The sequence below is a fragment of the Bufo bufo genome, chromosome 6, assembly GCF_905171765.1.
Source record: "Bufo bufo chromosome 6, aBufBuf1.1, whole genome shotgun sequence".
Taxonomy (NCBI): domain Eukaryota; kingdom Metazoa; phylum Chordata; class Amphibia; order Anura; family Bufonidae; genus Bufo; species Bufo bufo.
Genome location: NC_053394.1, coordinates 144582768 through 144654856, shown reverse-complemented (window position 1 = coordinate 144654856; position 72089 = coordinate 144582768). Strand labels below are relative to the sequence as shown.

Below are 72089 nucleotides of genomic sequence, written 5' to 3'. Positions count from 1 at the left end.
GGGATCGACCGATTATCGGTTTCACCGATAATATCGGCCGATATTCCTGCTTTTCAAGTTATTGGTTTTGGCATCTAAACTGCCGATACCACCGATAATGCGTCCACAGTGCGCGCGCGCCCATCCGAAGTCTCAGAGTCCGCCATGTTTTTCAGCTGCCAGTGCCAACTATCGCTGGAGTACAGGAGAGACTACGCATGTGAGCGTGCCTGTCTGGAACGTCCCCGAACAGGACTCCGTAGGCGACAGAACTAACGTCACCGATCTGGAGGCGGGAATGTGGTCAGTGTAGGCCAATTGGAGAAACATAAAGAGTTCCTGCCAAGACCATATACAGTCACTATATACACTACAGTGTTGTGATATGGTGATAAATACGTGTGTCATAGTAGATATACAGTGTGTAATATATACACCTACTACGTCATACACACCTTATATACTTATATACCTCATATACTATTATACAGTGTGTTATGTATTATATATACCTCATACTACATCATACACACATTATAAAGTATGTAATTGTAATGTGTGTATGATGTAGTATGAGGTATATAATACATATAACACACTGTATATGTATAATAATATGAGGTATATAATGTAATGTGATATGAGGTATACAGTTGCAAGAAAAAGTATGTGAACCCTTTGGAATGATATGGATTTCTGCACAAATTGGTCATAAAATGTGATCTGATCTTCATCTAAGTCACAACAATAGACAATCACAGTCTGCTTAAACTAATAACACACAAAAAATTTAATGTTACCATGTTTTTATTGAACACACCATGTAAACACTGTGCAGGTGGAAAAAGTATGTGAACCCTTGGATTTAATAACTGGTTGAACCTCCTTTGGCAGCAATAACTTCAACCAAACGTTTTCTGTAGTTGCAGATCAGACGTGCACAACGGTCAGGAGTAATTCTTGACCATTCCTCTTTACAGAACTGTTTCAGTTCAGCAATATTCTTGGGATGTCTGGTGTGAATCGCTTTCTTGAGGTCATGCCACAGCATCTCAATCGGGTTAAGGTCAGGACTCTGACTCGGCCACTCCAGAAGGCGTATTTTCATCTGATTAAGCCATTCTGTTTCACTTCTGATTCACTTCTATGCTTTGGGTCGTTGTCCTGTTGCAACACCCATCTTCTGTTAAGCTTCAGCTGGTGGACAGATGGCCTTAAGTTCTCCTGCAAAATGTCTAGATAAACTTGGGAATTAATTTTTCCTTCTATGATAGCAATCTGTCCACGCCCTGATGCAGCAAAGCAGCCCCAAACCATGATGCCCCCACCACCATACTTCACAGTTGGGATGAGGTTTTGATGTTGGTGTGCTGTGCCTCTTTTTCTCCATACATAGTGTTGTGTGTTTCTTCCAAACAACTCAACTTTTGTTTCATCTGTCCACAGAATATTTTGCCAGTACTGCTGTGGAACATCCAGGTGCTCTTGTGCAAACTGTAAACGTGCAGCAATGTTTCTTTTGGAAAGCAGTGGCTTCCTCTGTGGTATCCTCCCATGAAATCCATTCTTGTTTAGTGTTTTACGTATAGTAGATTCGCTAACATCGATGTTAGCATAAGCCAGAGACTTTTGTAAGTCTTTAGCTGACACTCTAGGATTCTTCTTCACCTCATTGAGCAGTCTGCGCTGTGCTCTTGCAGTCATATTTACAGGACGGCCACTCCTAGGGAAAGTAGCAGCAGTTCTGAACCTTCTCCATTTATAGACAATTTGTCTTACCGTGGACTGATGAACAGCAAGGCTTTTGGAGATACTTTTATAACCCTTTCCAGCTTTATGCAAGTAAACAATTCTTAATCGTAGGTCTTCTGAGAGCTCCTTTGTGTGAGGCATCATTCACAATCAGGCAATGCTTCTTGTGAAAAGCAAACCCAGAACTGGTGTGTGTTTTTTATAGGGCAGGGCAGCTGTAACCAACACCTCCAATCTCATCTCATTGATTGGACTCCAGTTGACTGACACCTCACTCCAATTAGCTCTTGGAGATATCATTAGTCTAGGGGTTCACATAATTTTTCCACCTGCACTGTGAATGTTTACATGGTGTGTTCAATAAAAACATGGTAACATTTAATTCTTTGTGTGTTATTAGTTTAAGCAGACTGTGATTGTCTATTGTTGTGACTTAGATGAAGATCAGATCACATTTTATGACCAACTTGTGCAGAAATCCAAATTATTATAATAATATATAATAATTCCAAAGGGTTCACATACTTTTTCTTGCAACTGTATATAATATATAACACACAGTATATGTTATGTATCCTATTATCAGGTATATAAGAACTCTAAGGAGTGTATGTATGATGTAGTATGAGCGAGGTATATAATATATAACACACTGTATATGTATAATATTATGAGGTATGATGTAGTAGGAGGTTTAACACACTGTATATGTGAGGGATATATTTATATACCTCATATTATACATATAAAGTGTTTTATATAATATATATACAGTATATATATATATATATATATATATATACACTGCTCAAAAAAATAAAGGGAACACTTAAACAACACAATGTAACTCCAAGTCAATCACACTTCTGTGAAATTAAACTGTCCACTTAGGAAGCAACACTGAGTGACAATCAATTTCACATGCTGTTGTGCAAATGGGATAGACAACAGGTGGAAATTATAAGCAATTAGCAAGACACCCCCAATAAAGGAGTGGTTCTGCAGGTGGTGACCACAGATCACTTCTCAGTTCCTATGCTTCCTGGCTGATGTTTTGGTCACTTTTGAATGCTGGCGGTGCTTTTACTCTAGTGGTAGCATGAGACGGAGTCTACAACCCACACAAGTGGCTCACGTAGTGCAGCTTATCCAGGATGGCACATCAATGCGAGCTGTGGCAAGAAGGTTTGCTGTGTCTGTGAACGTAGTGTCCAGAGCATGGAGGCGCTACCAGGAGACAGGCCAGTACATCAGGAGACGTGGAGGAGGCCGTAGGAGGGCAACAACCCAGCAGCAGGACCGCTACCTCCGCCTTTGTGCAAGGAGGAACAGGAGGAGCACTGCCAGAGCCCTGCAAAATGACCTCCAGCAGGCCACAAATGTGCATGTGTCTGCTCAAACGGTCAGAAACAGACTCCATGAGGGTGATATGAGGGCCCGACGTCCACAGGTGGGGGTTGTGCTTACAGCCCAACACCGTGCAGGACGTTTGGCATTTTCCAGAGAACACCAATATTGGCTAATTCGCCACTGGCGCCCTGTGCTCTTCACAGATGAAAGCAGGTTCACACTAAGCACATGTGAAAGACGTGACAGAGTCTTGAGACGCCGTGGAGAACGTTCTGCTGCCTGCAACATCCTCCAGCATGACCGGTTTGGCATTGTGTCAGTAATGGTGTGGGGTGGCATTTCTTTGGAGGGCCGCACAGCCCTCCATGTGCTCGCCAGAGGTAGCCTGACTGCCATTAGGTACCGAGATGAGATCCTCAGACCCCTTGTGAGACCATATGCTGGTGCGGTTGGCCCTGGGTTCCTCCTAATGCAAGACAATGCTAGACCTCATGTGGCTGGAGTGTGTCAGCAGTTCCTGCAAGACAAAGGCATTGATGCTATGGACTGGCCCGCCCGTTCCCCAGACCTGAATCCAATTGAGCACATCTGGGACATCATGTCTCGCTCTATCCACCAACGTCACGTTGCACCACAGACTGTCCAGGAGTTGGCAGATGCTTTAGTCCAGGTCTGGGAAGAGATCTCTCAGGAGACAGTCCGCCACCTCATCAGGAGCATGCACAGGCGTTATAGGGAGGTCATACAGGCACGTGGAGGCCACACACACTACTGAGCCTCATTTTGACTTTTTCTAAGGACATTACATCAAAGTTGGATCAGCCTGTAGTGTGTTTTTCCACTTTAATTTTGAGGGTGACTCCAAATCCAGACCTCCATGGGTTGAAAAATTCGATTTCCATTTTTTTTTTTTTGTGTGATTTTGTTGTCAGCACCTTCAATTATGTAAAGAACAAAGTATTTCAGAAAAATATTTAATTAATTCAGATCTAGGATGTGTTATTTTTGTGTTCCCTAATTTTTTTGAGCAGTGTATATATATATACCTCAGCTCATATACTATATCATACACTCCTTATATACCTCATAATATTATACATATAAAGTGTGTTATATATTATTTATATATACCTCAGCTCATACTACATCATGGACTCCTTATATACCTCATAATATTATACATATACAGTGTGTTATATTTTATATATATACAGTTGCAAGAAAAAGTATGTGAACCCTTTGGAATGATATGGATTTCTGCACAAATTGGTCATAAAATGTGATCTGATCTTCATCTAAGTCACAACAATAGACAATCGCAGTCTGCTTAAACTAATAACACACAAAGAATTAAATGTTACTATGTTTTTATTGAACACACCATGTAAACATTCAAAGTGCAGGTGGAAAAGTATGTGAACCCCTAGACTAATGACATCTCCCAGAGCTAATTGGAGTGAGGTTTCAGCCAACTGGAGTCCAATCAATGAGATGAGTTGGAGGTGTTGGTTACAGCTGCCCTGCCCTATAAAAAACACACACCAGTTCTTGCTTTTCACAAGAAGCATTGCCTGATGTGAATGATGCCTTGCACAAAAGATCTCTCAGAAGACTTACGATTAAGAATTGCTGACTTGCATAAAGCTGGAAAGGGTTATAAAAGTATCTCCGAAAGCCTTGCTGTTCATCAGTCCACGGTAAGACAAATTGTCTATAAATGGATAAAGTTCAGCACTGCTGCTGCTCTACCTAGGAGTGGTCGTCCTGTAAAGATGAATGCAAGAGGACAGCGCAGACTGCTCAATGAGGTGAAGAAGAATCCTAGAGTGTCAGCTAAAGACTTACAAAAGTCGCTGGCATATGCTAACATCCCTGTTAGCGAATCTATAATACGTAAAACACTAAACAAGAATGGATTTCATAAGAGAATACCGCAGAGGAAGCCACTGCTGTCCAAAAAAAACATTGCTGCACGTTTACAAGTTGCACAAGAGCACCTGGATGTTCCACAGCAGTACTGGCAAAATATTCTGTGGACAGATGAAACCAAAGTTGAGTTGTTTGGAAGAAACACACAACACTATGTGTGGAGAAAAAGAGGCACAGCACACCAACATCAACACCTCATCCCAACTGTGAAGTATGGTGGTGGGGGCATCATGGTTTGGGGCTGCTTTGCTGCATCAGGGCCTGGACAGAATGCTATCATCAAAGGAAAAATGAATTCCCAAGTTTATCAAGACATTTTGCAGGAGAACTTAAGGCCATCTGTCCACCAGCTGAAGCTCAACAGAAGATGGGTGTTGCAACCGGACAACGACCCAAAGCATAGAAGTAAATCAACAACAGAATGGCTTAACCAGAAGAAAATACGCCTTCTGTAGTGGCCGAGTCAGAGTCCTGACCTCAACCCAATTGAGATGCTGTGGTATGACCTCAAGAAAGAGATTCACACCAGACATCCCAAGAATATTGCTGAACTGAAACAGTTCTGTAAAGAGGAATGGTCAAGAATTACTCCTGACCGTTGTGCACATCTGATCTGCAACTACAGGAAACGTTTGGTTGAAGTTATTGCTGCCAAAGGAGGTTCAACCAGTTATTAAATCCAAGGGCTCACATACTTTTTCCACCTGCTCTGTAAATGTTTACATGGTGTGTTCAATAAAAACATGGTAACATTAAATTTCTTGTGTGTTATTAGTTTAAGCAGACTGTGATTGTCTATTGTTGTGACTTAGATGAAGATCAGATCACATTTTATGACCAATTTGTGCAGAAATCCATATCATTTGAAAGGGTTCACATACTTTTTCTTGCAACTGTATACCTCAGCTCCTACTACATCATACACTTCTTATATACCTCACAAGCTTTTATTGTTATATATATTTATTTTATTCCCCCCTCGATTCCACATATTTCTTAGCTAAGAATGATTATGGTGCTTCAAGCTTTGTGAAATGTAAACAGTCCCTGTACTATTGATTGTGTGCGCGCTGTTCCTTAATCCGTACTGCTCCTATAAGTAAAAGGCTAATAGCACTAGTAGTCATGTAACCCTATTCTTTCAATGCCGATGGATGCACAAAAAAAAAAGTAAAAGTATAGTTTGGGACTATTTTAGTCAACCCACCCCAGGACGGGCAATGTGCAACACATGCAAAATCAATGTGAGCATGGGATCTGCAACTGCAAAAACAAAGAATACATCAAATCTTTGGACCCATCTAAGAATTAATCATGTTGAATTATTTAATGAAGCACAAAAAGAAAGGAAATCATCTGAAACACCAACTCTATTCCAGCCAAAAATAAGAGACCTATTTCAGAAACACACAAAGTGGAAAAATTCAGATGAAAGATCCCAGAGATGATGGTTACGGATAACCAGCCATTTACAATGGTGTCGGACTCTGGCTTTAAGCACTTGATGTCCATATTTGAGCCAAGGTACACACTGAAAAATGAACAGTTTTACAGAACCGAAATGCTGCCAAAGATTCATCACAAGGTGGTTCAGAAAGTGAAAACAATGTTACAACCAGAGGACGCTGGCTATTCACTTTTATTCACTACCGACTGCTGGTCCGGATCAACAGAATCACTAATGAGTCTTACGTGTCACTTCATTGATAATGGATGGACAAAAAGGGAGTTGGTGTTTGTGGCGAAACCAACCTCGCCACTGGGTTTTGGAGAGGACTGGCTGCTGGCCTCTTGCCCCTGGATTATGGGCCATATACTAACTTTTAAACCCCTGAACCTATTCAAGTGAATTTTGGATAGGTTTGTCCCCAAGTTATACTGTTTAAATTAATGTAAGTTATATGTATGGCCAATGTAAACTCACAAAGTTGTAACAATGTATAATAAGTGTAACTTGTCAGCTTGGGAGGAAAATGCTGGGTGTGTTTCTATTGTGCCATTGTCCCATTGTGTGTTTAAAGGGTGATGTCTGTCCTGTTGTCTGCGCATGTGTATTGGTGACTTCTCTTTGTCTTGAGAGATAATTGGATTACGCCTCGGGTGTCTCGAGGGCAGAGAGGAGGAAACCATGATGCATTGTGGGGATGTGTTGTGTCTGTGTGTCCTAAGTGCTGTTTATCTGTCCTATGTCACAGTCTTCATTCTGGTCCCCTAGGGACGTGTACACCAGATGGACTGTACTTACATTGTATGTGTTGTAAATTACTGATTGGTTGCATTTCAAACCCCTGTGGGCAGTACTATGTTTGTGGTTTATGAATAAAAGAGGCTGTACGTGAAGTACAGTCAGACCACTGTTTGACCCTCAACACGGAGCCTTGTCTCGTTATTGGGGGGATTCACTGTATGCTGTTAGAAGACCGATTGCCAGGATTGTATGCTTTTCCTGTTCGTCTGCTAGATGCTATTCATGAGGTTCCAGTTTGGAGTGCTACTTTGTATCCAGTTCGGGAGTTGGTGTTCTGCAGTAGCTGTGCCTGTCTCTCAGAAAGGGGCACATCGCCTAAACGGATTTTAACCCCTTGTCTGCTGAAACGGTCCGTTACATTGGTGGCAGCAGTGGGATCGTTCCTACAGCCAGAAGGACAGCTACAGGAGACACCATTTCTGTGGATTCTACAATTTAAGGGCAACGCATGTCCCAGTACAGCGATCCTAAAAGCACCAGGATGGAACCAGCAGTGTTATACGAGGAGGAGGACCTGGATGGCCGGGATGCATTAAGGAAAGGCATCTGGTACCAGGCCCTGGATAAGGTACAATACCAGCGGGGTGAGAGTCTCCCCAGTGAAGAGCAGCGGTTGCAGAAGCAAGTGGCCCTGCGGATGCCCTTCCTGGGAGAGCAGCCCCTGGAGGAATGGGTGAAGGAACTAGAGCACCGGGTATGGCAGGAGCTATGGCTGGAGGATGCCTACCAGGCGCTTTGGTGGTATATGGCACAGTATATACCCTGGACAGCCGAACATGACAAGCCAGAGGGAGAGGAGTTTTATGGTCCTGGCTTGTTATGGGAGTCCTTTGCAGAGCCTGACTTCGGGAGCCCTGCACAGTCCAGACTTCAGGACATTTTTTATGAGAGGGAGGCTAGGCATGAGTGGGATGACCCCCATGAGGTAGAGCAAGACCTGGCTCACCTAGCAACCCTGGAGTGGGAACTGGAGCAGGACTACTGAGATCTCTTCCACTCCATTGAGAAGGCTCAGCAGGACGGTAAGGTGACAGACCCAGATCCAGACCCATTCAGCTGGGCAGATATTGTAGAATGTTACTGGGAAGGACCCCAGGTGGCCGGTAGAGATGGGACCGAGGTCTCTCCATCGGTCCAGCAGGGAATTGGGAGCCCCGTCTCCATTCCCCAGCAGCAGTGTGAATTGCAGGGAATTGGGAGCCCCGTCTCCATTCCCCAGCGGCAGTGTGAAGTGCAGGGAGAGGAGAGCAGCGTCCTCCCTCCCCAGCGGCAGGTTGAGTTACAGGGGGCAGAGGTAGTTGTTCCTGCCCCCCAGCAGCAGAGTGATATGCCAGGAAGGCAGTGTGAAATGCAGGGAGAGGAGAGCAGCATCCTCCCTCCTCAGCGGCAGGCTGAGTTACAGGGGGCAGAGGTAGTTGTTCCTGCCCCCCAGCAGCAGCATGATTTTTTGGGAATTGGGAGCCCAGTATCCTTTCCCCAGCAGCAGGACACTGTATTTTGGAGCGGAGACGGTCGGTCGCCCTCCCCAGCGGCTGGAAGTATGTATGGGAGAGGAGCTTGTTACCCCCTCTCCCCAGCGGCAGCTTAATGCACCAGGGGGAGACAGTAAGCCCCACAACAGTGCAGATGGGACCGTTGTCTCTGCACTTACAGCACAGGGGGTAGAGACAGTCGGTCTCCCCCTCCAACAACCAGGCTCCAACCAGGCTTCTTCCGTGGTAGCGCTGGCACCATGGCAGAGTACCGCTGACCCTGCCCACAAAGCAACCTCCACTCCAAGCCAGGGAGCAACACAGAGACCGGGAGTACCAGCTTCCAACATAACCTTGGTGGACTCACTGGACAGAGACAGGCTACTAAAGTCAACAGGTCCAGTATTTGGTTGTGGGTGGGCTGCCAGACTAACTCAGGTACCGACCGGCGTGAGGTCAGGTATCTGGTTAGTCTTCCCTGGGGGGGGGGAGATGTGTGGCGAAACCAACCTCGCCACTGGGTTTTGGAGAGGACTGGCTGCTGGCCTCTTGCCCCTGGATTATGGGCCATATACTAACTTTTAAACCCCTGAACCTATTCAAGTGAATTTTGGATAGGTTTGTCCCCAAGTTATACTGTTTAAATTAATGTAAGTTATATGTATGGCCAATGTAAACTCACAAAGTTGTAACAATGTATAATAAGTGTAACTTGTCAGCTTGGGAGGAAAATGCTGGGTGTGTTTCTATTGTGCCATTGTCCCATTGTGTGTTTAAAGGGTGATGTCTGTCCTGTTGTCTGCGCATGTGTATTGGTGACTTCTCTTTGTCTTGAGAGATAATTGGATTACGCCTCGGGTGTCTCGAGGGCAGAGAGGAGGAAACCATGATGCATTGTGGGGATGTGTTGTGTCTGTGTGTCCTAAGTGCTGTTTATCTGTCCTATGTCAGTCTTCATTCTGCTCCCCTAGGGGCGTGTACACCAGATGGGCTGTACTTACATTGTATGTGTTGTAAATTACTGATTGGTTGCATTTCAAACCCCTGTGGGAAGTACTATGTTTGTGGTTTATGAATAAAAGAGGCTGTACGTGAAGTACAGTCAGACCACTGTTTGACCCTCAACACGGAGCCTTGTCTCGTTATTGGGGGGATTCACTGTATGCTGTTAGAAGACCGATTGCCAGGATTGTATGCTTTTCCTGTTCGTCTGCTAGCAGCTATTCGTGAGGTTCCAGTTTGGAGTGCTACTTTGTATCCAGTTCGGGACATTGGTGTTCTGCAGTAGCTGGGCCTGTCTCTCAGAAAGGGGCTTATCGCCTAAACGTATTTTAACCCCTTGTCTGCTGAAACGGTCCGTTACAGTGTTGAACACAAAGGTGATGCAAGGATCCCACACTGGCGAGTACATTAAATAAATGTTTCTAGGCATGCTTGATGACTGGGGGATAACCAAAGATCGAGTGCTGCTTGTGCTTTGAGACAGCGGAGCAAACATGGTGAAAGGAATGAAGCTTGCTGAAGTGTCAGATCTCAGCTGCATGGCACACACCCTGCAACTTGTAGTAAATGATGGTCTGTCAAGCCAGAGAGCTGTGAGCGACATAATTGCCATGCTAAAGAAGTACGCAAGTCATTTCCACCATTCATTCATTGCCAAGCACCGACTGAGGTGCATTCAGTCAGACCTTGGCCTGCCCCAAAACAGCCTGATTAAGCCTGTTCCAACGAGGTGGAACTCCACACTCCACATGATACAAAGAATGCATGAAAAGAAGCGAGCTATTAGCATCTATGCTGGTGAACATGGAGGATATTCTTGCCCTAATGCTGATCAGTGGGAGATTGTAGCAAATCTGATTCAGACCCTCCTCCCAATAGAGGAAATGACCCTAGAGGTTAGCCATAACGACTCAAGTGTGTCATCCGTCATTCCATGTGTGAGAGTGCTGAAGATGCTTCTTCAAGAGGATGAAGGGCCCACTACACGTGGCATTAAAACACTCAGGGAGGTCATGAAGGAAAGCCTCAACAAACGATTTTTGAAGTATGAAGAGAATATAATCGTAGTGTTGGCATGTCTTTTAGATCCTCGATTCAAACATCATGCTTTCTCTTCTGATAAGGAATTGAGCAAGGCAAAATAATGGCTGACAGAAGATATGCAAAAGGAGGTGCAGGTTCTAGAAAGGTCACATCTGGAAGAGCCTGATGTTACTAGTCTGGAAAAGCCTGCTACTAGTACTACTAGTCTGGAAGAGCAGGATGATGATGCAACAGAAACATACAAATTCCCAAAAAGGAAACACATGGAAAAAAGGCTTAAACATGGCCAAATTGATGCCATGTTCAGTGTTTTACTGGGGCCTCCTGTAGAGGATTCTCTAACTTTACCAAAAGTCTGCCTTGATGATGGGCTTCATCTTTATTTGAAAGAACCAGTGATTAACAGAAAGGGCAATCCATTTGAGTGGTGGAAAGAAAATGAGACACGCTTTAAAACCCTTGCTTCTTATGCCAAAATATACTTTTGCTCTCAACCCTCCTCTGTACCTAGTAAGCATGTTTCAGTGAAGTGTCAGCAATCAACGAAAGAAACAGAAGCCGTTTAACAGGAGTACATGCAGAAATGTTGTGCTTTCTGCACTACAATGTACTCCTTCTCAACTGGAAGTATTGAAGAAATTCTAAATGTTCTCCGTGCACGGCATGAACCAAGGCGGGCTCTCAGCATATAAATGTGAAAGGATAAATTCCAGCACTGGATAAATTTACCGTTGCGTCGTCTTTATTTTTCATTTCATATCACAGGTTACATCTTGTGGACATCACCTCCCACCACCACAGGTTAACATGTTTCGAATGTCCAGGAGGTTACGACTAAGAACTCTACAGTTCGAAACATGTCAACCGGTGGTGGGAGGTGTTCTTGTTAATTGTTACTATTTCTCAGAGAAAAGGTGGTGGAACTCAGCCCCCCTCCCCTGGCCACGCCCCTACCCACCCCTAGGACCGCCCCCTAAAACCACCCCTTTAGAGAACAGGGATTCAAGTAAAATTTGGGGGGACTATAAAAGTCCAGCCCAGCAAAGTAACCCCCCAGATGGGGATGGCACTGTTAATGGGGGATCTGGGGATGGCACTGTTAATGGGGGATCTGGGGATGGCACTGTTAATGGGGGATCTGGGGATGGCATCCGCAGATCCCCCATCCTCTAACAGTGCAATCCACAGACCCCCCCACCCCATAACAGTGCCATCCACAGACCCCCCCCTTAACAGTGCCATCCACAGACCCCCCCATCCTATAACAGTGCAATCCACAGACCCCCCACCCCATAACAGTGCCAACCACAGACCCCCCCACCCCATAACAGTGCCATCCACAGCCCCCCACCCCATAACAGTGCCATCCACAGACCCCCCCACCCCATAACAGTGCCATCCACAGACCCCCCCACCCCATAACAGTGCCATCCACAGACACCCCCCCCACCCCATAACAGTGCCATCCACAGCCCCCCCACCCCATAACAGTGCCATCCACAGACCCCCCCACCCCATAACAGTGCCATCCACAGACCCCCCCTTAACAGTGCCATCCACAGCCCCCCCACCCCATGACAGTGCCATCCACAGACCCCCCCACCCCATAACAGTGCCATCCACAGACCCCCCCCCTTAACAGTGCCATCCACAGACCCCCCCTTAACACTGCCATCCACAGACCCCCCCCCATTGCCGCTCCAGTACAGTTAGAAAATGTGTAAAATTAATAATGATTCTATTCATGAGGCCCCCTCTGTAGTAGAACATTCAATATATCCATCCTACTCACAGGGCTGTTATCGTAATCCAGGCCGGCCGGGCAGACGAGCGGCAGCGTCACTGACTGACATCACGTGCCTGGGCCGCCTGCTTCATTCATAAAGTAGGCCGGGCATGCACGTGACGTCAGTCAGTGACGCTGCCGCTCGTCTGCCCGGCCGGCCTGGATTACGATAACAGCCCTGTGAGTAGGATGGATATATTGAATGTTCTACTACAGAGGGGGCCTCATGAATAGAATCATTATTAATTTTACACATTCTATAACTGTACTGGAGCTGGGGGCCGGAGCACAGTGAACGTACCGGCCCCCAGCTCCTACTCCCAGTCCCTCCCCGCTGATACATCGCAGCCTGCGATGCTGGAGCATGGCAGGCTGCGATGTCAAAAGGTGGCGGAACGCCGTTCCGGTGCGTTCCGCCAAAAAAAAAGCCCTGCCCATATCACCAATGAAAATGAAAGATTTACAAAAAAAAGCTAAACGTTAACAATAAATATGTTCATTTAACAGCAGATTTGTGTAGGAATTTCTTTTTTTCTAAAATGAAAATGCACAGAATATTGGCATCAGTTATCGGCTATCGGCCTGAAAGTTCACAGGTTATCGGTATCGGCTCTAAAAAATCTATATCGGTCGATCCCTAATACACGGCAAAAAGGGCTTTAGAACATATAACTGCACCTCTGAACGGCAAATATATTTTCATTTTGCCACTGTTACACTACAAAAAGGACTTTAGAACATACACGGTAACTGCACTGCTGAACGGCAAATAGGCCCTTATTTGTTTCTACTAATACACGTCACAAAAGGCTTTAGAACATATAACTCCACCCCTGAATGGCAAATATATTTTTCCCTTTGCCACTAATACACGCCACAAAAGGCTTTAGAACATATAACTGCACCGCTGAATGGCAAATATTTTTTTTCTTTTGCCACTAATACAAGCCAAAACATGCTTTAGAACATATAACTTCACCGCACAAGGGCAAATAGGACTAAGGCCCCATTCACACGGGCGATATTTCCGCGCGGGTGCAATGCGTGAGGTGAACGCATTGCACCCGCACTGAATCCGGACCCATTCATTTCTATGGGGCTGTGCACATGAGCGGTGATTTTCACGCATCACTTGTGCGTTGCGTGAAAATCGCAGCATGCTCCTCTTTGTGCGTTTTTCACGTAACGCAGGCCCCATAGAAATGAATGGGGTTGCGTGAAAATCGCTGGTGATGGATCATGTGACTGACCATGTGATGGGCGTAGTGACGTCATCAAAGGTCCTATTCCTCACAAAAGAACACAGAAGAGATGTCGGCTACGCGAACAAGTGGATTAAGGTGAGTTAAATTTATTATTTTTTTTTTTTTAACCCCTCCAGCCCTATTGTTCTATGCATTCTGTATTCAGAATGCTATTATTTTCCCTTATAACCATGTTATAAGGAAAAATAATACAATCTACACAACCTTGAACCCAAACCTGACTGCAATTAGGTACCTACTCGCGTGGGTTTGCCGCAATGCAACGGGACGCATCCGGACCTAATCCGGACACGCTCGTGTGAAAGAGGCCTTAGAAGCATTTCCTTGTAATAAACCCTGTTAATGCCTGTATCAAACAACACTTGCACCCTAATAAGAACGGTTTGCTGGAATTACAGAGCTGTATAATGGCAATTTGGATCCCCAGTCAGTGCAGCAAGGTGTAATAGGATTGTTCCTATTACCCAGGCTGTAACCTCCCTGACTGAACCCTGTTCAACATAAATGCTGTGAAATGATTCCTCCCTATCCTTTCCCTACACCTTGAATAATCTTTCCCTGCACTTGTAAATCGTTTGCACAATGAAGTCTTTCCTAGCACTGTCCCTAGGGCCTGCTGAAGTCTCTCCCTGTACTAAGTACCCTGGAAAATGGCAGAATCCAAGATGGCTGAGGCTATATATTTTTCCTGAAATTCGGATCGAATTCTACTTAATCAGCTTCAATTCGTTCATCTCTAATTATTTGTCCTGTGTAGTTATCATTATACTATACCTTTATACAATGAAAAACAAGCAGGATTCATCTATAGCCCCATCTTCATGAAAGCAGCACAGAGTGTAGGCGGTAGAACACACAATGAGAATATTGCTGGGATGAAGGGTCACCTTAATAGGTGCAGGACTTTCTAGGAGATTCTTGGCCGGCTTCCTATTATTTATATTTGATCCCTGGCAGCTTCAGTACGTGTCTGATAAGGATTACTGGACAAGGGTTGTCATCTCCTGGAAAGACACAGCTCCATTGGTTTATTTGCTTTGGGATAATTCTCTATGTACAAAAGCAATGAAATACTGAGACATACTGTAGGACAGATGATTGCAACCTCTGCTTCTGAGAACACCAGCGTCTCCTCTAGGCAGCCAAAGAGCAAAGATCCAGGAGCATCTCAGCAAGAAGTACATATATCTTGTAAGGGGTCACAGACTGAGGTTACATAGTGGTAGGAGCAGGGTCCAGCAGCAAGACAGAATATTTTAGGAGAGGAGTGTGCTGATCTTGTGAGAGGTGACATGAGTTACACAAGTGGAAGGAGAAGAGTTCTGTTGCAGAACAGAGTATTTTAGTAGAAAAGTTTGCTGATCATTTGGGAGGTCTCAGACTAAAGTTCTCCACAAGCATTAGTCTATTGTTGGCCACATTCTCAGTTTTTGGGACCAGTCAACAATCAAATGTGTTTGGGGTTCTCCCAGAAGAAAAGGATTTCTCTCAAGATTTCAATGCCCGATCCCTTTGTTCTCTCAGGAGATAAGCCACCCCCAGAGTTGTCTGGCAGCTTTCTCATCTCTCTCCAATGAAAAAACATACATTCTCCGCCGAACTAAGCATGTGCATTGTCCAGCTGTTATAGCAGCGGTTCCCCTGCTAACGGGTTTTTATGTGCAATTTTAATGTGTATGACTGAAAATAGACTGTTGCCAGAAAACTCCTTACTGTGGGCTTATGCAAAAATGTCTGTGTGGCAAAAGAACTGCATGGTGGACATGGGCAAAATCTTAAAGGGGATATGTCTGGGTTCAGCTGCATCAAAGGTTGAGAACTGTGAACTTACAATGTCACTAACATTGCTTGCTGTCAGTGAGTGGACTCCTGTACTGTACAAATAAATTGTTGCTAACCAGCCTACAAGTGGTTAACTCAGAATTTTTGCTGCACCATTGCTGTGGTGAACACCCCACTAAGGCTGGGTTCACACGAGCGTGTCCGGATTAGTTCCGGATGCGTCCCGGTGTGTTGCGGCAAACCCGCGCGAGTAGGAATGCAATTGCAGTCAGTTTTGACTGCGATTGCGTTCCGATGTTCAGTTTTTATCGTGCGTGTGCAATGTGTTTTGCACGCGCGTGATAAAAATCAGACTGTGGTACCCAGACCCGAACTTCTTCACAGAAGTTCAGGTTTGGGTTCGGTGTTGTGTAGATGTTATTATTTTCCCTTATAACATGGTTATAAGGGAAAATAATAGCATTCTGAAAACAGAATGCATAGTAAGTGATCAGTTGAGGGTTAAAAAAAATAAAAAAAATTAACTCACCTTCTCCGTTTGTTCGCGTAAGTCCCGGTCTCTTCTTTACTTCTCAAAAGATGAACTATGGGCTAAAGGACCTTTGGTGACGTCAGATCACATGCTCCAATCACATGGTCCATCACCGCGGTGATGGACCCTGTGATTGGAGCATGTGATCTGACGTCACCAAAGGTCCTTTAGCCCATAGTTCATCTTTTTAAAGAACTAAAGACCGGGAGAACTACGCGAACAAGAGGACAAGGTGAGTTAATTTTTTTTATTTTTTAACCCTCAATTGATCACCTACTAAGCATTCTGTATTCAGAATGCTATTATTTTCCCTTATAACCATGTTATAAGGGAAAATAATACAGTGTATAGACAGTCACCTAGCAACCGTGCGTGAAAATCGCACCGCATCCGCACTTGCTTGCGGATGCATGAGATTTTCACGCAACCCCATTCACTTCTATGGGGCCTGCGTTGCGTGAAAAACGCAGAATATAGAGCATGCTGCGATTTTCACGCAACGCATAAGTGATGCGTGAAAATCATCACTCATCTGAACAGCCCCATTGAAATGAATGGGTCCAGATTCAGTGCGGGTGCAATGCGTTCACCTACCGCATTGCACCCGCGCGGAAATCTCGCCCGTGTGAACGCAGCCTAAGGCCCCTTTCACTCGAGCGAGTTTTCCGTGCGGGTGCAATGTGTGACGTGAACGCATAGCATCCGCACTGAATCCTGACCCATTCATTTCAATGAGGCTGTGTACATGAGCGTTTTTTTTTTTCACGCATCAGTTCTGCATTGCGTGAAAAAACGGCTTCAGTGAAAAATGCATTGCATCCGCAAGCAAGTCACTGATGGTTGCTAGATGTTGTTTGTAAACCTTCAGTTTTTTATCACGCGCATGAAAAACGCATCAAAACGCATTGCACCCACGCAGAAAAAACTGAACACAATCGCAGACAAAACTGACTGAACTTGCTTGCAAAATGGTGCGAGTTTCCCTGAACACATCCGGACCTAATCCGTCACGCCCGAGTGAAAGAGGCCTAAAGGTGGGAAAACAAAGGTGCCACGCCTTTCTAAACGCACAAAAAGAATTGTTTGCTGTGCCACCATAGACTTTCCATTATGCCTGTTATGTCTGTTTGGCCCAGTTACCACCCTGCTAATGCAAGTAAACCTAGGAGGTGGACCAAACCATTGCGGAGTCAGTGCTAGAGAAGCAGTCTGTCGAACTCCGAAACGGAAATGGAAGGTGTAGAGAACAGCACATACAAGGAGACTAACATCTCAAATGCGTGAGCCGCCAGATGTAATACCAAGTTGGAGCAAAACACCCAAGGGGCATTATGAGACTATTATGTGTGATTCTCGATTTTCATAGCTGTCCAGCTGGGACAGATATACAATACCACTGACCGCCAGACCCGCTTCTCCCCAACTGACTTCTTCATTTGCTTCAGCTATGGTTGCTTTTGAGGGACCATCTCCAAGCCATACTGGAAATGCAACAGAGACTAGAAAAATCTGGCCAGAACATGCCAGGCATCAGAAGGTTTGTCAGGAGGAATGGATGAAACACCTGCTGGGCTGGCACATCCCCTGGATGGAACCTTGAGCTAAAAAGAAGACGGGGAAAAGGGGTATTCTCTATGCTAAGCCGAGGGTACAGCTTCTTCTTGTATGTTTCCAACAGGGTAGATTGGTTTGTGAAATAACATTTGTTGAGCCATTCCAACCTCCTGGAGATTATGTGTGACCTGTACTCTGGAGAAAGCGTGAAATTTACCCCTGCCAACAAAAGGCGTTATCCAGCCCTTGTGGGAGTTTAGATCCTTAGCACCAGAGCTATGGGAAGAAGCCAGTGCGGAGATAAATGGATGGCTCCCTCCAGCCAGTATGACCTTTGGGCACTCAACCACCGGACCACTACCTGGTCCCCTGTATGCAGAAGATGACACCAACCATGAGTAAGCCAGTAAGGCCATGCAAAAAGGGATAAAGACCCTACACTTAAATAAATAGTGATAGTTCCTCAAACCACTTCAGAGCCTCCCCTTGTCCATCTTTAAAAGACTATGTTGTTTATTCCTCAATTAAAATCCAAGTTGTGCCAATTGCACCATCTTCCCCAAACCATAGGTACATGCAACATTTAGGAACTTGCGCCCAAAGGAGAACTTTCTAACCCTAAGGACCTTTGTGTTCCTTTACCATGCAACGTTTAATAATTGGAAACAGAGAAAGACGTTGTATCCATTAAGCTTAATGCCTAAAAAAAGACTTTGTGTGAAGAGCCTTCTAAGAGTTATTGCAACCATTGTGCTAATTTCCCAGTATGAGACTTTTTACACCAAAGCCTTCTGTAATGAAGATAGATAGACTTTCTCCTGTGAAGGTAGATGTCACAACTACTTTTAATGGCCATCACCCCTGACCACTCAGTGCCGTGCGGCTAATATTATGGGGGAGATTTATCAAACTGGTGTAAAGGAAGACTGGCTTAGTTGCCCATAGCAACCAATCAGATTTCACCTTTCATTTTTCATTTGGAAAATGGTAGGTGAAATCTGATTGGTTGCTATGGGCAACTAAGCCAGTTTTTCCTTTACACCAGTTATTCATAAATCTACCCCGATGTATTTATATTGCTGTGCATGTTCAATTTGCGTTGTTAACTCTGGTATTGAGATCCGGCAGAGGATCTCAAAACCGGAATTAAACGGATCCGTTTTGATTTTGCACATCAGGATGCATCCGTTCTGTTAGGATGCAGTTGTGTGAAATCAAAATGGAACAAACCGGATCCGTCACTAAATACATTTAAAGTCAATGGGTGACGGATACGTTTTTTTTAGGATCCTAAAAAAGCGGATCCGGCACCATTGACTTACATTGTTTTTAGTGACGGATCCGGTTTGTTCCGTTTCGATGACCGGACACAAAACAGAATGCTGACGAAAAGGAAGGCATCCTGAACTGAATTATTTTTTTCCTCTGCCGGATGTCAACTCCGGAAAACAACGCAAGTGTGAAACAGGCCTAAGGGCTCATGTACACGAACGTATTTTCTTTCTGTGTCCATTACGTTTTTTTGCAGACCATATGCGGAACCATTCATTTCAATGGGTCCGCAAAAAACAAACAAACGGAAGCTACAACGTGTGCATTCCATTTCTGGATGTCCGTATTTCCGTTCTGCAAAAAAATAGAACATGTCCTATTATTGTCCGTATTACAGACAAGGACAGTACTGTTCTATTAGGGGCCAGCTGTTTGGCAAAATACGGAATGCACACGGACGTCATCCCTATTTTTGCGGATCCATTTTTTGCGGACCTCAAAATACATACGGTCGTGTGCATGAGCCGTAAGAGTTACACAATGATAGAAGTAGGGTTCTCCACAGAAGCACAAAGGATTTCAAGAGAGAAGTGAACTGATCTTATAGGACAAAGATCAGCAACCTTCGGCACTCCAGGTGTTGTGAAACTACAACTCCCAGCATTTATGTGGGAGCTCAGAGAACAGCCAAGCAAGTGTGCATGATGGGAGATATAGTTTCACAACAGCTGGAGTGCCGAAGGTTGCTGACCCCTGTTATAGGAGATGACCGAGTGAGAGTTAGGGCTCATTCACACAACCGTGGTTTGGTTCCACTTCAATGGGGCCGCAAAAGATGTGCTGTCCGCATCAGTTGCTCCATTCCGTGGCCCCGCAAAAATGATAGATCATGTCCTATTCTTGTCCATTTTGGGGACATGAATAGGCATTTCTATAATGGGCTGTCCGTTCTGTTCCGCAAATTGCGAAAGGCACACGGGCAGCATCTGTGCTTTGCGGATCCGCAGTTTTCAGACCGCAAAACACTGCACGTTTGTGTGAATGGGCCCTTACAAGCAGGATCTCTCAGGAGCACAGAGGATTTTAGGCTTAGAGTGTGCCGGAGGTCATAGATTGAGATATACATAGTGGAAGTAGTGCAATTTTTTATGTCTTTGAGGGAATCTGTGATGAGAGTCAAGTTGCGATCAAGGAGTCAATGTGAGAGGAAGGGCTGAAGTATAATTCATATACAGAGATTTGGATCCCACGATAAAAATAATGAGAATTTTAATACAAAAGGATACGGGAACGATCTTCTGAAGGACACCCCCTCCCCCTATGGCTCATTAGAGCACGTGCAGCTGCCCTGCGAATGGCCACAATGTATTCCGTATGACATTGTCGCTACTTTTTGTACGCGGACCTTTCTCAGCGCGGGGACTTTAATGTGAACCTGGGAGCCTACATTTTAGGAGACATCTGGAGATGCTGGATATGTGAAGTAACCTTGCTTACAGCCACAATCTATTTCTGCGGAGCGCTCCCTAACTCTGACAGCTGTTTTATTTCGGATCTGGCCGGTGGCAGAGAAAAGCAAATTAGGCGTTCACTGAAATCTGTTGCCACCCTGGGGCGAATGTTTTCAGAATGAAACGCTGGTTAACCAGTCCTTAGAATTCATTCTGAAATTCAAAGGAGGTCGGCGCCAGAATGAGGTGTGGACCACCTATAGGCTTTACTTGTCGGGGGGGGCTGCTTTTATCTCTGCAAGGATTTTTCTGAATGTCCTTGCAGAGATGGCAGCTGTGGCAGCAGGAAGCCCATTGTCCGTGATGGTCGGGCTACCCATAGAGGAGGCAAAGACGTTTTTTTAACCATCTCTGTCATCTGCCTCACCACATACACAGTGCTCAATGAGTATGCAGCTTCCTGCTCCGGGTCTGGCGATCATGTGATCGCTGACGTCTGGTGAGTGGTGAACTCATGTGCGCCTGCATCTTATCAGACCCAGATCAGCTCTGCCTTGAGGCATCAGGAAAGGAACACAATTTGAAAACGTATTGTAACCTCCTAAAGCCTCATTCACACGTCAGTGTTTCACGGACGTGTGCTGTACATGTTCTCCCCATTCATTTAAATGTGTGTATTCATACATCAGTGTTTTAGCGCGGTCCGTGGCTCCGTGTTTTCAGCACGGATACATGTCCTATCTTGGCCCGTGTTCCCGGATCCCTGGGTCCGTGAAAACCACGGATGCAACACGGATGCCATTCGTGTTGCATCCGTGTTTCACAGATCATTAAGAAGAGATGCTTTGAAAATTATTTTTCAGCTGTTCAGTGTCAGTGAAACACGGATGCAACATGGACTGAACATGGACGGAAAAACGGAGACACGGACGCAACAAGGATCCTTCACGGACAGCTTCACGGATGCATCACGGATTTGAGCACAGACACGGACCCGTGAATAAGGCTTAACAGTCCCGTTAAAATTAGAAAAACCCTCTGTAAACTTCCTTATGTTAAAGTTAGAAAATCAATAAAAATCATATAAAGAGAAAAAAAATGTTTTTTTATTGTACATTTTTTGCATGTGTTTGCAGTAAATCTTGTTGGCACACAATTGAGGGGACACAATTGCATTTTTAACCCCTTAGGGCTCATGCACACAACCGTATGTATTTTGCGGTCCGCAAAAAATACGGATGACCTCCGTGTGCGTTCCGTATTTTACAGAACGGAACAGCTGGCCCCTAATAGAATAGTACTTTACTTGTCCGTAATGCGGACAATAATAGGAAATACGGACATACGGAAACGGAATGCACGTTTTTTTTTGCGGACCCATTGAAATGAATGGTTCCGCATACAGTCTGCAAAAAAGATGGAACGGACACTGAAAGAAAATACGTTTGTGTGCATTATAGCCTTAAAGAGGACCTTTCACCACTCCTGACATGCCTGTTTTAATAGCTCCATCCATGTGCTGCCCAGTACTATCCTGAAGAAAAATTAGTGCCCCAATAATAAAACTGCCCTCTACAGTGCCCCAACCGTGATAACACTCCCCAAGAGTGCCCCATTAGTAGAAGAGCACTCCGGTATTAATAGTACCCTCACAGAGACCCCAGTAGAAATAAGGCCCTCCATAGTGCTCTTAGTAGAAATATAGAAATAAGGTGGATCTATAAGGCCTCTTTCACACGGGCGTTGCGGGAAAATATGCGGGTGCGTTGCGGGAACACCCGCGATTTTTCCGCGCGAGTGCAAAACATTGTAATGCGTTTTGCACTCGCGTGAGAAAAATCACGCATGTTTGGTACCCAAACCCGAACTTCTTCACAGAAGTTCGGGCTTGGGATCGGTGTTGTGTAGATGTTATTATTTTCCCTTATAACATGGTTATAAGGGAAAATAATAGCATTCTGAATACAGAATGCTTAGTAGGTGATCAATTGAGGGATAAAAGAAAATAAAAAAATTAACTCACCTTCTCCTCTTGTTCGCGTAGCTCCCGGTCTCTTCTTTACTTCTTTAATGATAAGCTGTGGGCTAAAGGACCTTTGGTGACGTCAGATCACATGCTCCAATCACATGGTCCATCACCGTGGTGATGGACCATGTGATTGGAGCATGTGATCTGACGTCACCACAGGTCCTAGCCGGTAGTTCATCTTTTAAGAAGTAAAGAAGAGACCGGGAACTACGCGAACAAGAGGAGAAGGTGAGTTAATTTTTTTATTTTCTTTTATCCCTCAATTGATCACCTACTAAGCATTCTGTATTCAGAATGCTATTATTTTCCCTTAGAACCATGTTATAAGGGAAAATAATACAGTGAATAGCCTGTCACCTAGCAACCATGCGTGAAAATCGCACCGCATCCGCACTTGCTTGCGGATGCTTGCGATTTTCACGCAACCCCATTCACTTCTATGGGGCCTGCGTTGCGTGAAAAACGCAGAATATAGAGCATGCTGCGATTTTCACGCAACGCACAAGTGATGCGTGAAAATCACCGCTCATGTGAACAGCCCCATAGAAATGAATGGGTCGGTATTCAGTGCGGGTGCAATGCGTTCACCTCACGCACCGCATCCGCGCGGAATACTCGCCCGTGTGAAAGGGGCCTAAGTCACTCCTATAGAGCCCGCAGTATTAATACGAATGCCTATAATGTCCCCTTGATTTGCAGTCCCCCCAATGTAAATAACATCACACCATCTCTCCAGCCCCCTCCAATATACAGTCCCATGTAAATAACATCCCTCTATTTACAGCCCCCTCCAAAATACAGTCCCATGTAAATAACACCTCCTCCCCAGCCACCTTCAACATACAGTCCCAAGTAAATAATATCACCCCCTCCCCAGCCGCCTCCAACATGCAATCCCATGTAAACATCACCCCTCAACATTCAGTCCCATGTAAATAACATAATTTTCTCCCACCAGCCACCTTCAACATACAGTCCCATGTAAATAACATCACTGCCTCCCACAGCCCCCTCTGACATACAGTCCCATGTAAATAACATCACTGCCTCCCACAGCCTCCATACCCAACCATATCTCATCTGTATCCAGTCTAGAGGTGGCCCAACAGGGTCTAGAGACTCCGTTCAATTGTGCAGTTTAACCCAATAATTTTATCATTTCTCTGTAAGGATGGGTTCACACTAACGTTAGGGATTCCATTATAGCTTTCCGTTATAACATGGTTATAACGGAAAATAACGGAATCCATAAGACGGAAGGACGGATCCGTTCTTCTGCCCATATTCTTGTATTATGACGGAATGCAAAACGGAAGCCTTTCGTTTGCTTTCCGTCCTAGTAGAAGTCTATAGGAATCAAAACGCATCCTCTGGGTCCCGTTATGCAAGACGGAAAACAAAGTCCTGTCGACAGGGACCCAGACGGATCCGTTATGCTTTCCCATAGACTTCTATTAGGACAGAAAGCAAACGGATTGCCTTTTAAAGGCTTCCATTTTGCATTCTGTCTGGGTATTCCATTATTTTCCGTTATAACTCTGTTATAACGGAAAGCCATAACGTAATCCCTAACGCTAGTGTGAACCCACCTTAATTTTGTAACTACTTACATATATCATCATTACAATCGCACATAGAAAGATTAATTCAATTCCAACAACTCTTTATTTCCCTATTATTTTGTCAATGAGTGTATTTTGTCAGTTTCCATTATATAAAATGTATATGAAATTCATTTTATTTCCAGGTTTTAATGCAACAGAACAGGAAAAATTTTGAGGGGATAAATACTTTTACAAGGTATTTGTCAAACTCCTCCTGTGATGAAGACGCTCACTTGGTTTATTATGCGTGTTAAGGGTCTATTCACACGTCCGTTTTTTCTTTCCTGATCTGTTCCGTTTTTTGCTGAACAGATCTGGACCAGATCTGGACCCATTCATTTTCAATGGGTCCTGGAAAAAAACGGACAGCTCAATGTCTGATTTTTTTCAGGACCCATTGAAAATGAATGGGTCCAGATCTGGTCCAGATCTGTTCAGCAAAAAACTGAACAGATCAGGAAAGAAAAAACGGACGTGTGAATAGACCCTTAGTCAGGGGACAGTGGGCAGCTAGTTATTTTCTACTTATCTAAACATGCGAAAGACAATTCACACTTCAGCTATTTGGTCAGTTATTTCCGTATGGCATCCGTTTTTTTTTTGCGTATCCGTTTCTTTTTGCGGATCCATTGTAATAATGCCTATCCTTGTCCGCAAACTAGAAAAAAATAGGACATGCACTATTTTTTTTGCGGAGCAACGGAACGGAGCAACGGTGTGCTGTCCGCGTTTTTTGCGGTCCCATTGAAATGAATGGGTCCGCATCCTATCCGCAAAAAATAACGGATCGGACACGGAAACAAAATACGGTCGTGTGCATGAGGCCTTACTGTGAGCCAAAACCAGTAGTGAAGCCTACTCAGAGGTAAGGTGTAATGGAAAAATCTGCACCTGTTCTGTGTTTTTGACCCGAACCTGGTTTTGGTTCCCAATAAGGCCCCCTGCACACAGGTGCCGTTCCGTTGGCATTCCGCATCACGGATGCGAACCCATTCACTTGAATGGGTTCGCAAATCCAGAGATGCAGAATGTTACGGAACAGAAGCACGGAACGGAACCCTACGGAAGCACTACGGAGTGCTTCCGTGGGGCTTCGTCCTGTACTTCCGTTCCGCAAAAAGATAGAACATGTCCTATCTTTTTGCGGAACGGCCGGTTCGCGGACCCATTCAAGTGAATGGGTCAGCGATCCGCTGTGGCTGTCCCACGGACTTTGCGGGCCGTGGGCCGCATTTTGCGGGCCGCAGCACGACCACGGGGCGCACACGTTCGTGTGCAGGGGGCCTAACTGATGGAAATAACTGACCAAATAACTGGTGTGAACTTGGCCTAAGGGCTCATGCACACAGCTGTTGCCCGGCCGTGCCCGAATTGCAGTCCACAATATGTGGGCACTGGCCGTGTGCCCACCACATCACAGATGCAGATCAATTCACTTGAAAATTGCGTTCCCCAATGTTCGGAACGCCCGATCAACGGCCGTGTGTATGAGCCCTTGCTTGTATGTTAGCCACATCAAGACCTGCATTCAAAGTCTATGTCTTAGGCTACTTTCACACTTGCGTTGTTAATTCCGGTATTGAGATCCGGCAGAGGATCCCAATACCAGAAATAAACAGATCCATTTTGATTTTGCACATCAGGATGCATCCGTTCCGTTAGGATGTGGATGTGTGAAATGAAAATGGAAAAAAACGGATCCATCACCATTAACTTACATTACGTTTTCAGTGCCGGATCAATTTTTTCCCTGTGTCTGGTCACAAAACGAAATGCTGACGGAACGAAAGACATCCTGATGCATCCTGAACGGATCTCTTTCCATTCAGAATGCATGGGGACTAAATGGAAAAGTTTTTTTTTCCGGTATTGGGATCCTCTGCTGGATCTGAATACCGGAAAACAACAACGCAAGTGTGAAATTAGCCTTAAACAGCCACACCCAAAACTGCATGCATTCACAGTCACAATCTCTTTTTCTTACCCCTATGACAAGCTTTATACTCCAGTCACATGCAAAGCTGCATTCACACGCCATATCTTATATTCGTCACATCCAGAGCTGTCTTTATATATTTCTGTAATTATTACATGTCTAAATGTATTATTCTATCACATATCTCACTGTGTGATGTCATCACCATTTGGTTTGTGGCCCTGGTGTAGTTTTCGCATCCTTCGCCCTCAACTCGATTGATGACATTCCTGTAAGACAGAAGACCAGAGCGAATCATTTTATTGAGACATAATCCTGCGTGGTAAAGTGTGCACCAAGAGACCCAGAGCCAAGGATGCAGCGGACGCGCAGTCGCCTCCGATATCCCGGGTCGCTATTATTGATTCTCACTCGCGGTGTAATCCACTTGGAGCATTAAAGGTTACATGACCCGTATACGGTTCGATATCCCCCACAGCTCGGACACAGCAGTTCATTAATTCAACTGAATTACACATGGATCATAATGAGTTTAATGCAGAAATTGCTACGTCCTGGAATTCGACCAACATTTAAAGTGACAGTTACGTCAATGCAGAATGTGGAACGTTCATCAGCGTCCATTATAGTCTAATGGAGATTTTCCAGAGCAGCTAGTGAAAATCTCCCCCATTAGGGAGATGAGAACCCATAGAGAATGTACCATGGTGCAGTATTAAGGTCTGAGACAAAAGAAAAAAACACATGAGCAGCCAACGGGTGGCTCACACTTGATTTACCAAGGCGCCATCTGAGAACACAACATCACTACAATAAAACTGCTGACACTGTGTATATACAAAACTGCACAGTACCATTGTTTTGTATGATTTAATTGTCTCTAAGTTTCTGTTGTGTAGGTACTGGTGGTGACAACATCATCTCGTTGGACATCATTCTCAGTGCTTGTACTAATTCTATAGTTTCTATATTTTTCTGATTCTGAAATGTTTACGCGAGACATTCAGTCTGTGACCGTTTTCTGCTTTTCTGCCTGCAGATTTATCAGAGGTGTTGGTTAGTATTCAAGAAAGCTTCCAGTAAAGGTCCAAAGCGGCTGGAGAAGTTTTCAGACGAGCGAGCTGCGTACTTCAGATGTTACCATAAGGTAGATATGGATGAAGCAGAGACAACAGGTCCATGTTTGTTTGCACACTGGGAAATAGTATAGCATATTATTGCACTTAATGGCAGTATTAGAGTAGTTATATTCTTGTATTTAGGTTATAGTAAGTATATTCTTGGACATAGGAGGCAATATTATAGCAGTTATAGCCTTGCACATAATGGTCAGTATTATGGTAGTTGATGTCCCATGGGGACATAAAATGGACCCCATGGTGCCCCCAGTAAAAATAATACCCCTATAGTGCCCCTCATTATAAATAATACCCCTTAGTGACCCCCAGTATAAATAATGCCCCTGTTAGTACTGCCAGTATATATATATATATTTGCTCCCCATAGTGCCCCTAGTATAAATAATGCCCCCCAGTATACAGTACAGACCAAAAGTTTGGACACACATTCTCATTCAAAGAGTTTTCTTTATTTTCATGACTATGAAGGCATCAAAACTATGAAATAACACATGTGGAATTATATACATAACAAACAAGTGTGAAACAACTGAAAATATGTCATATTCTAGGTTCTTCAAAGTAGCCACCTTTTGCTTTGATTATTGCTTTGCACACTCTTGGCATTTTCTTGATGAGCTTCAAGAGGTAGTCCCCTGAAATGGTCTTCCAACAGTCTTGAAGGAGTTCCCAGAGATGCTTAGCACTTGTTGGCCCTTTTGCCTTCACTCTGCGGTCCAGCTCACCCCAAACCATCTCGATTGGGTTCAGGTCCGGTGACTGGAGGCCAGGTCATCTGGCGCAGAACCCCATCACTCTCCTTCATGGTCAAATAGCCCTTACTTTCAAAGTTTTCCCAATTTTTCGGCTGACTGACTGACCTTCATTTCTTAAAGTAATGATGGCCACTCGTTTTTCTTTACTTAGCTGCTTTTTTCTTGCCATAATACAAATTCTAACAGTCTATTCAGTAGGACTATCAGCTGTGTATCCACCTGACTTCTCCTCAACGCAACTGATGGTCCCAACCCCATTTATAAGGCAAGAAATCCCACTTATTAAACCTGTCAGGGCACACCTGTGAAGTGAAAAACATTTCAGGGGACTACCTCTTGAAGCTCATCAAGAGAATGCCAAGAGTGTGCAAAGCAGTAATCAAAGCAAAAGGTGGCTACTTTGAAGAACCTAGAATATGACATATTTTCAGTTGTTTCACACTTGTTTGTTATGTATATAATTCCACATGTGTTAATTCATAGTTTTGATGCCTTCAGTGTGAATCTACAATTTTCATAGTCATGAAAACAAAGAAAACTCTTTGAATGAGAAGGTGTGTTCAAACTTTTGGTCTGTACTGTATATATTCGCACCCCATTGTGCCCCCAGTATATACTGTATAATTTCTATAGTAGTTTGTATTGTTGAGTATAAGGGCAGTTTTATAGTAGCTAGATTCCTGTACATAGGAGGAAGTATCATTAGTTATATTATTTTATATAGAAGGTGGATTATAGCGGTTATGTTCTTGTACAAAGGGGCTAGTATTATATTAGTTATATTCCTATTGGGAGCAGTATTATGGTATATGTATTTTTATACATAAGGGTAGTATTATAGTAGAGGATAGTGTTCTAGCAATTATATTGTTTTATATAGGGGAATATCATAATAGTTATATTCTTGTACATAGTGGACATTACTATAGTAGTTGTACATATGAGGCAGTATTATACTAGTTATGTTCTTAGGGCTGGCGTTAGGGGGGGCGAACTGGGCAATTTCCCAGGGCCGTGATCCTGTAAGTAGCCATGCTGAACATCTTGGGACTTGTTCCCAGCTTAGGGGTATCTGCTCTGACTCCATACATGGCTTGAGAGTCCCTGCTCTAACTCCTATATGGCTGTGTCCATATATGGAGTCAGTGCTATGAACATGAAGGGTATATCCGCAAGCATTGTGAGTTTCCTTGGGACACCCTGTGTATTCAAAGGGGTTGTCCGGGATCAGAGCTGAACCAGTACACGCCAATAATTTCACCCAGGCAGCCCCCCCTGACATGAGCATTGGAGCAGTTCGGGCTCTCCTTTGGGCTGCCAGGCAGAGGCTTCCACCTGGCAGTGTGTTTGGTGACGTCACTGACTCTGATGGGCGGGCTTTAGCGCTGCCCTAGCCGTTTTACAGGCTAGGGCAGCGATAAAGACCGCCCATCAGCTAAACTAAAGAAAAGAAATACCAAACTCAGCCACACCTCCAAAAATCAATAGTAATTTATTAAAGACACAAAGATTAAAACCATGGACATATGAAACAACATCCCACTGAAGGGAGAAATTAATAAACATAAGACAAACATCATCCAAGGATACCATAAGTTATGCAGTGCTAGAGTAAGAGAAAATGATCCATAGAACCAAAATGGTATACTTATCAGATAGCACAGTGGTAACACAAGGAGAAAAATGAGCAACCCTTCAGTGAGACAAGCAGGAAAAATCCTCACGCGTATCGCTAGTAACCAACTAGCTTCATCAGAGGTCCATAAAAGTCTAAGGTGATGTTTCAAGGTTCTTATATTTACAATAATTAACCTATAAGTAAGTAAAGCTGTGGTCAAACCTGTTTAGGTAATTTAAAGAGGAGAAGGCCAGGTGGACGCATCAAGAGGAGAAAGACCGCCCATCAGTGCCAGTGACGTTACCGGGCTCACTGCTGGGCGGAAGCCTCCGCCTGGCAGCCCGAAGGAGAGCTCGGTACGTCACCGGAACTCCACAAAATGCTTTTGACCTGCGCGATTCAGCGCAGGGCAAAGGGGAGCATGAACTGCTCCGATGCTCATGTCATGGGGAGGCTGCCTGGGTGAAATTCTGGGTATGTCCAGGTTTAGCTCTGAACCCGGACAACCCCTTTAAGACTTATTTTGCCTCTATTTCTGAAATGATTCAAACTCACAACCATCTCCATTATAGGCAAGAACCTTAACCACTGAGCTTTATGCTCAATGTTAAACTGCTGCAGAAAAACCTCATAGTAGTTTATTATGTATTATGTATTCATATACAGCAGAAGTATCATTTTATATTTTTTTATAAATTGTAAAGAAATGTATGGCACAAAATATGTAATTAATAAAAAAAATATAAAATGATACTTCTGGTATATATGAATGCATAATACATGGAAAACTACTACTGAGGTTTTTAACCATAAGATATTTTAAGCAGTTTAACATGGAGCTCTATAGATCAGTGGTTAAGGTTTTTGCCTTTAATGGAGATGGTTGTGAGTTATAATCCTGGCAGAAACATTTTAAAAATAGCGGCTAAATAAAACTTTATCACACAGGGCGTCCCCAACAGTGAAAAGTTTGATTTTATTGAAAAAAAAAGGTCCAAAACGTAAAATATGATCAAATAACAACAATATTAATCCACGCCAACCTTTTTAGCTTGTGTAAACTTGGCTGGTATTTTTGGTTGGAAAAGGTGGCAACCCTAACAGCACCTCCGCACTGGACCTCTGTAGGCCCGCTCACTGCAGCAAGTCCCACCTCAGTCAGTGCTATACAGTCAGGTCCATAAATATTGGGACATCGACACAATTCTAACATTTTTGGCTCTATACACCACCACAATGGATTTGAAATGAAACAAACAAGATGTGCTTTAACTGCAGACTGTCAGCTTTGATTTGAGGATATTTACATCCAAATCAGGTGAACGATGTAGGAATTACAACAGTTTGCATATGTGCCTCCCACTTGTTAAGGGACCAAAAGTAATGGGACAGAATAATAATCATAAATCAAACTTTCACTTTTTAATACTTGGTTGCAAATCCTTTGCAGTCAATTACAGCCTGAAGTCTGGAACGCATAGACAACCCCAGATGCTGGGTTTCATCCCTGGTGATGCTCTGCCAGGCCTCTACTGTAACTGTCTTCAGTTCCTGCTTGTTCTTGGGGCATTTTCCCTTCAGTTTTGTCTTCAGCAAGTGAAATGCATGCTCAATCGGATTCAGGTCAGGTGATTGACTTGGCCATTGCATAACATTCCACTTCTTTCCCTTAAAAAACTCTTTGGTTGCTTTTGCAGTATGCTTTGGGTCATTGTCCATCTGCACTGTGAAGCACCGTCCAATGAGTTCTGAAGCATTTGGATGAATATGAGCAGATAAAATTGCCCGAAACACTTCAGAGTTCATCCTGCTGCTTCTGTCAGCAGTCACATCATCAATAAATACAAGAGAACCAGTTCCATTGGCAGCCATACATGCCCACGCCATGACACTACCACCACCATGCTTCACTGATGAGGTGGTATGCTTAGGATCATTAGCAGTTCCTTTCCTTCTCCATACTCTTCTCTTCCCATCACTCTGGTACAAGTTGATATTCTTTTTAAGAATGTTCCAAACTGTTTTGGCCACGCCTAATGTTTTTGTTATCTCTCTGATGGGTTTGTTTTGTTTTTTCAGCCTAATGATGGCTTGCTTCACTGATAGTGACAGCTCTTTGGATCTCATCTTGAGAGTTGATTCCAAATGCAAATAGCACACTTGAAATGAACTCTGGACCTTTTATCTGCTCATTGTAATTGGGATAATGAGGGAATAACACACACCTGGCCATGGAATAGCTGAGATGCCAAATGTCCCATTACTTTTGGTTCCTTAACAAGTGGGAGGCACATATGCAAACTGTTGTAATTCCTACACCGTTCACCTGATTTGGATGTAAATACCCTGAAATTAAAGCTGACGGTCTGCAGTTAAAGCACATCTTGTTAGTTTCATTTCAAACCCATTGTGGTGGTGTATAGAGCCAAAAATGTTACAATTGTGTCGATGTCCCAATATTTATGGACCTGACTGTAAATGTCCAGACTCACGTTGGAAATTGTTTTTTTTTCTTTTCATCGCTATATTCTGACCCCCATAACTTTTTTATAGTTATGTCTATGGAGATGTGTTGGGGCTCATTTTTTGTGGGATGATTTGCCGTTATTGACAATACCATTTTGGGGCGAGTATGACTTGATTGCTTTTTATTCAATTTTCTTGGGAGATAAAATGATGAAAAAACGTCATATCGTCCTTTTTATTTTTTTTCTGTTATGCCATTCACCATATGGGCTAACATTTTTTTTATTTTTTTATTAGTATGGGCGTTTTTGCATGCAGCGATGCCCATGATATTATTTTTTTGTTGATTTTTATTTTGTGGAAAGGGGGGTGATTAGAGTATTTTTTTTTTTACTTTTTGTTAGGGCCCACACGTACACCACGACTTACAATCATCATATTGCAACTTATATAAGAGGCTACAACTTGGATATACTAAATATGAGCCTGGAAGCCTAGTACAGGCTGTGGCTCATTTCTAGAACAGGGTGCTGTTCCCCGATCTCCGCCGGGGGAAAACACGCCTGAACAGGAAGCCCTCGCTCAGATGCATTACTGCAGATCGGGCACCATCTTAAAAACCCGTACATTTACGGCAGATGTCGGAGAGGGGTTAATGGTCACATGACCAAATGTATATAGGACAGAGCTTTTTTTCTGCACAGACACTGGAGCTTGTGGAGGTACTTTGGGAGAGAGGGATTGTGTATGCCTGCAGGCAGCCAGGTGAGGAAGAGACTATAGGTGTGCAGTGCAGTCCTGGGGTACGTATTGTATGACCACCCGCTCCATTGCATTTTGTGATGGAGCAGAACTTATTCCTGTGAGGGGAGGGGGCATGTGGCGTTATCTGGGGCCATGAGGGTGAAGATCTGTATGAGGAGCTTTATGTGATGTAAATCTGTGAGGGAGGGCCGGATGTAACTGTGTTATTAGTACCCTTTTACAAAATTTGGGGCCCCACTTTTGATTTTGCCCAGGGTCACATTTTGTCTAAAATAGACCCTGTATGTTCTTGTACATAGAAGACAGTATTATAGTAGTTATATTCTTGTACATTGAAGACAGTATTATAGTAATATGCATGTTCATAGGAGCAGTATTATAGTAATTATATTCTTGAACATAGGAAGCAGTATTATAGTAGTTATATTCTTGTACATAGGTGCAGCATTATAGTATTAATTTTCTTGCTTGTAGGAGGCAGTATTATATTAGTTATATTCTTGTACATATGGGAACAGCATTATAGTAGTTGTATTCTTGTATATAGTGGGCAGTATTGTAGTATTTATATTCTTGCACACAGCAAACAGTAGTAGTAATATTCTTGTACTTAAGGGGCATCATTATATTAGTAATTTTCTTGCACTGAAGAGCAGTAATATACATAGTATATGTATAATGTACATAGCAGGCAATATTATAGAAGTTGTATTGCTGTACATAGGGGGCAGCATTATAGTAGTTTAAAGATTTATTCTCATCTAGAGATGTATGGCAAATCCACAGGATATGTCATAAATGTCCGATAAGTTTGCGTCCCACCTCTGTGACTGTGTCTTGCTACTTCTGTGAATAAAGAGATTACCATGCATGTGTGACTCTCTTCATTCACGTCTCTGAGATTTCAGAAAATAGTCGAGCAAGCTTACTCAGACATTTTCAGAACTCCAGTACAAGTTAAGGGAGAGGCCGCTGATGCAGGAGATCTCTCCATTCACAGCTGCTGTAAGATTGAGGCGTTGGGGGACCCCTGTTCTCAAGATTGGTGAGGGTATGAGAGGTGAGGACTTCACCTACTGAACATTTATGCCATATCCTGTACTGACAACTAGATACTCAGCATGCACAGAGGAAAAAACTGCTAAAAAATGGCAGTTGCAAAGAGAGCAGAGCCTCTAGGTGTAACTGCACTGCCCCAATTGCTCCAAGAGGCTCATTTGCATATACTAAAACTTAATTTCCTCAGCAATGCAGTCACATATGAACATGGGACCAACACAGATGCCTTCAGCTGCCAAGCGCACGTGCAACAGGTAAACCAGCTTCATAGGTACAAATCTGCTGACAGATGCCCTTTAGGTGTAGTTTCTGTACATAAATTCTCAAATGCTCCAGAAATTTAGGTTCAGCTCATAAATCCTCATCAAATCTGCTCACATTTGGCATCCACTGAAATGGAATGGGATACCCCGTTGACATGCAACAAATATTGACCTTCCTGCATATTTTAAAGTTTGCAGCATGCCATAATCAAATCCTGGACATGTTAAGGTGCCCTTATTCTTTATAATGATAATTTCACAAAAAAATGTATAATTTACATGGTGCCACGTGAGCAATAACCTTAATCATAATTCTTACAATAAAATAATGACACTAAACTGAACTATGGTGAAAAGGGCCGCAGCCCTTTATTAAGGGTTAATTAACATTACAATCATATAACCATAAATAAATAATTAATAATAAATTAATAAACAACCATTAAACAATCAGTAATTCCACAACTGTGTTCCCGGCAAAGCTGGGTGACTAACCCACCAGACAAGCCAGTATTAACCCGCATGTCCCCCCCTAAAAACCGCAGCCTTGTCTATCATATCTTGTAAACCAGTATTAAAAATGTCTAAGCCTATATCGGACAAATGAACCAAATCATCCCGATAAGGCCTCTTGCGCCCGTGGTCGTTCTGCGGCCTGCAAAATGTGGGCCACAATGCACGAACACCATCCGTGTGGCAGCCACAGCGGATCGCAGACGCATTCACTTTAATGGGCCCGCGATCGGGCCGTTCCGCAAAAAGATAGAACATGTTCTATCTTTTTGCGGAACGAAAGTACGGGACGAAACCCCACGGAAGCACTCCCGCACCATTCCGCATCTCCGGATTTGCGGGCCCATTGAAGTGAACGGCACCCGTGTATTGTGGATCCGCAAATGCGGTCCGCAATACGGCAACGGGCGCCTACGTTCGTGTGCAGGACGCTTAAAGGCCTAAAATTAAACCCTCCAACTCCGTATGGCTAAAACTTCAACCATTCAAACTTGGGAGGTATTTTTCCAAACTTCTATTAACTCTTTTTCTAATCCTATTAATAAAACTAAACTGGTCACCTTTCCAAATAAAGCGTGGGATGATTTCTGAAAAAATTTATGTAACCGTAGGTCAAAAATTTATGTGACCGTATATAACTCAAGTCTATCTTCATTTGATTCAACAAATCTAAGGTTCTTATTTTACCTAAATCATTCCCCCCAGGATGGATAATCTAAACACCCAGCATGGGGTAATGATTGTAGCTCACCTCTCAAGATTGGAATGATTTGCTTCCATCCTAAACCCCTAAAACCCAACCAATATACTGAAACAAATAACAAACCGATACACGTTTTTTGTGCATAATTTCGTTCAGCAGCCCTTCTTTCAGCCCAAAAGACGAAATAATGACCCAGAATCCAAAGGATCAATTGCTTTGAGCCTAAAAGAAATCAATTTTAATCACAATATTAAATTAGGCCGAACACATAATTTATATCTATTAGATTCCCGACGTCCAATTTTTTAAATTACTGCATAATTCAATCCCAAATTGGCAGCCACTGTGGCTGCTCCAATGCGAAAAGAATGAGACAAATATTGTTCAGTACACAAATTCAAAGATAATAAACATTTCTTCAATATTGCATTGAATTGGTAAACTGATACTTCTGAACCATCTTCATGAATTAGGTCTAACTTTAAAAAAATTCCTTCACTGTCCTAACTGGACACAAAGGAGAGCCTGCTAATGCCTCTAACTTAATCCACGACCCTTTCGCCAATTGATACGGTTTTGATTTTCTAATAAAAAACAATACCACATTACTGTTCAATTTAACATCCTCAAACCTCAACGGTGCCAATGTTCGCTTGTTAGCTGCTACTGACTCCCCTATCCGAAATGCTCCAAAAAATGCTATTAAAAATGCTGCTTTAAATAAAATCTCCTCATTAACCCAAAAAGTGCAAAACTTTAGTACTGACACTATTCTACCCAACAAATCAAATGTAATTGGCCGTCTCACATCAGCCCGCCTAAGAGACCTCCTAACACCTTTGAGAAACTGCTTCACCACAAATTGATTAGAAAAAGACTGATAACCTGCCAATTTGAAAAAGAAGGAAACACCTAAAACAACTTTATGGAAGGCCGAATAGCCCAACCCAGGGATGCCCAACCTGTAGCCCTCCAGATGTTATAAAACTACAACCCCCAGTATGCTTGGACAGCCTACAGCTATTAGGGCATGCTGGGAATTGCAGTTTTTTTAACAGCTGGAGGGCCCCGGGTTGAGCATCCCTGGTCCAACCCTTCTTCTAACAAAGAACCTAAAAATTGAAAAAATAAATTTAAATCAAAAAGAAAACAAGATACATTCCTGACAGGACAAAATGGATACCACCTCTTCCATGCCAGTAAATATCCATCCCACGTTCGAGGAGCTAAAGACTTCCGAATGAACATGTTGATCAAACCCAGATAAGATTCCAAACCTGTTCCAAACATGGAATTCCCACTCTCTCCGCTTGTGGCACTAGAGAAAAGAATCTTTCCCACTGTGACCAGGAAAGAGAATCAGCTATATCATTGTCCTTACTTGGAATATATTTAAAGGGAACCTATCACCTCCAAAAACCATCCCAAGCCGTCAGCAGTACCTGACAGTAGCCAGCAGCTTGTTTCCGATGATAATTTTCTTCCTGAAGGCCGATGTGGCTAAAGCTCAAAAAACTTTCTTTTATACCCTGCCGGCGCGCTTTTCTAGTCATGCTTGAAGTCAAGGGGGCAGCGGCCTCCTTGCTTCAAGTCAAGATAACCACGCCTCCTTCCCTGCCCCTTCGCTGTGACTGACAGACGGCAGTTCGGCTGGGTTTGCCGAACTCTCTGCATAGGCGCTGCAGAGAGTAGAGGGGGCCGGCATCCCGAGAACACGTGGGACGCCGAGAACGGCGAGGCAAGCGCATACATAAAAGGCACCTCGGTCTATCTAGGCTCCGAACACAGAGCTCCCCGGATATACACAAGTAGTGGTAAGGTAACCATCTACCTAATCTCTCTCTAATACTTACCAAGTGTTGATAACTAATGACTGTTCAGTAAAAGGAGCAGTGATCACAAATACTATATCTGCGAGGGGTCTTATATATATCTGAAACTGACTCCAAAGAGGATATTGTTTACACACATAAAGATACAAGTATAATCGAGACAGTGAGGATTTTTGCAATAATTAACCTCATATGTGCCAGTTCTGGACATTGATACCAATCACCATTTGAAGTCATCTATATGGATGACGTTGAATAATAGTGTCAAATGTTACTATATGTACCCAGCAGAATACTTGATTCTACATATGTACCCAGCAAAACATCAGATTTAACATACACATTCTGTATATTGTAATACTGCCATATTCTATCTATATCCTTACAAATTATTATTTAATTTATTGAGTACCCTGGAGTAACCGACGGCAACTACATTATAGCAGGCCGAATTTGTGCCTTAATAATAAGGATACAGAGAGATGGATTATTGACGCTGTTGGTTTTAACTTTTTATACATGGTTTTAATTTGATTTTGGATTTTACTATTTTATGGGATCTTTTTGTGTTCCTTTTTTGAATATAATACTTTTAGACATACAGTATTTTTCCATATAAAACACCAGATAAGAGAGTGCCCTCCAATTCCTCATTTTTCTTTTATAATTCTGATATGCGCGTGTGGAGATTTTAACCCTTTAGTCGCCATGTATATTGTAACCTTCTAGAAAAAAAACGACCAACCGGTATGATTCTTGATGCAAACACCAATAAGCCCAATAAACTTTGTAACTCTCTCAACTGAGTTTTCTTTGCTGAACACATTTTCTTAATTGCTAAAAGTGACTTCTCCACTTTTTCAATAGGAAACCTGAAGTCCATGTTGATTGAGGCAATTATTGTGCCTAAAAACTCAATCTCCTGACATGGCCAGTCTTTTCTTGAGCCAACGACACACCAAAATACTGACACATCTGCATGAAACCTTCCAATAAACGCAAACAATGAACCAAAGAACCAACAAACAAAAAGTCATCTAAATAATGCAAAACACTAGCTAAGCCTAACTCTTTTGTAACAACCCAATGCAAAAAAGAAGAAAAAGTCTCAAAATAGAGGCAAGACCAGGAAAATCCCATCGGAAGACATTTATCAAAGAAAAATTGACCATTAAAATGCAAACCCAAAGAATTAAATCCCTCAGGATGTACTGGTAATAAGCGAAAAAACACCCTTTTTAATATCTGTCTTTGCCATAAAACACCCTTTCCCAAAAGAATGGAATAAAGCAACAGCATCATCAAAAGATGTATAAGATACTGATGCCATTTCTTTATCCAACGTATCATTAAGTGATTCCTTTAACGGATAAGATAGGTGATGTATTAATCTAAACTCATTAGGATCCTTTTTAGGAACTAAGCCTAAGGGCTCGTTCACACGACCGTGTGATGCCTGTTGCCGTATTGCTGACCGCACTTGCGGATCCGCAATACACGGGCACCGTTCCGTGGCCATTCCGCATCACGGATGCGGACCCATTAATTTCAATGGGTCCACAAATCCGGAGATGTAGAACGGTGCTGAACGGAAAAACGGAACGGAACACTACGGAAGCACTACTGGGGTTCCGATCCGTGCTTCTGCACCGCAATAAAATAGAACTTGCTCTATCTTTTTGCGGAACGGAGGGATCACGGACCCATTCAAGTGAATGGGTCTGGGATCCCCATGCGCCTGCCCCATGGACGGTGCCCGTGCATTGCGAACCGCAATTTGCGGTCCACAACACGGGCACAGGCTTTACACATACGAGCCCTAAAGGTGATATCCTAAAATCAGAAAAAGGTGGGGCATTAAATGGGCCAGCAATCCTACCTTCTTTTAATTCTTTAACAATCTTTTGCACATGCCGTCTAACTGGCAAATTATCAAAGATTATACGACCTTTACCTGTAAACCTGGGAACAGAAAACCCACAAGAAAATCCGCTATGAATTATTTCCGCATTCAGCCGGTCTGGAAACAATTCTAGCCATGGCAACATTGTTTTCCCATTTCACTGGCGTCTGGCGTCTGGCGTCTGAGCTTTTAGAAAAATCTCCACTGTTTTGGATTTGCAAGGTTGTTTGATTTGATTTTTTAAAGCATCGAAAGATAGGGTGCGGACCAGCACAGAAAGAACACTCATGGCGGTATCTACAATTACTACAAAACAAACTCCTTTTTCAATATTAGCGCCAGACACCAATGAATTACTCGGCTTAGCCTGGAAACCCATTCGCTGTGGCAACATCAGGCTAAGCCAAAGGCCAACATCTTTAGATCCCCAATTTATATTGCTGTGCACCGCCAAACTTCTGGCAGAAGGTTTATAATTTAAAAACCATGTAAGGCCACCAAAATTCCAGTATGCCTCTAAAATCGAATGCATATGCTGGAACAAACCAACACAAAGCAGCAGATGTTTTGTACACAAAACCGAGGAATGAATGCAAAAGCCCTGCAGTCAGTTATTAAAAGACCGTGGCGCAAACCTTTTCCTATCCTCCTCTTTATCATCAACCTTCTTTTCATTTTCAAATGACTCTTTGGCGGAAGGAAATAGAGATAAAATATCTACATACTCCTTCCTCCAAATCTTTTCTTTCACAGTTTGCAATAAATGAAACCCCAAAGGAGAACCTTCACAGGTCATAGACTCCTTTAGGCAGGTTTCAGATACTCCAACTCTGTTATCTGCTGTTAATTTAGGGTACTTTCACACTTGCACTAAACTTTTCGGAACTGCCTGCCGGAATCCAACAACGCAAGTGTGAAAGTACCCTTAGGCCCCTTTCACACTCGCGAGTATTCCGCGCGGATGCGATGCGTGAGTTGAACGCATTGCACCCTCACTGAATACCAACCCATTCATTTCTATGGGGCTGTTCACATGAGCGGTGATTTTCACGCATCACTTGTGCGTTGCGTGAAAATCACAGCATGCTCTATATTCTGCGTTTTTCACGCAACGCAGGCCCCATAGAAGTGAATGGGGTTGCGTGAAAATCGCAAGCATCCGCAAGCAAGTGCGGATGCGGTGCGATTTTCACGCACGGTTGCTAGGAGACGATCGGGATGGGAGACCCGATCATTATTATTTTCCCTTATAGCATGGTTATAAGGGAAAATAATAGCATTCTGAATACAGAATGCATAGTAAAATAGCGCTGGAGGGGTTAAAAAATAAATAAATAATAATTTAACTCACCTTAATCCACGAGCTCGCGCAGCCGGCAACTCTTCTGTCTTCATCTTAGCTGTGTGCAGCAACAGGACCTGTGGTGACTTCACTCCGGTCATCACATGCTCCATCACATGATCTTTTACCATGGTGATGGATCATGTGATGGACCATGTGACGACCTGAATGACGTCACCACAGGTCCTGTTCCTACAATCAGCAAAGAAGGAGACAGAAGGAGATGCTGGCAGCGCGATCAAGTGGACTAAGGTGAGTTAAATTATTTTTATTTTTTTTAACCCCTCCAGCGCTATTTTACAATGCATTCTGTATTCAGAATGCTATTATTTTCCCTTATAACCATGTTATAAGAGAAAATAATACAATCTACACAACACCAATCCCAAGCCCGAACTTCTGTGAAGAAGTTCGGGTTTGGGTACCAAACATGCCAATTGTTCTCACGCAAGTGCAAAATGCATTACAATGTTTTGCACTCGCGCGGAAAAATCGTGCGTGTTCCCGCAATGCACCCGCACATTTTCCCACAACGCCCGTGTGAAAGAGGCCTTACTCTGCTGACGATCAACCACTGCAGCAGCTGGTAAATCACACCACACTGCTGCAGGCTGATTAACCTGTGTGGGCACCAAAGCTGTAGCCCATTCAGAGAATAGCTTAGCTAAGCTAAGCAGAAGATTACTATTTATATTCCCTATGTTGGTTGGCAAAGTAGCACTCTGCCCACATGTCTCCACACCTAAATCTTGTACTGGGTCCACGATGGCTGTGCTGGAAGCCGGCTGTGGCACTCTACTGAAAACCCCAGACTGCAATCCAGCCCGTCCAGGGGAGGAGCGCCTGCTGCCGCTTCTTCTGTTCACCACTTCTGAAGGGGATCTTCTCAGCCTCTTTATCCTCTTCGAGACCCGTCTTGGCTCTTCAGTGCTATGGGAAGCGCTCCCTACTGCAGTTGCTCTCTCTCCCTCAATGACGTTACTCCACTGTGCGTCGTCATGTGACGCCTCTTCCTCTACAGCCGACGTGCTGTCCTCCAAGCAGCAACACAGCCATGCCTCTCCTCCTCTTGATTTGGTGCGCACGATGAGTTTCTTCAGGAGATCTTCCATCTGGCCAGTCAGTAGTTCTTTTTCTTTACTGCTCCGCCGGCATCATTTCTCGTTCTCCTTCCCCGACACCACTGGCAGAACACTTCGGCTCTTCTACCCTGTACCGCCCAGGACTCCGCTTCCACTGGTCCAGTCTCCTGCGACTTCCACCGCTGCTGCTTCAAACATCAGCGCCGCTGCTGCGCTACTGCCGTCGCTCCACCTTCTGCCCAGCAATGCCGGCGCAGCTAAAAGCTCTTTTGCTGCTATGCCGGCAATCCACTGGGTCTTCACACGGCATCTTCTTCTTTCAGGGCTCAGCGACGGACAAGTTCCGGACCCGCTGACCACCTGTAGAAATACTCCAAATTCCCCCTACTGGACCTTGACTGACCAATCACCACCAGGGCAGAATACAGGTACCTCAGCAATAGGTAGGCAACGAAACACCAACCAGAATTGTTCATGAAAATTCACCTCAGATGAGCTGTAAAATATAAGCGCAGATAATGAAAAAACATAAGGGGGGGGGGGACAACAGTGACAGGATTCCAATACCTAACATGCTCAAGGTCACCATGGTGGGGACTCTGGCGTACGCCTTCGTGCCCACTAACATTATGAGAGGCAGTCAGGACCTTTGCAAGGGAATTACAGTGACAACTATGATTTTGTCATCACACTCTTCGGACGCATTTATCACACATTAGTGTAAGGCCCAGGAAGAGAAGCCTTTAATGCCGCATAATTATGCCCCACACAATGTGCAGTGGCTATGCATGATCACGACTTGGTATGCTTCCCGCTAAATAAGTGATATTTGCGGCCATAATCATTAGTGGAGAAGGCAGTAATTGAAGCATATGAAGGATTGGCTAGTGACGATTATTAATGCACTATATTTACTGCTGCTAGTAATTATGCCCGGGTTATGTCAGACCGACATGGTGTTCGGAGAGCTCAGCCACTCTCAGCGGCCCCTGAACCCAGCAGAGAGAATGTTTTCTATTCTAACTGTCTTTCACCTAGCTTCTTCTTAAAGCAGTATAGAAAATATTAGGGGAGATTTATGATGAGGGGAATGTTATAGTCAATTTGCACCAGATTTATAAGATGTTGCATGTTTGATAAATTTGTTAGATATGTCAAGAGATGTCACACTCCCCTACTGGAGTGGAAATTGCAAAATTTTTGTGATTTAAAAAAAAAGTCACAGTTGATCAATCTGCCATGCACTTAAATAATAATAAATATTACTGGTTTCTTTATAATCATATTTTCTGTCTGTGAATAAACCAGTAATAGCTTTTAGGGGGGGAAAAAACCACTATTATCATGCTCAGATGATTCAGCCCGCCTCCTGGTGCTCCAATTGCTTATTTGCATATGAATAAAAACATAGATATCTCTGCAGCTATTTATCATACAGACAAAAGAAAGTTATAGTTTTAATCATCATGATGAGCCCTACCAGCCAGTATGTCAGGTTTACTAGGGTTGATCCTGGTGACAGAGCCTCTTTAAACATAGCATTTCTGTCCTGGAAATGTACTTTATGCATCCGGATAATCCTGGATCCCAACCTTCTGTCTTCCTGCTATAAAGAGACGATGTTATATTATGGTATATATGCCAGGGATTAGAGAGGAGATCAAATATGGTAAAGAGCATTAGAGTGATGAAGTAGTTTACATAACTGCATAGTATGAGAGCGTACTCTATATAATGTATGTACTGTAGGGTGGGTGAAAGCTACCAGAAATGTTGTTAGTGAATTTACATTGTTTAACATAGTTACATAATTAAAAGGGTTAAAAAAAGACATAAGATCATCAAGTTCAACCAAGGGATGGGTGGGGATGTGAATTTTAGAAACAATTTTTAAAACTGTCCATTGTTCATGCTGTGACCACATCCTTAGATAGACTATTCCAGAGATTTGCATCCAAAATGGCCGGCTCACAGGGAAGAATGTCAATAGACACTTTATTAAAACATAATATCTAAATACACATATATAAAAGTATGAGCTTAAACCAATATGTATATGTATTCCACAGATTTACAGTTCTTACAGTAAAGAAGCCTTGACCTTTCTGGAGACTGAACCTCCAGTCGGAAGCAGTGCCCCCTTGTCTTTTGAGGGGATTTTACATGGAGCAGTTTTTCACCGTATTTTTTGCACTGCTGATTTATACAGTATGGGGGAGATTTATCAAACTGGTGCACAGTGGAACTGGCTTAGTTGTGCATAGCAACCAATCAGATTCCACCTTTCATTTTTCACAAATCCTTTGGAAACTAAAAGGTGGAATCTGATTGGTTGGTATGGGAAAGTAAGCCAGCTGTACTTTATACCAGTTTGATAAATCTCCCCCTATATTTGTATCGGTTAATCATGTTGCCCCTTAGACGTCTCTTCTCAAGACTAAATAAATGTTATTCTTTTAATCTTTCCTCATAACTAAGACCCTCCATGCCCCTTATCAGTTTAGTTGCTCTTCTTTGCACTTTTTCCAGCTCTAGGGCATCCTTTCAATGAACTGGTGCCCAGAACTGACTGCATATTCCAGATGAGGCCACTGCCCCACCAAAGCTTTTAATACATGACAATATCCTTGTAGCTTTAGAAGCAGCTAATTGACATTGTATGCTGTTATTTAGTCTAACATGTTATGTTCATCATGTGTATTTTCTCCCTCAGAATATGGACACTTGCTAGATCTCAAAGATCTGTTGAATTTGAATTGCGCTTTTTTCTTTTGTTGGGCCCACTTATTGGGGGAGGGGGGTTAATACGCTCCATTTGTGAATTTAATTGGCTTAACCTGTGATTAATGTAAAAAGTGAAAATCATACATAATCTAGTACAAGACAATCTCTTTCTAACAAAGCTAGAACCAGCCCTGTACCTCAAGTGCATCCAGAGCACTGCCCATTGCTTTGCAACATTTTCTTCAGGCTGGCAGCTCAGGGGCTGTATCCTTTTTGCTGCAGCTCTCTCCCTATCACAGCTCAAGGGGCATGTCCTTTCCGCTGCAACTCTCTCCCTGTAACTGTCACAGTTTCTAACAGTCGGTATGGCTGATGGAAGAATGGAACTGAGCATGTGCGACCATCTCAGTAGGTAGATGAGCATATTACCATACAGATTAAACACCAGGGGCCGCTATTATAATAAAAGAAAGGGAATATCTTAACTGGAGCATTTTTGTATCAAAATTACTAAAGTAACTAGTTTTTCATGCTCAATTATGTGTCATTTAATGTTGGCACAGTTCCTTTAAGCTGTGTTTTTAATTATACTGTGCTTGTATCTTAAAAAAATATTCCAAGTAATGCTGATGCGTTAAACTGGGCATACACTGTCAGCCAACAGCTATCTCTTCTAATCCTCTCATACAGTATATATGCATGCTCAGCTCAGCCGAGTATGCATACGTAGCGAATTGTGAGAGGGGAGAAAGGGGATCCACTGCTAAATACATCTGGTAGCAGCTCAACTCCTGAGAAAAAAATGGATGAAGCAATTGAAATCCAAAATGCCCAATCGTTATCCCTCTGATCAGTCATTAGGGAAGAGTTGGGAAGTCACCATCCACAGGTTAGGCTACATCTCCGCTTTCCCTTTTCACTATTGAGATCCGTCCTAGGGAGGAAAACGCTTTAGTTTTGTCCCCATTCATTGTCAATGGGGACAAAAATGAACTGAAGGGAATGGAGTGCACCAGAATGCACTCCGTTCCGTTTCATTGCATTCCCATAACGCACACACACAAAAAAAATAAGGATCCGCCCCCCCCCCATTGACTTACAATGGTTTTAGAGATTCGTCATCGCTATGTTAAAGATAATACAACCAGATCTTAGGCCGACATAAATTAACCCCTTAAGGACACATCAGAACAACAGAGAGAATGGAGCTCAAAATGCCAAATGATGAATATTATAAATATTTTATTATGACATAAAAAGACATCACAAATTACATACAAAAGATGCAGTAGGGCAGGGAACAAAAAAGGATCAGGGAGAGGAAAAAACGGTGCCACCCTGGGAGGGACACTCTGGTCATGAATGATAATGTATAAGATCAGCGGGATAAATATATGGTAAAATGATAAATTACCCGCAGATGAAAAATAAATATAGATGAGAAAGGCGAGTCAAAAAATAACTGCAAAGCCCACACTAACATGAACATACACTCCCGGCCAGCAGGTAGAAACCCTAGCAAGTAAGTGAACATCCAAATGGAAAAGAACTGGGATGTGGAATAACAGATATGACTCATCAAAAATCAGACCAGGAGGGGACCAACCAGGATGGCGCTACCCCAACGCGCGTTTCGGCGTGCCTTCGTCAGGACAGATCGTTAGCACAGATCTGTTCAGCACCATGGACAGCAGGATGCCTGAGAAGGCGTCCTGTTGCCATGAGAACCTTCCCCTTCTGCCACAACTGAGAAGACGGGGAAGGGGAGGGTGGGGGCCTCCCCCTGTGACCCCATCCTGTCCGGGGGCTGCAAAGGCACAGCAGCCCCCCGAAGGGAGAGGGAGGGATCTCCCTCCCTGATCACCACTTCCATACAGCGGTCCCTAAGGAACGCGGCATGGAAGAGGTTAAAACGGCTGACATCTGCACAGATGTCAGCCGTTTGAATCAGAGTGTCAGCAATGAGCTGACACTCTGATTCAACTGCTCGGTCATCCTGAGAATAAAAGGGGGGCGGGCGGAAGATCGCAATCCTCCCCCCCGCTGCGCCCGCAGGCACAAAAACACAGAGGGCTGCAGGGTGGGGTGGGGGGGGGGGGGTTAACATCGAAATATAGGCACTTTGATGTTTCTGATCCCTGCGGTCACGGACCGCAGGGATCAGAAACTTGCATAAGCGCTACAAACCACAGGTCTGAATTGACTTGCGGTTTGTAGCGATCAGCAATGCGGGCGGGGGGTCACAGGACCCCCCTAGGCATTGTCACAGGGTACCTGCTGAATGATTTCAACAGGCACCCCGTTCCGATCACTGCCAGCCGTGTGGCAGTGATCAAAACTACACAGGATGTACGGGTAAGCCCTATGTCCTACCAGTACCTGTACGCCCTGTGTCCTTAAGGGGTTTGTGTATGGCTGGGTTTAAGATGGAGGTTTTGCATATATAATTCAGTTTTACATAGTAACATAGTTTATAGGGCTGAAAAAGACATTTGTCCATCCAGTTCGGCCTGTTATCCTGCAAGTTGATCCAGAGGAAGGCAAAAAAAAACTGTGAGGTAGAAGCCAAATTTCCCCACTTTAGGGGAATAAAAAATTCCTCCCCGACTCCAATCAGGTAATCAGAATATCTCCCTGGATCAACGACCCCTCTCTAGTAGCTATAGCCTGTAATATTATTACGCTCCAGAAATACATCCAGGCCCCTCTTGAATTCCTTTATTGTACTCACCATCACCACCTCCTCAGGCAGAGAGTTCCATAGTCTCACTGCTCTTACCGTAAAGAATCCTCTTCTATGTTTGTGTACAAACCTTCTTTCCTCCAGACGCAGAGGATGTCCCCTCGTCACAGTCACAGTCCTGGGGATTAGGCTACTTTCACACTAGCATTAATATTTTCCAGTATTGAGATCCGTCATAGGGTCTCCATACCGGAAAAAACGCTTCCGTTTTGTCCCCATTCATTGTCAATGGGAAAAAAACTTAACTAAACAGAACAGAATGCTCCAAAATGCATTTCGTTCCGTTCTCATACCAGAGAGCAAACTGCAGCATGATGCGGTTTGCTTTCCATCCTGGGATGCGGCACAAGACGGATCCGTCATGACCGACAATGCAAGTCAATGGGGACGGATCCATTTTCTCTGACACAATAGAAAACTGATCCGTCCCCAATTGACTTTTAATGGAGTTCATGACGGATCCGTCTTGGGTATGTTAAACATACAACCGGATCCGTTCATAACGGATGTAGATGGTTGTATTATCAGTAACGGAAGTGTTTTTGCTGAACCCTGCCGGATCCAGCAAAAACGCTAGTGTGAAAGTAGCCTTAATCTGTTGCCTCTGGAAGGAGGCGGGGGGTTCTCTCCTGAAATACAGTTGGGGATCTTGTTCCTATTTTGTGACTTTCAGTCTGTGACCTCCGACAAAGGCCTCTTGCACACGACCGTATGGCTTTTTCATTATTTTTCGGTCCGCAAAAAATACAGATGACGTCCGTGTGCATTCCGTTTTTTTGTGGAACGGAACAGCTGGCCCCTGATAGAACAGTACTATCCTTGTCTGTTATGCGGACAATAAGGCTACATACACACGAACGTTGTTTGTTTCCCTGTCCATTCCGTTTTTTTTTTTTGTGGATAGGATGCGGACCTATTCATTTCAATGGGTCCGCAAAAAATGCGGACAGCACACCGTGCTCTGTCCGCATCAGTATGTCCGTTATGTAGCTCCGAAAAAAAAATATAACATGTACTATTCTTTGGCGCTCCCCTTTCACGTCACAGGAGGCTTGACAAAGCGCGATTGTTGCGCGAAACGGCTGTTGCCTTTTTCTTCTGTGAATTGTGACCCGCACCCGCTATATTTTAACCCGAATAAAGCTACAACTTGATGAAGATTCGGTGAGTGCCGCCTTCTCTTTTTTCTTCTACTTTTGATGACATTTGGCTTTCCACTCTGGCTGAGCACCACTCGATTTTTTGCATGGTTGCTGACAGCAAGTTTACCTGCACCGTACCGCGTTCAGTAGTGTCGGCTGTGTTTTCTCCTTTGTATTACTATTCTTGTCTGTTTTAGGCATTGTTACAATGGATCTGCAAAAAAACGGATGGTATAAGGATGTCATCCGTTTTTTTTTGCGGATCCGCAAAACACATACGGTTGTGTGCATGTGGCCTAATAAGACATGTTCTATCTTTGAAGAAACAGAAACGGAAGTCATACGGAGTACCTTCCGTTTTTTTGCGGACCCATTGAAATGAATGGTTCTGTATACGGTCCGTATACGGAACGCAAAAAACAGAGCGTAAACGGAAAAAAATACTTTTGTGTGCAAGAGGCCAAAGCCTGCACACTCCTGTCCTGAAATACTCTGTGCAGCTGTATACATTTGATGGCTACTATCCCACTTGCACATTTGGTCCTAGTAAGGCTTGACTCAAGACTATTATAAATGTCTTTTCATTGTCCACTACCTTAAAACAAAAGCAGGTACAGTAGATACACTGACATGATTTTATTTCATCATCCATGGCAACTAGCAGAGAGGGATTTGTTGGTGAAAAGGTTAATAAGTTTGGTGATGGTGGACGGGGTCAGGCTGGTCACCGCTGTCAGCTCTGTTCCCATAATTAAGCTGTTTGTACATTTTGCAGGCTCTAATCAATATGTGTTTCTGTGACATGAGGCAGGGTCAGAGGCTGCTGGACATACAGCAGGGGAAAGCTTATGTCTGAGCGCCACGAGTATATTATTCTCTAGGATTGATTCCTGGGGGGATCTGGGAAAGTTCAGTGACAACCAGTATGGCTGCTACTAGAACACACAGCTTTCCTAAAGTCATGGGTAGTAAACCTGGTGGCCATATTAGTTATCACACTTATATTTACTATAGATTTTTAAAATGTCTAATAAATGTCTACTAAATTACTGCACATCCAACTCTTTGTTCCAGGTCACAGAGCTCAACAATCTAAAAAGCATTGTTAGACTCCCTCAAACCACCAAGAAGCATGCGGTGGGAATTTTCTTTACCGATGACACCTCAAAAACATTTGCCTGTGAATCAGGTAAGAATCCTCCTCCCCCTTCCCGTTAACGTAAAGGATATACTTTACCTATGGAAGCTTGGTGACATCATGATGCAACATGGGGTGGAGCTCTCCAGCATGGTTATCATCAGTAACAGATGGAATAGGTGATACTGAAATTGAATGTGTGTGTTTCAAAATGCTGAATGGTTGTGCAATGAGCCCCTGAGGAGCTAGTGCAGAGGATGGGAGTAGTAGTTGCCCTGATTAAGTGTTGTGTCACAGTGTCGTACCTCAGGCCGTCGCTCCCTGGGGATTGGTGCAGTGAAAAGGGTGAATTGACGGAATCGAGCAGAGATTGTAGAACAAAGAACATCTTTCTTTACTGAGTGAAAAAACAAGTAGCAGCACATTCATCAGCGGTTCATACAAAGTGCAATCTCTTCTCCCAGATAATGAGGTATGGTAGCTGGCAGTGTGGCAGAAGATGACACTCAGAAGTTTGCTAGCTAACGCTGTCTCTCTCAAGATTCCCTTCCCTACGGCTGGCATGTGTGCCTGTAGGTGTCCACTGTATGATGCAGGCTTTTAGCTATCTCATCTTGAACTGTAGTGATGGTGTCTTAACGTGTCTCCCAGCACCTTGCAGCAGTCTCTATAGTTTTATTGCTTGATCACTGCGTTGACACAAATACACAGTAGTTTACAAATGTTCTGTAGCCTGGGACCCTGCAGGCTCTCTGGAGCAGTTGTCCTCCTAGATGAGCCACTTCTGTGGTCCTCAAGGCCCTGAGCAGCGGGAACTAGATCACATGCCCCTTCACTCTGTACTTTCCTCTCTACGCTGAAACTAACTTGATCTGCCCCTCCCTTAGCAGGAAGTCAGTAGAGACCACTGCCACCAAGAGGGGAGGAATGACATGGTAAGTCCAATTCCTGCTGCCAAACACTGCCAACCTTCTGCCATCAGATGGTGAACAAGGTGTATAGCATGCCATTACATTTCATTTACATTACAAACTATTGCAGTTACAGTAGTATTCCCCCCAGGTCTGGGGTACTTCAGTTGCGCCTTGGGGTGTGTGTGTGTGGGGGGGGGGGGGGGGGGGGGGGGGAAGGGGTGTGTTACATCTCACATTTAAGACCCTCCTCTTTTAGCCAGAACAAGGAGAGTATACAAGAAGCATCTCTCTGATGGTTCCTGGTACTTTCATGCATTGGCTTTAATCGACACAGTCTAAAACTTCACTTCCCCTGTGGTGGCACTGCTATTAACTCTTGCTGCTGGGTTCCTGTGCAGATCACATATAGTCACTCAGGAAACTCTGTGATCATCCTATTTTTCACTCGACCCGTCTAGTAAAAGGGATTGGACACAGTGATTGTATATAAATTGTAAATGATTGTTTAATTCAAATGTTTCCACCATTAGTTATACAAACTAACTGATGGTGGGGTCTGGTTGGGAATTGGTAATAGGCCCCGTACCTTCTGTCAAATCATGAGATAGCAGAAGGGGTATTTTCCCTTTAATAAAAAATTACACAGCACCAGCTGTTGATGAGTATTCACATGTATTTCCTCCCTAGGTAAGCTACAGGTTAAAGGCTATCAACACCTTTGGGGGCATGTTTTTTTATTATCGCATTCCACTCATTTTGGGCTACAAATCATTTTTTAAATTGGTCTTTATAAAAAAAAATTGTCATCTTGTGTGTATTTCCAGAGTGGCAGGCTTTTTGTTCACAGTGTCCCATTAGCCCTGACGTGTAGCCCTTATCTCTGGACAACTAACAGCTCATAAACTCTTATTTAAGTCATATTCTTATCAGTTTCATAAGAACTGAGCTATAATGTGTGTTTATGAGCTGTCAGGAATTCAGAGATAACGGCTACACATGAGCTGTCATAGCATCTACCTGACGGGACTGTGAATGGAAAGCCTGCTGCTCTGCAAATACACAGAGACTGACATCTGTACAGAGAAAATTGGCGAAAAATTTGAAAAAAAAGATCGATTGAAAAAAAAATTTGGAGCCCAAAATGAATAGAATGCAATAATAAAATAAATTGCCCCCAAAACCCTTAAATTAACCCTTTATAGGCCCCACACACTATGGAGTCACTCACATCAGGCACCTTTTGATGTTATTTACACATCGGATGAAAGTATTCTGGTCTCCATTTTCAACTTAAATTAAATTAAGCCTGAAAGCCAGATGTGAAATGTATTGACCGTTTCTGGAGACCAACGATAATTCACTTATAGAAGGAGGCGCGGTCAAGTGAGAGACATAGGGCAACCTTTGTTCAATACAGCTGGAGCCGCACCAATTATATCATTATCACTAAAAATACATTTCACATTTGGGGGAACAACAACTTTCAACTATGTGAGCGGATCAAGTCTATATGGATTTTTGGCATCTGCCTATACATATAATTGTTTCCATTCAGTGGCAGCAAGCTGAAAGCTAGGAGTTAAAGCACAATGGCCCAGATTTACCTGTAGATGGAGTAAACTTGGGCTTCAGAACGGTACCAGATTTATCACAGGGCCTCAGGCTGGAGGACACTTTTCTCGGACTCTATACCAGCTATTGGTTGGCTTACTTTGAGACAGATTTTGACCCCAGAATTTATTTCCAGTGAAACTCGGCCTCTTCTGCTAAGCCACGCCCCCTTTCAAGCAAGTCGGAAAACATGTACAAAACCTCACTGTGGCACAACTGTGCCAATTTGTACCAATTTTTAGAAAGATTCTAGGTGCAGAGACATTAGTAAATCTGGGCCAATATCCGTTCTAAAGTTGCTAAACCCTTCGTTATACAATGATTAAAGAGGGGTATTACCGCCTAAGACATTGATTGCATATCGCTATGTCCTCCTATCTACAGAATGGGAAACACACAGCGCATTCGCAGCCACCCTCCACTCACTGATATGGTCCAGTGCTCCCATAGTGGTGAGTGCAGGGTGGCCACACATGAACAGCTGCTCACCCTTCACATTGGGGGGGCTGTTCTGGGGATAGGAGCAGGTCCAAGAGGTGGGACCTGCCCCTATCTGACATCGAGAACACATCCTAGCAATATGCTATCATTGTCTGAAATGGGAATACCTCTTTAAGTCTTATGACGTAAGACTGGACTGGCCCTTTAATATCGGAGTTTAGTGGCGCAATGACTTCTATGAGATAACCACTACTTTGTGTTTTCCCGCAGAGCTGGAGGCTGATGAATGGTGTAAGGTGCTGCACACTGAGTGTCTCGGGACCAGGATTAATGACATCAGTTTGGGAGAACCAGATTTGTTGGCAACTGGTGTAGAAAGAGAGCAGAATGGTGAGAGAGAGTTCTTGACCACCACACACACCGGTAGCTGCATGTACTCCAACCATATCCAAAGCTGCACAGATCTGCGGACTTCTGATACCAGGAACCCATTGGTATTGTGCAGACAGACACACCTCTAACAGCTTATCTGAGATCCCATAAGGCAGTGTGTTTCATTGTGGGAGATGTAGGATTTCTTTACTCCTCCAGGCTACTGTAGATTGCACCACATACTCAGTACAGGGTTCAGCAGTGAAATGGGAAATTCTGTAAAAAAAAAATAATAATTGTGCATGCCGCTTTGGATGTGACTGGAGTATAAGCATTTCTTCCGTCATTGACTGATAATGTATGTTCACAGCCACACACTGAAATCCATGGCTGCATTCAGGTTATGTAATCTGGGGTCAACTTGGTTCTTACTGAATGTCTCTATCTTAACTCTTCTCATAAAGATTTTTGACTTACATTCTGTTTTTCTCCCAGAGAGATTCAATGTGTATTTGATGCCATCCCCTAATACAGATGTCCATGGGGAATGCACTCTTCAGATCACGTTTGAGAACATTAGCTTATGGGACGTGCAAAACCCCAGGCTGAAGCTTGTGTCTTGGCCGCTAAGCTCACTGCGGAGGTACGGGAGGGACCCAGCCTGGTTCACTTTTGAAGCCGGCAGGTGAGTACAGACAAGCAGGGGCGGGTTAAGTGTATCATAGGTCCGGGCCTGTTGACCCATCTTGGGCCCCCTCCTTCCATTTGTTTGACCATCCCCTCTTTCACGCCCTGCCCCATATTTATTTTTTCTTGTAAATATTAATGAAAAGTATGTATACCACATATACACTCACCTAAAGAATTATTAGGAACACCTGTTCTATTTCTCATTAATGCAATTATCTAGTCAACCAATCACATGGCAGTTTCTTCAATGCATTTAGGGGTGTGGTCCTGGTAAAGACAATCTCCTGAACTCCAAACTGAATGTCAGAATGGGAAAGAAAGGTGATTTAAGCAATTTTGAGCGTGGCATGGTTGTTGGTGCCAGACGGGCCGGTCTGAGTATTTCACAATCTGCTCAGTTACTGGGATTTTCACGCACAACCATTTCTAGGGTTTGCAAAGAATGGTGTGAAAAGGGAAAAACATCCAGTATGCGGCAGTCCTGTGGGCGAAAATGCCTTGTGGATGCTAGAGGTCAGAGGAGAATGGGCCGACTGATTCAAGCTGATAGAAGAGCAACGTTGACTGAAATAACCACTCGTTACAACCCAGGTATGCAGCAAAGCATTTGTGAAGCCACAACACGCACAACCTTGAGGCGGATGGGCTACAACAGCAGAAGACCCCACCGGGTACCACTCATCTCCACTACAAATAGGAAAAAAAGGCTACAATTTGCACGAGCGCACCAAAACTGGACTGTTGAAGACTGGAAAAATGTTGCCTGGTCTGATGAGTCTCGATTTCTGTTGAGACATTCAAATGGTAGAGTCCGAATTTGGCGTAAACAGAATGAGAACATGTATCCATCCTCTGATGGCTACTTCCAGCAGGATAATGAACCATGTCACAAAGCTCAAATCATTTCAAATTGGTTTCTTGAACTTGACAATGAGTTCACTGTACTAAAATGGCCCCCACAGTCACCAGATCTCAACCCAATAGAGCATCTTTGGGATGTGGTGGAACGGGAGCTTCGTGCCCTGGATGTGCATCCCTCAAATCTCCATCAACTGCAAGATGCTATCCTATCAATATGGGCCAACATTTCTAAAGAATGCTATCAGCACCTTGTTGAATCAATGCCACATAGAATTAAGGCAGTTCTGAAGGCAAAAGGGGGTTCAACACCGTATTAGTATGGTGTTCCTAATAATTCTTTAGGTGAGTGTATAGTATAACACCTTCAGCCCCTCATAGTATATAGTATAACACCCCCAGCCCCTCATAGTATATAGTATAACACCCCCAGCCTCTCATAGTGTATAGTGTAATAACACAGAGTATTCACTATATAATATTACACCCCACAGTATTATATAGTATAACATCCCACAGTATACCGTATATAGTATAACACCCGACAGTATACAGTATATAGCAGTGATGGCTAACCTCCGGCACTCCAGCTGTGATGAAACTACGACTCCCAGCATGCGCCATTCATTTCTATGGAGTTCTGAGAACAATCATGCAAGTGTGCATTTTGGGAGTTGTAGTTTTACCACAGCTGGAGTGCCGGAGATTAGCCATCATAGGTATATAGTATAACACCCAGCAGTATACAGTATAACACCTCACAATATACAGTATACCACCTCCTAGTATACAGTATATAGTATAATACCCTACAGTATAACTCTCCAGAATATATAGTATAATACCCCACAGTATACACTATATAATATAACTAGAGATGAGCGAATCGAAGCTGACGAAGTGGAATTCGATCTGAATTTCAGGAAAAATTCAATTCGCACCGAAGCCGAATTTCCTCACGCTTAGTGGTAACGAATCGCATTTTTTCCTAAAATGGCTGCTGCACATACAACGGATGGTTAGGCCCGCGTCAGGGGTATCCCTTACCATTTAAGAGGTTTTTACGATATGTGTCCCTCTGTTAGAGCAAGTTGTCATGACACCAGTTGCATTGCTGCAACGAGGACCTGGAGTTCCCTTAGTAGATGGAATAAGTGTAGATACCCAGATGTAGGATTGCCAGAGTGGTGTAGAGTGACCTAAAATCTCCTTGAAGGTTTTGGATGCACGTGTCATGGTGCTCTTACCTGGATATCCTTGGATCCCAGACGTGGTTGTCCGAAACAGTGATAAAAGAGTCCAGACTTTTCTTAGCATTTTACACAGCTTTACTTTGCATAAACTTGCATCAAGGAACAATCTTCCAACTCTATCTTGGTCATCAGCAGGTTTTGGCATGAAAATGGCAAGCAAACACAATCAGCTCTGCTACATCTGTACTCTCTGAGCTCTGCTATGCTGGCTGTGTTAAATAGGAACTTTCCATCTTCTGCTGGAACTTAGTTTTCAGTAGTCTGTCTCTTACTTTAATCCTAGGAACTTCTTCCTGGCTTCAAGCTTACTTAGCTTGGCTTTTAGGAAATGCAAGCCCAAGAGCGGACATGCAACCATGTAGAACTCACAGGCAGGGCCTCTCCAGCAGGGACGAGACCTGCTCCTTCCCCAAGGAGAGGATCCTCGAGACACGTCCTGTCACCAGGAGGGGTAGGCTGGAACTCACTCCTAACTAATCTCCTCCCTAGAGGGAGCAAGAGAGATGGAGAGAAGGTTCCATCCTCTGCTAACCAGCACTGCGAAGTTTGCTGCCACCTGCTGGTGAACCAGGCACATTACATGTTAACAGTATTCACAAGGAAATATATACACACATATTGCAGGGCATGATATTAGATGTACAAAATGACACAGGATTCACCATTTAGGATAGTGGGGCACAAAAGAGGTGGTAATGCCACTCTGGGCTATTACACATGGAGCAAGGAACTCTGGGAAAGTGGGATCACCCATAATGCCATGCATGCAGCCAATCAGCAGCCAGCCAGCCCTGTGATGTCACAGCCCTATAAATAGCCTCAGCCATCTTGGATTCTGCCATTTACCAGTGTACTTAGTGCAGGGAGAGACGTCAGCAGGCGCTAGGTACAGTGTTAGAAAAAACTTCATTGTGCTAAAAAAACGATTTACAAGTGCAGGGAAAGGATAGGGAGGAATCATTCCACAGCATTTATGTTGAGCAGGGTTCAGTAGAGGAGGTTACAGCCTGGGTAATAGGAACAATCCTATTACACCTTGCTGCACTGACTGGGCACCATAATTGCCATTATACAGCTCTGTAATTCCAGCAAACCGTTCTTGTTATTGGGGTGTTACAGGCATTAACAGGGTTTATTACAAGGAAATATTTCTACGTCTTATTTGCCCTTGTGCGATGCAGTTATATGTTCTACAGCATTTTTTGGCTTGTATTAGTGGGAAAAAAGGGCTTATTCGCCGTTGTGTGGTGAAGTTCTAAAATTACAGCCCTTTTTGTCGTGTATTAGTGGCAAAAGTAAAATATATTTGCCATTCAGCAGTGCAGTTATATGTTCTAAAGCCTTTTGTGGCGTGTATTAGTGGCAAAAGAAAAATATATTTGCCGTTCAGTGGTGCAGTTATATATTTTAAAGGCGGATGCTCAACAGAAAGGATCCGTTTTTTGGGGGTTATTGTTCTGACGGATCAGAGGAAGGGAAAAATAATCAGTGACGTCAACACAAGCTTAATGCTGACACCCTCTCCACTCTGTCGGGGGCTCTACTTGTTTAAGCGTTTAATAGAACAGGTTCTGTAGACCTCTATGTGGAATCAGCTGGCGACGGTGTAAAAGGAGTGCGCTTCTTCTTGGCGCTAACATCGACCTGTAAGGCTGAGTTCATACTTGAGTTATTTGGTCAGTTTTGGCCCTGTGACTGCCCAAATAAGTGAAGTGTGCAGTGATTCTAAGAGTGACGCCTGTCATCTGTATGTCATACTGACTCACAGTATTGTTTCACTACCACAGCAGACTCTCTATGCGTGTTACTGCAAGGCACAGTGTTCTACACCACTATAAAGGCTTTCTGCAGCCAGGAAATAGCAGTTTTTAACGAGATTTGCCGCAAATAAATTCGGATTGAAACAATTATTTTTATTTTATTTGTTGAACTGGCCGAATCAAATTTTAAAAAAATTCGCTCATCTCTAACTATAACAAGCCACAGTAGACAGTATAATACCCCACAGTATACAGTATAACACCATACAGCATATACTGTATACTATAACATCCCATAGTACATAGTATACCACAGTAGGCAGTATACAGTATGCCACCCCACAGTATGTAGTACCTCTGAGTATGCAGTATAGAGTTAAACATTCCATAGTATTTAGTACCCTACAATATGCAGTATACAGTATACCACCCCACAGTATATAGTACCCCACAGTATACCGTAAAGCACCCCACAGTACAGGGAGTGCAGAATTATTAGGCAAGTTGTATTTTTGAGGATTAATTTTATTATTGAACAACAACCATGTTCTCAATGAACCCAAAAAACTCATTAATATCAAAGCTGAATATTTTTGGAAGTAGTTTTTAGTTTGTTTTTAGTTTTAGCTATTTTAGGGGGATATCTGTGTGTGCAGGTGATTATTACTGTGCATAATTATTAGGCAACTTAACAAAAAACAAATATATACCCATTTCAATTATTTATTTTTACCAGTGAAACCAATATAACATCTCAACATTCACAAATATACATTTCTAACATTCAAAAACAAAACAAAACAAATCAGTGACCAATATAGCCACCTTTCTTTGCAAGGACACTCAAAAGCCTGCCATCCATGGATTCTGTCAGTGTTTTGATCTGTTCACCATCAACATTGCGTGCAGCAGCAACCACAGCCTCCCAGACACTGTTCAGAGAGGTGTACTGTTTTCCCTCCTTGTAAATCTCACATTTGATGATGGACCACAGGTTCTCAATGGGGTTCAGATCAGGTGAACAAGGAGGCCATGTCATTAGATTTTCTTCTTTTATACCCTTTCTTGCCAGCCACGCTGTGGAGTACTTGGACGCGTGTGATGGAGCATTGTCCTGCATGAAAATCATGTTTTTCTTGAAGGATGCAGACTTCTTCCTGTACCACTGCTTGAAGAAGGTGTCTTCCAGAAACTGGCAGTAGGGCTGGGAGTTGAGCTTGACTCCATCCTCAACCCGAAAAGGCCCCACAAGCTCATCTTTGATGATACCAGCCCAAACCAGTACTCCACCTCCACCTTGCTGGCGTCTGAGTCGGACTGGAGCTCTCTGCCCTTTACCAATCCAGCCACGGGCCCATCCATCTGGCCCATCAAGACTTACTCTCATTTCATCAGTCCATAAAACCTTAGAAAAATCAGTCTTGAGATATTTCTTGGCCCAGTCTTGACGTTTCAGCTTGTGTGTCTTGTTCAGTGGTGGTCGTCTTTCAGCCTTTCTTACCTTGGCCATGTCTCTGAGTATTGCACACCTTGTGCTTTTGGGCACTCCAGTGATGTTGCAGCTCTGAAATATGGCCAAACTGGTGGCAAGTGGCATCTTGGCAGCTGCACGCTTGACTTTTCTCAGTTCATGGGCAGTTATTTTGCGCCTTGGTTTTTCCACACGCTTCTTGCGACCCTGTTGACTATTTTGAATGAAACGCTTGATTGTTCGATGATCACGCTTCAGAAGCTTTGCAATTTTAAGAGTGCTGCATCCCTCTGCAAGATATCTCACTATTTTTGACTTTTCTGAGCCTGTCAAGTCCTTCTTTTGACCCATTTTGCCAAAGGAAAGGAAGTTGCCTAATAATTATGCACACCTAATATAGGGTGTTGATGTCATTAGACCACACCCCTTCTCATTAAAGAGATGCACATCACCTAATATGCTTAATTGGTAGTAGGCTTTCGAGCCTATACAGCTTGGAGTAAGACAACATGCATAAAGAGGATGATGTGGTCAAAATACTCATTTGCCTAATAATTCTGCACGCAGTGTATATAGAACACTACAGTATACAATATTGCACCCCACAGTATGCAGTATATAGTATAACATCTCACAGTATATAATACCCTACAGTATGATGTATACAGTATAGTACCCCACACTATGCAGTATACTGTATAACACCCCTAAGTATGCAGTACCTCACAGTATATAGTACCCAACAATATGAAGTATATGCTATAACAACCCACAGTATATAGTATAACATCCTCTGTTGCCTTTTTCTAATGTAATCTTCACATAAAACTATGACAAATTTCGCCCGCAACAGCACTACTGCTGGAGGAGAAAAGCCCTGTGATGACCTGGCCAAGTGACCAGTAACATCCACTTGTTACTGGTCACATGACAATTATTTCATCACAGGTCCTTTCTCTTACAAGCATTACACTCTCATTCCTTGTAATGAGTCTTTTGGGCGAGGTTAGGGACCATAGAAATGTTGGGCCCCAGAATGCAGACCCAAGCGCCCCTATTATAATCCACCATTGGATACAAGTATCACATGATCTGCTGCCTTGGATCGTGTCACATGATTATTTAATGAATGTCCATCATTAACTGAAGGTCCATCCTTTAATATAGATCCATTAGCGGATGAAAGTTCATCATTGAATTAAGGGCCATCACCAAATAAAGGTCCCTCAGTGGGTAAAGGCCCATTATTGAAAGACAGTCAGTCACTTGAACAAAAGGCCATTATTGGACAAATTTCCATCGGCTAAGGTCCACCATTAGATGTAGATTCTTCATTAGATATAGATTCGTCATTTGATGTAGGTCTAACATTGCATGTACGCTTACCATTCAATACAGGTCCTCTGTTAAATAAAGGTTCATCATAGGATAGAGACCCATCATGGGATAAAGGTTCATTTAGATCTATTATGGCATGAATAAAAATAGGATAAAGGTAGGTTGGCAGTCAATCTCCTTAAGATTGAGGTGTACAGAACAAGTCTATGATTTTCCAGAACATCTTGACTAGTTCTACTCATCTCTAACCTTCTAGCGGGCATTCCCCTTATGTCATGTGACACGATCCCAGGCGGCATGCTTAGTAATTTGCAGGTTTTGTATACTGAGAGGTAATCCTGGGGTCGCTGAAAACATTCTTATCTTGCTATGTGTTTGCTCAGGGCTGGGATATCACCACAGTGATGGTGGTAGATAAGGGAGTATGCTCTATGGGGAAGAGTATTGGATTTAGCTGGAGAAGTCTCATGTGGTGTTGTGTTTGTCTGTTGGCAGGATGTGTGACACCGGGGAGGGGCTGTTTATCTTCCAAACCAGAGAAGGTGAAGCCATTTATCATAAAGTTCATTCAGCCGCCCTAGCAATAGCAGAACAACATGAACGGTTACTGCAGAGCGTCAAGAATTCAATGGTATGTAATCTATCCTTCCATCCATCCATCCGCCTACAGTATGTCTGTTCTGAAGCAGAATTCATAATGATTATATGACCCTTATAATTGTAAGTACTATCAGGCATCTATTATGGGGTACAATAATCTGAGATGTTCTGCAGATCTCTAACAAAGACAGTAAGCAAGTTAAACAACGTATAATAAAGAAAACTCAAGAGTAAACACATAGATTTTTTGGGAAATGCTTCTCTGTAGACTGTTATTGTATTGTTACGGCTGTTTTAATTACAGTGTATGACATCTTTTGCATTCAGTTGTGAAATGACAGCTTCATCCACCATACTGCAGGAATCTTTTATGTGGTGGGATATAGTGGCTTAGGTACAATGTCTGGTAATCAATGCCTCGGTGTAACCAGAGAAGAGGTTCTTGTTCGGGGACTCCCATCTATTGACTCAGAATTCCCTAATGGGGTTATGTAAATGATATGGAGCTTCAAGGAGGGGAAAATAAGTTTGTGTTGTCTGAAAAATCTAGTCATCCTCAGTCCTCAATTACAAAACCAAACCTTCAAGGTTTGTAAGAAGCAGCAAATAGATGCTCTGGATTTCCCAAGAAAGAGAGAATGACAGCGCCAACTAGTGATGGATAGTTAGATTTATGAATCAAGCTTTGTTCATTGAGATAGTGTATAATAGTCTTGCCCCCAACCAAAATATCATTGTGCTGTTGTCCTGTACCCCAAGTGTCAGTGTGTCATTGTCCTGTACCCCAAGTGTCAGTGTGTCATTATCCTGTACCCCAAGTGTCAGTGTGTCATTGTCCTGTACCCCAAGTGTCAGTGTGTCATTGTCCTGTACTCCAAGTGTCAGTGTGTCATTGTCCTGTACTCCAAGTGTCAGTGTGTCATTGTCCTGTACTCCAAGTGTCAGTGTGTCATTGTCCTGTACCCCAAGTGTCAGTGTGTCATTATCCTGTACCCCAAGTGTCAGTGTGTCATTATCCTGTACCCCAAGTGTCAGTGTGTCATTGTCCTGTACCCCAAGTGTCAGTGTGTCATCGTCCTGTACCCCAAGTGTCAGTGTGTCATTGTCCTGTACCCCAAGTGTCAGTGTGTCATTATCCTGTACCCCAAGTGTCAGTTTGTCATTGTCCTGTACCCTAAGTGTCAGTGTCATTGTCAATTACCCCAAGTGTCAGTGTGTCATTGTCCTGTACCCCAAGTGTCAGTGTGTCATTGTCCTGTACCTCAAGTGTCAGTGTGTCATTGTCCTGTACCCCAAGTGTCAGTGTGTCATTGTCCTGTACCCCAAGTGTCAGTGTGTCATTATCCTGTACCCCAAGTGTCAGTGTGTCATTGTCCTGTACCCCAAGTGTCAGTGTGTCATTGTCCTGTACCCCAAGTGTCAGTATGTCATTATCCTGTACCCCAAGTGTCAGTGTCCTGTACCCCAAGTGTCAGTGTGTCATTGTCCTGTACCCCAAGTGTCAGTGTGTCATTGTTCTGTACCCCAAGTGTCAGTGTGTCATTGTCCTGTACCCCAAGTGTCAGTATGTCATTGTCCTGTACCCCAAGTGTCAGTGTGTCATTGTCCTGTCCCCCAAGTGTCAGTGTGACATTGTCCTGTCCCCCAAGTGTCAGTGTGTCATTGTCCTGTACCCCAAGTGTCAGTGTGTCATTGTCCTGTTCTCTAAGCTTCACTGTGTCAGCTGCTAATCCTCATAATGCAGTGCTCATTGCAGTGCCACTCTCCATGGTGCTGAAACTGATGTCCCTGCATCCACCTTACATAAGTTACTGGATCTCACAACTATGTGATGGCGGCTCCACAGCACAAATCACTCTCTAATGTGGTAAGCTGGTATCGCTATTATCCAGTGCCCTATGAAGAATGCCGAATCTTTACTGATGGATGGCAAAGATTTATGGGAAGTAAATGAAGACGCTGACATCTTGTGGGAGGATTTTTATATTCATTTTTGTCAATCACAGGAATAGGTGTATCTACCAGGATAACAGTTTCTATGAGGCCGAAACACTAACAGAACCCCATCTCCAGGCAGAGTGGTAAAATGAATACAGATCACAGTAACAGCGGAGGCTAATATAATCGCTAGCCCCCCAGTCTTAATAGAGTGATCCCAGGAAACGTTTGTATTCATATGCAAGCAGAACGACACGGTAAACCGTAAGAGTGAGGGTCTAGCGCGTAAACCGTTCACCCTATATTAGCATCATAGACTGTCTCAGAGAGGGTGCTTGATACCACATGCATCAGTGGCTGTTTTTCAGCAGCACAGAGAATTTCAGGAGAGTCCTGATCTTGTGGGAGCTCACAGCCCGAGAGTCCCAGTGTAAGGAGCAAGATCCTCCAGCAGCACAGAAGATTTCAGGAGAGTCACTTACTGATCTTGAGGAAGTTAACAAACTGAGAATTATATAGTGGAAGAAGTAGGGTCTCTGGCAGCACTTAGTATTTCCGGAGATGAATGTGTTGATCTTGTGGTTCAGGCAGTTACTAAGTTTACCATGTGTTTTCTTGCAGCTTCAAATGAGAATGAGTGAGAGGACAGTGTCTCTGAACACCATGGTCCCACTACCTCGCAGCGCTTACTGGCAGCACATTACGAGACAGCACAGTACAGGACAGCTCTACAGCCTGCAAGGTAAATCGCAAGGAAGAAGAGCACTGACTAAAGCCTGTATTAGGCTACTTTCACACTCGCGTTTTGGGCAGATCCGTCATGGATCTGCAAAAACGGAGATCCGTTACAATAATACAACCGCATGCATCCATCATGAACGGATCCGTTTGTATCATCTGTAACATAGCCAAGACGGATCCGTCTTAAACACCATTAAAAAGTCAATGGGAGACGGATCAGTTTTCTATTGTGCCAGATTATGTCAGAGAATTGTGCTGTTTGGCTCTTTGACGCTGCATGCAGTGTTTTGGCGTTCGCCTCCAGAGGGGAATGGAGACTGATCGGAGGCAAACCGATGCATTCTGAGCGGATGCTTTTCCATCCAGAATGCATTAGGACAAAACTGATCCGTTTTGGACCGCGCGTGAGAGCCTATGACGGATCTGACAAACGGAAAGCCAAAACGCGAGTGTGAAAGTAGCCTTAGACTGGCCGATTGTTGGCCAGTTCATCATGAACGGAACACTCGTTAGCGATGATCTGGCAGTATAATACTACCGCCAACTAGTCAGTATTGGGACAAACAATGCCATAAGCAATCGCTCTTTTCCATACTGTGGGGGAGATCTCCTCCACTAGCGAGCAGGCGATTGCCTAGAAGGAACGCTTCCCTCCCGACAATTGTCTGCTAGTTCGTGTAATCTAATACAACCCTTACCATCTCAGCGCACTCATTTATAACATACTGTAAGATCAGAGTGACTCATGGCGCTGATTTACTATTTCAGAGCACGCACTTATTATCTCAGGCCTCTGACGTTTCATCTCAGACCTTTGAAATAATCGTTCATTTGCGGCACACACAAGTGTATGAGGCCGTGATAAAGGTGTGTTGACTATTCACACAATAGATCATATAATACACTTGGTTTCTCACAGCGAAGGTGAAACTTGTTAATTAGCCATTTACACTACACATTTACCATTAATAAATGTGCAGGATTATTAATTACTCTTCTGCTAATGAAAAGTAAACCAGTTTACATATTAAAGAGCCAGCGGACGCTCCACATGGAAATCAGGTAGGATAATTAAATTAAATGAATAAAAAAATTTTAAAAAAAATGGCTGCATGATATTGGCCATAAATACATCAGTAAATGATCTGCATCAATCTCAATTACACGAGTCGGCTGCGGACATGTTATTGATTCCCAACATATTTGGCTTCATTTACTTGGATACATTATATGAATTTATAATCACCTCCTTGGAAGAAAATACATTTACCTCAGCCTACAGCATCTCTCTACCTCCATATACCTGCTGCTTCAGTGTAGATCCCAGCTGTGCTGCCTGTGATTGTCAGACACAGCCATCTAGTGGCGGTGTTGAGTATTACAGCCTTGTGCATGAAATATTACTTAGTTATTATTTGATAACAAGTTAGCAATTCATCAGTGCTCTGAAATATTAGTTGGATTTATAAGATATAAAATACATGGCTATCTTCCAAAAACAACTGTACTCTTGACTATTGACTTTGTATGGTATGGCTGCCCATGGACAAGAGTGGCACTGTTTTTCTAATCTGATATCTCCATAATATCTTGATTTCTGAGATAATAAGGGAACATCCACATGGGGATGTAAAACGCTCCAGTAATTTCAATTCTTGGCAAAATCCTAATTCGTTGCATGCAGACTGGCTCGAGGTTTGATGCAGATTTCACTCTCTGCATTGCAAGGGTAAAATCTGTGGTGGAAATTTGCTGCATAAATTGACATGTTGGAGATTTAAAATCTACACAACAGGTCAGTTTACACTCTGGGTTGTTTCTACAGTATATGGATGAGATTTCTTCAAATCTCTTTATTTGGTTAGTACTGCAAAACACTGCAGATTTTCCATGCACAAACCCACTGCAGTAAATTCATAGCGTTTCCATCTCAGGTGGATCTACCCTAAGCCAATGCCTAAAAGTAACATATCAAACTGTGAGATGATAAGGCAGCACCCTGAGGTATTGTATCAGGCTCTGGGTCTTGAAAGAAAGCATTGAAATAATAAACCAGTAAACTAAGAAAATATAAGAAGTCAAAAGAAGATAATATATATATATACAGTATATTGTAAATGTCTGAAATAATATACTCTCCTGAGATAATATCTAGATGTCTGAGATAATAAGTTAGTGACCTGAGATATTATCTAGATGTTTGAGATAATTAAACAGTGCCCTGAGATAATATCTAGATGTTTGCGATATAAGTACCCTGAGATAATATCTCGATGTCTGAAATAATAATTCAGTATCCTGAGGTAACATCTAGATGCCTGAAATTATAAAATAAGTCGGCTGCCATGAGATAATATCTAGATGTCTGATATAATAATTCACTGTCCTGAGGTAACATCTAGATGCCTGAAATTATAAATAAGTGCCCTGAGATAATATCTAGATGTCTGTGATAATAAGTCAGTGCCATGAGATAATATCTATATGTCTGAAAGAATAATTCAGTGTCCTAAAGTAATATCTAGATGCTTGAAATTATAAATCAGTACCCTGAGATCATATCTAGATGTCTGAGATAATAAATCAGTGACAAGATAATATCTAGATGTCTGAGATAATAAATCAGTGCCCTGAGGTAATATCTAGATGTCTGTGATAATAAATATGTGCCTTGAGGTAATATCTAGATGTCTGACATATTAAATCAGCGACCTAAGATAATATCTAGATGTTTGAGATAATAAGTTAGCACCCTGAGGTAATATATAGATGTCTGAGATAATAAATATGTGCCCTGAGGTAATATATAGATGTCTGAGATAATAAATCAGTGCCCTGAGATAATATCTAGATGTCTGAGATAATAAATCAGTGCCCTGAGATAATATCTAGATGTCTGAGATAATAAATCAGTGCCCTGAGATAATATCTAGATGTCTGAGATAATAAATCAGTGCCCTGAGATAATATCTAGATGTCTGAGATAATAAAGGCCCCTTTACATGAGTAGATAATCATTTGAAAAATCATGAAATCTAGCAAAAGTGATTACTTAGCGAGTAGTGTAATATCATCGAAAGACAAGCAGTAATTGTTTAGTTTGTCGTTCTGATGTAGAAACCTAAATCACTGTTTGTCGTCCAGAATTCAGACAGGTATGGTTTACAGCACAGATGATTCAACAGTGGGTGTGGAATGGAACAGTTTGCTTGACAAACGATCTATTACACGATCGCACTAACAAATTTTTAGACAATACGCTGCGCATCTAAAGGGTTGTTGCTCGAACGTTAACAACTTAACTAACGACTTGTTCATTGCCCGATCCAATCAATTATCTACTCATGTAAAGGGGCCTTAAAAGGTTATTCCCATCTGGGATATTGGGGACACATCGCGAGGATATGCCCCCAATGTCTGATACTTAGAATGGAGACTACAAAGTGCACCCTCCATTAAGTCCTGTGGGAGTGCGGGAAATAGACGAATGGTACGCCCACAGCTCCATTCACTTCTATGGGGCTTACGGAAATAGCTGAGTTAGCACTTGGCTATTTTCAGCGCTCCCATAGGAATGAATGGAGGGCAGCCATGTATGCGTGGTGTGCCCTCCGCCACTTTGCGGGCTCCATTCTAAATATATCAGACATTGGGGGCATATTCTAGCAATATGTCTCCAATGTCTAAGATGAGAATACCCCTTTAAGTCAGTACCCTGAGATATGTCTGCAAAAATAAATAGATAATAAAAAAGTAGATGGTAAGTAGGTTCTCTCTTTTTTTTTTACTCCTAATATAATCATAAGAAATATTAAACCAATAAAAATGTATTTTTAATTTTTTTTCTTATATTTTATTTCTGCCTCTTCCTTCACCTGTTGGTGAGAAGACCTCTCCAATCCACAGAAATTGCATCGAACAGACACATTTCCAACATACCGGTCCGAGCACTGACAGATGGTGCCACAGACTTCTTGGTTACTCTTTAACAATAAACTATTTGGAACTGAGGAGAAAGCTTGGACTACTTATCTTCTGTGACCGGCAGGACAAGCAGCAACAACTATCAGCCTGAATATTTCTATATTCAAAGATGCAACTTTTTTAACCTCACCAAGACTGTGCTTTACACATTCAGGAAAACATTTTTGATTTTGACCTTGTATCATCATGAAATATATTCTGCTCATATCAAACTAAACCTACAGCTCTCCTTCTGGTGTGAAACAACAGCTTCTACAACTTAGAAACTGTTGGCAGTTATAATTTCACATCAGCTGAAGAGCAGGTTCTTGGCCTCTACTGTAGATCATGCTGTAGGTGAGCAGCCAGTGGTTCTACAGCTGGGACTGCTATAGAGCCTTTGGTTTCCTGGACCTGCACTGTCTTGTATTTTCTTGTGTTTTATGTCTTTATGGAGGTGAACAGTCATCATGTTGGGGTTCTGAGTCTTGTCTGTCTGTTTCTGTATTTCATGGTTGGTTAATTTGCACACAAGACGGCCGAGACATCATTATTTCTTCATAAAGTCAAAGAGTATATAAATCCTTAGATTAGTAGAAAGTTGTGGACAAAAAGAAAAATGGTTGGTATTCAATTTTGGAAAACTGCAGAATCTTTGAATACTTTTGAATTTCAGGAAAATGATCCCTACAGTAAATGATGAAACTGATGATCAGGAGACCATCCTCGCGGAGCAGTTTGAAACTTTTGACATACTGTTCAAACCTTAGTTCTGCTGTCATTCGTTTTCCTAGAGATGACACATGGGGTAAGAAGAAGACTTGAGTCAGTGGAGACCTTTCTAGATGTGAACCTCAAGATACCATTTGTTTCCAGTGTATCTGTCTAGATGTGACAGCACAATTGCCCATATTTACTAATGTTAGTGCACCTAGACATTGTCATAAATTGCACTGTGTTTTTATGGTGCAATTTGGTGCATTTAGCTTTAGATAAATCCAGAGCGTTTGGTTTAGGGGCATGGATTCACACAAAATGGCCTTGGCCTATGATGCAACATTTTGAACCAAAATTGCACCACCATTCTGGCCCAAAAATGATTTTGCAAAGTAACCCAACCAGTTTGTGATGTAAAGTTAGACAACAGCGTATAACTCAGTACCAGATTTATCATCCAGCCTGAGCCCCTGTGATAAATCTGGTGAAGGTCAATCTACAGGAAGACTTCTGCAGAGCGGGAGCGAGAGGTGAAATAATCATCAGAATACATCAATATGTCCGGTATCTGTCAGGAGGCAGAAGGTACCGAGCAATGTTTGGCGGATCTCTAGAGCTCAGTGGTGTATTAATCTGCAGAGAGTATCACTATGTATAGTATCTGTCAGGGGGCACAAGGTACCAAGCAATGCTTGTCAGATCTCTAGAGGTCAGTGGTATAATAATCTGCAGAATATATCATGTATAGTATCATTGGAAGCATTGGGGGACAGACCAATCTTCTGCAGATTGTACATGAAGTCACTGATTATCTGCAGAGTACATCAGTCCATTTGCCAGGTGGTAGAAGGGTAGTGTAATATTCTGCAGACAGGGGCGTACACAGATTTCATAAACCCCAAGACAAAATGTAGTAAGAGGTCTCCTGCCCCACCCAATTTCCTAGTGCACATACTTCAATCTTTCACAGGCAATGCAGAATGCAACGTGCAACCCCCAGTTTTCTGACAAATTGACTTGTTTTTAATAATAGTAGAATAAATTTTAATTTAAATAAATAATAACAAATAAGTTGCTCTTGCTCTTATCCACTTCATCCAACTTCTGTATGGGAAAAATATTGGCACCAGACAAGTAGCATAAATAGATTGATAAGTATCCACTATACAGCTGTGAATCACTGCTTCTTGTCATTTAGTATACTACAAAACCGAGTGCCTGCAGCCACCACTAGGGGGAGCTTGGTGTATAGGAATTTATACAGCTACCATTGACTGCAATGGAAGCCATAATAATGTCTTTTCACTGAGCTCGCTAGTGGTGGACACATGAAAATGAAGTGTTTTCATGTTGAGAAGAGGAGTCCAGTGCCATGTCCACACTCCCTTAAGGCCCTGTAGCAGTCTTCTAGTCTGCGCCACTGTCTGCAGATCTCTAGAGAAGTCAGTGGTGTAATAATCGTCTGACTATATCAATATGTATCTGCCAGGAGGTATAGGGAGCAGAACAATGTTCTGCAGTTAGCATTTGGGAAGATGCAAGAACTGGTGACAAGGAATAAATCTGCATCTTTTATATTTGCATTTCACTCAAACTACTGCCAATTCTGGCTTTGTCACTGCTCACAGTGTTATTTCTTTAAATAAATGGCATCATGATCGTATTTTTAAACTTCATGTCACAATTTCTTTCTAATTTTCCACTTGTTGAAGATTTAAAGAAGTATGTCATTTTGACATTTTTCTTGTAATAACTATAAAAAAACACCAAAGCTTTGCGGGCACAATGGGGTTCTGCAGCAGCAATCACGAAGCTGCATATTATGAGGTACTTTGTGAGGATTTGTAGTGTTAAGACCTACAGTGGTTATGGTACTGCGGCCTTCTATTCCTTTCCCAATAGCTGAGCATATGTGATTATAGCTACCATAGGAAATAGGGGGATAGGGTCGATGAATGCAGCTTCCAAGATGATTCTCCCCAGCAAATGAAATATTCCCCAACCATGAGCCTAGACTTCATGAAGGGTGTAGCAGGAATACTTTTTATTGATAACACACTGGCTTTTATATGAAATCCTCCTGCAAGAGGATCTCCCACAGTAAACAAAGGACAATAACCAATTAACATACAGAGTTACAGTAACACCCGCCCTCTCTCTGCCTGGGAGCTATTGAGATAAGTTAAGGGATAAACCAATTATCTCCAGGCAGAGAGCACACAATCCTCCCAAACGTTGGAACACCCTTTTCCCCACAAGGTATCCCCACATATCCCCTGATAGCCCCGATCTGGGCGACCAACATATCCAAATTTCACCCAGATCGGTTCAGGGGTTCTTAAAAAACAGGGAAGTCACAAGTTACCGACCACACACGAGGCTCCTGCCCAAAACAGTTCGATGAATTCCGCGTGTGCGGTCGATCAATTCACAAAAAGGTAAAAACCGAATAAAGTCTATTTTCTTCACATGTAGTACAAAAGTTAACTAACTTTTGTGGCACAAAGTTTCATTATACAGTACGTTACAAAATAGTGATCTAAATTACAAATAAAGTAAAAAAATACTATAGTAATATGTTAGGCCATAAGATGTTATCCCGCATCATTGATTCATAATTGATTTTAGTTTAAAGGGGTTTTCCTAGACTTCAATACTGGTTAGAGATGAGCGAACCACTCGAGATGTGGTTCAGTTCAGGTTCACCGAAGTTTTCAAAAAGTACGGTTTCTGACCAAAATCGATCTGGAACCGAACCAAAGTGGCTCCAATTATTATAAAAATTGGTATATAACACCCTCTAGTCTCCTAGGACTCATATTGTTTAGGAACGTGTTATCTCTTTTCATTTATTTTATATGATTGTTTTCTTTTTCTCTCCCCAAGCTCTCGAACGCAAAGACAGCGATAGTAAATGATGTCTGAGTGACACTGACATACATACTGTAGCTATGGGTAAATGCACTTTTGATGAGGTTAACATACAGAGTGTTTAAAAACACACCGCTATGGCAGGTAGGACAGCAGAGACAGGGGCACCTCCAGCAAGACCAGATCTACACATCAGCCAGTGGAGTGTAAAAACCCTCCTGAATCCAGGCTTGGTTCATTTTGACAAAAGTGATGTTTTGGACACTGGTGGAGGACAATTTGGTCCATTTGGGTGTTACCATGCAGCTGAGTGTAGTGTGTCAGTTTGGGCCAGTGTTCCAGTCTGCCTGCCCAGAAATCCATGGGGTCAGGGAACTGGGTATGTGCCAGACACTGGTCAGAGTGTAGGTAGGCCTGAACTTGGACATTGAGGTGGGAGCTGTCGGCTTGCTCACTGGCCTTAGCCTGGAGTGGCACGTGGAAAAACTGTTCAATCATGTTGAGGAGACTGAAATGGCTGTTGCTGCCGTGGCTTCTACTGCTTGTGGCGGTAGGAAGCGGGCGACTGCAGGGGGCAGAGAGGGGACCCTTTTCAGACATGCTGGCGGCAGGTGTCTGCTCACGAAAAGCTGCGCACACAGTGTTTCCTGGTAATAACATAATGTTTTTGAAAACATTCCCTCATTTTGTTTTGATAGCAAGGGTTTAAAAGCATGGCTATCCAGTAATCATCTGACTGCTTAAGGGAGCGTAAGGGAGCCAGCATACAGGTCGCCATTCTGGACAGCGTGCCGGGTCACCATTTTTTTTCCTGCACTGGAACGACTGGGTGTCCTGGCTGATGCCATCATCATTATCCTCCTCTTGCTCCTCCAACTCCTCCTCCTCTTGCTGTTTCAGCTCCTCAGCCTCATCTTCCTACTCCTCAATGGCAGATTTTCTTTGTGTGTCCCCAACAGCTTCAGGGCAGACAAGATGCGTTAGCTGTTCTTCTGTCGTCGTCCCCTGCTGCATGAGCGTCAGCGTTTGTCCTAAGATAAATATGAGAAGGATGACATCGTTTATGCTGCCACTATCACTACTGACAAATTTTGTAGCCTCGTCGAAGGCATTCCGCACCTGACTAGTGTCTCGGATGAGCTGCTACTGCCTGCCCTCGAAGCAACACATGCTCCCTGCTGCTGAGGCGGTCTGGTGGATGACAAAATTGTTCACGGCTTTCCCCTGCTAGACCATATGCTTGAGCGTGTGCATTGTTGAATTCCAGCAAGTTGGCACATTGCAGATTAAGCGGTGTAGTGGCAGGCCGTTCTGTCGCTGAAAGTCCAGGAGAGCGTTCCTCGTCATGTAAGAATGGCTGAAATGCTTGGATAGCCT

The 72089-nt window shown here is 43.2% G+C and overlaps 1 protein-coding gene across 1 annotated transcript; it reads left to right on the top strand.

Moving 5' to 3' along the window:
- Positions 1-14921: 14921 nt before the first annotated feature.
- Positions 14922-67758, top strand: DOK5 (docking protein 5). The gene is made up of 10 exons (XM_040438362.1): positions 14922-15005; positions 17508-17678; positions 26887-26934; positions 27027-27134; positions 49111-49225; positions 52411-52530; positions 53008-53197; positions 60378-60513; positions 63042-63162; positions 67051-67758. Exons 1-10 carry the CDS (start codon positions 14922-14924, stop codon positions 67113-67115), a joined length of 1158 nt encoding a protein of 385 aa, XP_040294296.1. The 3' UTR covers positions 67116-67758.
- Positions 67759-72089: the final 4331 nt, after the last annotated feature.

Coding starts and splice junctions, on each gene's coding strand:
- DOK5 (XM_040438362.1), top strand. CDS start 14,922: ATGATTGCAACCTCTGCTTCTGAGAACACCAGCGTCTCCTCTAGGCAG. Junction 27,135..49,110: donor ACTTCAGATGTTACCATAAG/GTAGATATGGAT, acceptor TCTTTGTTCCAG/GTCACAGAGCTCAACAATCT. Junction 52,531..53,007: donor TGTAGAAAGAGAGCAGAATG/GTGAGAGAGAGT, acceptor TTTTTCTCCCAG/AGAGATTCAATGTGTATTTG.